General features: G+C 34.6%; 8 protein-coding genes and 1 non-coding gene across 18 annotated transcripts in view; 5 read left to right on the top strand and 4 right to left on the bottom strand.

The window, feature by feature from the left end:
* Nucleotides 1-1804, top strand: part of LOC18097133 (probable receptor-like protein kinase At1g80640) — a 4300-nt gene extending 2496 nt beyond the window's left edge. For 3 of the 7 annotated variants that reach the window (XM_052451737.1, XM_052451732.1, XM_024596701.2), the window contains 3 exons: nt 553-671; nt 749-838; nt 933-1804. In XM_052451737.1, the coding sequence (XP_052307697.1) occupies nt 553-671; nt 749-838; nt 933-1088 (365 nt within the window). In that variant the 3' untranslated portion in view covers nt 1089-1804. The remainder of the gene's footprint in view (nt 1-552; nt 672-748; nt 839-932) is intronic. The other 4 variants (XM_052451733.1, XM_052451736.1, XM_052451735.1 and 1 more) reach the window with 3 other exon arrangements.
* A 3538-nt stretch (nt 1805-5342) lies between these two features.
* On the top strand, nt 5343-6601 carry LOC18097134 (ribonuclease 3-like protein 1). Of its 2 annotated transcripts, none has more exons than XM_024596703.2 (4): nt 5343-5499; nt 5647-5884; nt 6031-6142; nt 6269-6601. In XM_024596703.2, the coding sequence occupies exons 2-4, from the start codon at nt 5671-5673 to the stop codon at nt 6405-6407; spliced, it is 465 nt and encodes a 154-aa protein (XP_024452471.1). In that variant the 5' UTR covers nt 5343-5499; nt 5647-5670; the 3' UTR covers nt 6408-6601. The 2 variants fall into 2 exon arrangements, with proteins under 2 accessions (XP_024452471.1, XP_024452470.2); XM_024596702.2 differs by having other exon boundaries at nt 6280-6601.
* Nucleotides 6602-7235: 634 nt separating this feature from the next.
* Nucleotides 7236-7307, top strand: TRNAM-CAU (transfer RNA methionine (anticodon CAU)). Its single transcript has one exon. It is a non-coding gene; the product is annotated as a tRNA-Met (tRNA).
* Nucleotides 7308-8142: 835 nt separating this feature from the next.
* On the bottom strand, nt 8143-14159 carry LOC7493214 (plasma membrane ATPase). Its single transcript, XM_024596700.2, has 15 exons — nt 13998-14159; nt 13409-13528; nt 13204-13302; nt 12985-13122; nt 12540-12854; nt 11821-12147; nt 11502-11621; nt 10893-11015; nt 10699-10803; nt 10297-10606; nt 9480-9994; nt 9141-9314; nt 8847-9029; nt 8554-8735; nt 8143-8456 (listed from the first exon to the last, which is right to left on the bottom strand). The coding sequence occupies exons 3-15, from the start codon at nt 13270-13272 to the stop codon at nt 8360-8362; spliced, it is 2658 nt and encodes an 885-aa protein (XP_024452468.2). The 5' UTR covers nt 13273-13302; nt 13409-13528; nt 13998-14159; the 3' UTR covers nt 8143-8359.
* A 7256-nt stretch (nt 14160-21415) lies between these two features.
* LOC7478292 (ethylene-responsive transcription factor ERF003) lies at nt 21416-22396 on the bottom strand. Its single transcript, XM_002304681.4, has 2 exons — nt 22205-22396; nt 21416-21978 (listed from the first exon to the last, which is right to left on the bottom strand). Exons 1-2 carry the CDS (start codon nt 22285-22287, stop codon nt 21519-21521), a joined length of 543 nt encoding a protein of 180 aa, XP_002304717.1. The 5' UTR covers nt 22288-22396; the 3' UTR covers nt 21416-21518.
* A 4554-nt stretch (nt 22397-26950) lies between these two features.
* LOC7478293 (protein RAE1) lies at nt 26951-33216 on the bottom strand. Its single transcript, XM_002304682.4, has 12 exons — nt 33057-33216; nt 32867-32929; nt 32394-32480; nt 31657-31734; nt 31355-31548; nt 30682-30823; nt 29588-29668; nt 28646-28774; nt 27790-27867; nt 27628-27699; nt 27382-27462; nt 26951-27278 (listed from the first exon to the last, which is right to left on the bottom strand). Exons 2-12 carry the CDS (start codon nt 32921-32923, stop codon nt 27228-27230), a joined length of 1050 nt encoding a protein of 349 aa, XP_002304718.1. The 5' UTR covers nt 32924-32929; nt 33057-33216; the 3' UTR covers nt 26951-27227.
* A 1623-nt stretch (nt 33217-34839) lies between these two features.
* LOC7478294 (nuclear pore complex protein NUP96) lies at nt 34840-40701 on the top strand. The gene is made up of 6 exons (XM_002303800.4): nt 34840-35102; nt 35516-38115; nt 38762-38885; nt 39090-39238; nt 39604-39701; nt 40202-40701. The coding sequence occupies exons 1-6, from the start codon at nt 35072-35074 to the stop codon at nt 40401-40403; spliced, it is 3204 nt and encodes a 1067-aa protein (XP_002303836.1). The 5' UTR covers nt 34840-35071; the 3' UTR covers nt 40404-40701.
* A 3158-nt stretch (nt 40702-43859) lies between these two features.
* LOC7478295 (uncharacterized) lies at nt 43860-49665 on the top strand. Of its 3 annotated transcripts, XR_002981059.2 has the most exons (11): nt 43860-44023; nt 44166-44253; nt 45414-45498; nt 46502-46576; nt 46663-46699; nt 47620-47703; nt 47783-47843; nt 47945-48051; nt 48568-48633; nt 48991-49148; nt 49281-49665. XR_002981059.2 is itself a non-coding variant. In XM_006385863.3 (10 exons), the coding sequence occupies exons 2-10, from the start codon at nt 44166-44168 to the stop codon at nt 49084-49086; spliced, it is 699 nt and encodes a 232-aa protein (XP_006385925.1). In that variant the 5' UTR covers nt 43860-44023; the 3' UTR covers nt 49087-49149. The 3 variants fall into 3 exon arrangements, 2 of the variants coding, with proteins under 2 accessions (XP_006385925.1, XP_024453840.1); XM_006385863.3 differs by lacking the exon at nt 49281-49665 and having other exon boundaries at nt 48991-49149; XM_024598072.2 differs by lacking the exons at nt 48991-49148; nt 49281-49665 and adding an exon at nt 48762-48969.
* A 3337-nt stretch (nt 49666-53002) lies between these two features.
* Nucleotides 53003-55281, bottom strand: LOC7493216 (deSI-like protein At4g17486). Its single transcript, XM_002304684.4, has 3 exons — nt 54873-55281; nt 54079-54366; nt 53003-53548 (listed from the first exon to the last, which is right to left on the bottom strand). The coding sequence occupies exons 1-3, from the start codon at nt 55003-55005 to the stop codon at nt 53310-53312; spliced, it is 660 nt and encodes a 219-aa protein (XP_002304720.2). The 5' UTR covers nt 55006-55281; the 3' UTR covers nt 53003-53309.
* Between the last annotated feature and the right edge of the window lie 632 nt (nt 55282-55913).

Raw genomic sequence — 55913 nt, forward strand, 5'->3', positions numbered from 1 at the left:
CTTTGATGAACTTTTCAAAGTTCTAACTTCTGTCACATGAAATGTGATGATTTTCCAGCAAGAATCACTGTTTCAGCTCTATATCAGAGAAATAGAACTAAAAATGCTTACTGTTGAGGAGAGATTCTGATAGTGGATGCTTAAACAGAATATTTTATAAAAGGTTTTGATATTTTTAAAATCATGCGGTGTCTTTTAGCGCTTCATCCCTAAGGCTTAATTTGTTAACAAAGCTGAACATATTCTGTGAGAAGAATGTCAGGTGTTGAATGAGGCGGGTTTTGCTATAGCCTCTTAATCTAATTCTGATGTGTGCTTTTTGATGATGAATTTTGGTAACAGGAGATCCAGGGAAATATTTTCTATTTCATTTTCAAGAACTATAAAATTCTACCAGAGAGTATCTTTTTCTTTCTTCTGTGCTACATAGTGAAGGTTTTTAAACAACATTTCCTGCATTTAGTCTTTCTTTGATACAGAATGAAGCCTGATTGTTTATTCAGCCAATCTCTTGGAAAGAGAAGTATGATCGCTTCCATTTTTCCTTTCCAGGCAAACTAACTGATAAAAGTGATGTCTATGCTTTTGGAGTTCTCCTTCTGGAACTCCTGATAGGAAGAAAACCAGTGGAAAAGATGTCTCCGGATCATTTTCAGTTCATAGTCTCATGGGTAATTTTCCTTCAACTTTTTTTATCTGTCATGCCTCGAGGAGTCAACTTAATTGTACCATCATTTTTTACATGTAGGCCATGCCTCGGCTCGCTGACAGATCAAAGCTTCCCAACGTTGTGGATCCTGTTATCAAAGACACTATGAATTTAAAACACTTATACCAGGTATATTGAATAAGAAACTAAATATTTGTGTGCTCGTTACTTTTTTGTTCTTGCTTTTAGCGTACAAATTTAATCACATATTACCCTTGAGTAGGTAGCTGCAGTGGCAGTACTATGCGTGCAACAAGAACCAAGTTACAGGCCATTGATAACAGATGTCCTGCACTCTCTCATCCCTCTTGTACCTCTTGAGCTTGGAGGGTCACTGAGAATTACAGGACCTGTTCCTCTTGCCCTGCCTTCTCTCTGATGATGAGTACATCTCAAACTGATCATTTCTTTTGTATATTTAGATGTATGAAAATCATTAGATTTTTTTTTTTCATTGTTACATTTGTTAATTGAATTTATTTTTAGATGATTTCCCCTTAAACTGCTTCAATATTTGGATCTTCAGCAACACAATTTTCCGAGGTTTTAGTAAGATGTCCTGATATCAGATAAAAAGGAGGGTGGTAGTTGCTGAAGGACATGAAACTAATGTAGAGGTGGCGAGATTCTATTTTTTCTCAGATGAGCTTGTTTCATCCAGTCAACTTAATCGATCACCAGATATTGTTCTATCCTTCTGTTATGCGGATATTTAACACCGTGATCATAGTTCTCCAGAGCTCAGCTGTTTGAGCAGCAATGCATTGCAAATCAGGAGATATACAAGGCTGTAGCCAAATCTGCCCTCTCTGACATTTCAAGTCATTTTCTGCAAGACATGGCCTTAACGGTGCTGTAATGTGTGAAGTTGTAGCTTTAGTTGACCATTCGTCGTGCCGAGTTTTTCTTGCAGTAACATGCAACGCTTGACTCATTTGCACATCGATGGACACTTAAGTTATTCATGGTTTCATCATTACATATAGCTATATAAGCAATTACGTTCCATTTTGACTGGTTTGAAACTTATCATTCTTATGTATAACTCAAAAACTTGCTTTTAAATATGGAAATAAAGTTGGAATAAACCAGCCAGGCTCGGGCTACCTGCTTTGCATATTTACTTCAACTAAAATTATAGGAGCTGCTGAACAAAGTTATTTCTGCTTTCTGATGAAGCAGGAGAGAGCTTAGATCGGCTATGGCAATATAAAACTCTAGTAATTTTAGAGGACTTGGATGCATCATCCGGATATGGAAATGGGATATGAAGATTTTCGTTTGGCAGATGCGGTACTGCCCCCAAAAACAAACAGCAAGCAGGATCGAAGAAAGTATAAACCAATTGAGGTAGCAAATGATACAAGATAATTGTCTCATGCAGAAGCTAGGATGGCCTAATTACCCAATAGGACAAAAGAAACGCTATTAAGCAAGGTCCGAAAACTCTTGAATTCATCTGTTGAGGATTTTGACTCAAGTCCACCCTGTCGGATACAGACACGGAAGATGGGAGAATCTATGCACAGATCCTGAAATCCTCGTCAACGCCAACTGTAAAATGCATAATCTAAGCAGATTATCAAGCATATTCTGATGGCAGCATGCATGTGTATACCTAGAAAACTAAGTGCATTCTATTTGATTATCACATGATGTAGATCATCAATGATGCAGGGTGGCGATCAATTATGAGAGACAATGTAATTCTTGTCTGTCATGCAACGACATGATTCACAGTTAGGCAACAAGCTGACGTATTCTACAGCATAATGCTTGGATTTGACATACTGGCCATGATATTATCAATGAAACAAATAAAACAAAAACCATGGAGTTGGAGATATATTCTTGAGTTCATCAACAGTTCCGTATATATCCTTTTTATTGAACATTCTAAACTCCCACGAGATGGCTACAATTGCTTAATTCCCCCCACTACTTGGCCACATTTCCTCTCCATTTATCTCTTAAATTTCGAAAGAGAAATGGTAATACCAAGCTGCATCTGCACTAATAGCACCAAGAATATGCTTGTTAAAATTGTTCATCCCGGAGGTCACGTAGAGCTCCATGATAGGCCTGTTCTTGCAGAAGAGGTCATGCTTCGGAACCCAAGATGCATAGTCGCCTATCCGCATGTGTTCCGGCAGCCTTGGGCTATTGTTGCACCAGACACCATGCTACTGCTTGGTCAGAAGTTCTATGTCGTTCCTATAAACACAATCAGAAAGCTTCAGCGTAGGTCCATCACAAGATCTCAATCTCCAATCAATGATGTCCGAGCCAGCAAGACCCCTAACAACGATGAAAGGGGCAGTGATATCTCATCCAGTTGCTGGTATTTTATCAACAAGAACATGAAGTCACCGTGTCCTTGCTTACACAGAGACGACGATGAGAGAGCAAACACCACTGGAACAAACATCGATAGTAAAGCCAACACTCTTGATACAAGTGAGGAAACAAAATCATCAAGCAGCATTGGGTGTTCTGAGACCAAGGATTGTGCCAGGAAGAGAAGAAAGGAGATGACAACAGGATCACCCAACAGATTTACATCTCTTGATCAGTGGCAACCAAATCTAGACAGCATTGTCGAAGAACATCAAAACAAATAGCCATATCACAATTTCTTTCTAATACTGCTTCATATAGATGTCCAATGATTTGTATATGAATATATGTGGACAATATGAAAGGTTACATTCAAGATTTGTCAAGATGAGAAAAATATGTCAAGTGCCTGTAATCATGGTTGTAAATCTCCATTGGTGAGCTAATGACGCGTTGTATGATAAAAAGGAAGAGACTATGGTTTCACAAATACTAAATTTACAGCTAAATTGTAAAGACAATTCTATTTAATACTTTGAATTTTAATAATTGAATGTAATAAATTACAAAATTGTTTTTAAATAGTAAATTAAACCGAAATAATTAATAAAACTTAAATTAAATAAATATTCAATAATTAAAAAAGAAACTCAAAAATTAAAAAACTCTGAAACAGTAACCTCTTAATCTAGTTTAGACATGAAAACTACTTTAATGATGTTTGGGAATGTGATAAAAGTTATTTTTTTTTTTTGTAAATGTTTCAAAATAATTTTTTTTATTTTTTAAAATTTATTTTTAACATCAGCACATCAAAACGATCCAAAAATACTAAAAAAAATAATTTGATGCAAAAAAATTCTAAATTTTAAATAAAAACAGGCCGACCTCAATTTCAAACAGGATGACAATGAGCTAACTTTTTATAAGATCAAGCTTGTAGAAGAGCTCATAAAATTTTAGAAACATGCAATGATCATTAAAATTTATATCCTTTTTATTAAAAAAAAAACCTTGTTTAACCTGTCCGGATTTGATCCAAACCAATAGAAAATGGAAAACACCTTTCCTTTTGTTTTAACTTTCCCTAAAATTCGAACCTAAAATTAAAAAGGAAAAATTACCTAGATTATTCTATAGTTAAGTTAATTTTATATTTACCCTTCATGTTTTAAAAATTACAATTTACATCTTAAATCATTCTATAATTTAGTATATTTTACATTGATAATATAAACTGTAATATTAAAAAACACTGAGGGTAAATGTAAAAAAAACTAAACTATAGAATAATCAACATAATTTTTCAATTAAAGTCTACCAAATTGAGTTGGTTAATTTTGAATATTAATATTAACCTTGGTTTTAAAACCTTGTTTAATTTAATAGGTTAAATTGATGATTCAAAGCCTAATTTGGGTCAAATCATTGGAAAAAAAATTCAATATCATTATTTTAGATTTTTTTAAAATATAAATTGCTTTATCAACTCACTTTTGTTATCAAAGCCTTGGAACGTGTGATACTAAATAATCATTTAATTTGTTTGTTTTTGTGTTTCAACTATATTTCTAAAAAAATTAGTAATATTTAGATATTTTAAAAATAAAAAAATATTTTTTTAATATATTTTAAAAAATACTCTTTACTACAATATCAAACCTAACTTCCCGTAAACCAAGGTCAAATATTAAGAGCCAACGCCGCAAGAAAAATAACACTGGTTAATATTTTACTTGCCATCTGGTCTCCTCTCCCACGGCACCTAACTTCTTAAAGTCAAATTAATGGTGAATTTGGTAGCCATATTCTCAATTTTCTCTTATTTTGATCATTTTATTCTTTTTTATTCTAATATCATCCTTAATCTTCTTATTTTTGTAATATTTTCCCCTTTCATCAACCATGGTTAGAAACCATCACTGCCTTCAATAACCGATTATTATATAAATACATAATAAAAATTAAGAGATGACACAAGTATATATGTTTTAATTAAAAATATATCAAATAATATTTTTATATATTTTTTATTTTTAACAAAAACACTTAAAAATTATCAATTTAATATCTTTTTCAAACAAAAAAAATAACTTAAAGAAACTTTTTGTGACCTTAAAGTAGAGAAAGGGCAGATAGATAATTTAACATCATTACTAATTAATAATTATGGTTTAATCATGAATACTTCAAAAAAAAAAAAAAAGGTTTAATGGATGATAATCAGAACAAAAACATATATGGACCATACTAAAACAAATTAAGAGTAGAGTGAGCAAATACACCAATAATCCCACAAAACTGTATCCTTGCAGGGAAAATGAACTTATCTAGTTTTACCCCTGCCATGGAAATGAAAAGGAATAAATGCACGCAACCAAAACAGCTCCACATCAATCTCAAACGCCTTCCTCCTGTAGATCCAGCCCCCGCCACCACCAACCCCTTCCCAGGTATAAACAACCAAAAACTTCCCTCGATTCTTCCTTCTATGAGCAATATCTTTGTTTTATGGAATCTTTATTTATCTACCTGGTTAAATGTAACTCCATACTTGAATCTTTTTCTTTATTTTTTCTGCCTGTCATGTTGTTTTCTAGATTATTAAGAAAGACAAGCCAACTATGAAGTATGTTGTAGAAGGTGCTAGGGCAGGACCCAAAGAGGGGCTGAAGCCGGCAAAACAATTTGATGATGAAGCAAACACAACAGCAGATTTATTGGCAGATATTAACCCATCACAAATCATCAAGACTGGAGATGACTCCAGCACCATAAAGAACACAACCAAGGTGGGTGAAATTAGCAAGGATGATAAAAACTCTCATAACGACTCAGGTAATTTCATTGATTAGTGACTGGTAGTGAGTTCACCAGAAGTGTCTTGAATTCTTTGATAAAGTTTGCTTTAAAGCACAAATTTGGGATTTTCAGGATTGAAATTTGCCACCAAAATGTTACTAGCTAACATCTTGTTCTTTTAGGTGGGCCAAAGATATCTGCCAAATCACAATTGCTGGAGACTTTAGCTGCAAACAAGTGGAAACCCCCTTTATTTGAATGCTTCAAGGAAGAAGGACCTTGCCACAAGAAATTGTAAGAACAAAATATGGAGTAAACAATCTTGGTTAAACCAAGTCATTTTTTTCTTTTTTTTCCCTTTGGGTACATTTCTTTCTCATTCTCTACTTTTCAAAGCTTTTAAGTTATGAGTATTTCAAGATTCATTGCAGGTTTACCTACAAGGTTGCAATTCGGATTGAAGGAGAAGCATCGACTGTACTGGAGTGTTTTGGTTATCCTAAACCAACAAAGAAAGCAGCAGCTGAACATGCAGCTGAAGGGGCATTGTGGTACTTGAAGCATTTGGGTTATTTTCCAATCAAGAAGGTTAAGAGGAAAAAATAATTATTTATAGTTAGAAATTATTTACATTTAGACTAACTAGGTCACATTCTGTGTATTCTAACATGTAGTAGTAGTAGTAGTAAAATTAAGGTATACCATGTGTACTCATGTATTTAGAAATCGTACATTTTTCTCGGTTGTTGTGTAGAGAGACTAGAACTAGATCCTTGAATTGAATAAGCTTTTCTTGATTTAAAAAATATATAAAGACGTTAGAATTGGATGAAATATTTTTACAAAAAAAATATTGAGATGAAAAACCAATCTTCCCTGGATTACCTTGCGAACTGCCGGCAACATCCATTTTCACGAATCCCACCTGGGTCTGCACCATGAAAAAGACCCAAGTTCTGAAAATAATCATAAATTCATAGATAAAATCTAAATATTAATGTAGAAATCACGGTTCATGGTTATGCGATCCAATGGCCTGCTTTCAGCCTGCCTGGTTTACCAAACAATCCAAACTCTAGTCCCTTTCGACCCCATTGCAGTTTCTCTAATGAATGGTGTATTTCTATATCATAAGCAACATTTTGTAAAAGAATTGCTGGATTGAGATAACTATCGTAAGTTTATACCTTATCTGATAAGCCTAATCATGATAATACTATTGATCCGCACACTAATCCGCTCAAATTGGAAAAGATTAATCGATTGAAACCATTCCCATTTCATGGTTAGTTGTTCTGTCTGATTCATCCACTCTAAGGTCAGCAGTATGAAGGAATTGTTCGGAAAATATATCTTAAATAATATTAACTTGGAAACTAAATCAACCATCAGAGTGGCGCAGCGGAAGCGTGGTGGGCCCATAACCCACAGGTCCCTGGATCGAAACCAGGCTCTGATAGCCAGAGTGGCTTCCCTCTGTTCCCTTTTTGCCCTTGATCTTCTAAAGCTTCTCTGCTTTTGGAATTTTATGTCACTCTTTGTTTTTGCAACGTGTTTTAATATTTTTTTAAAAAATTAAATTTATTTTATTTATTTTATTTTAAATTAATATATCTTTTGGTATTTTTAAAAAATAATTTAAAAATATTAAAAATAATTTTTTAAAAAATTAAATTTATTTTATTTATTTTATTTTAAATTAATATATCTTTTGGTATTTTTAAAAATAATTTAAAATATTAAAATAATTTTTTAAAAATAAAAAAATATATTATTTTAATATATTTTTAAATAAAAATATTTTAAAAAATAATCACAATTATTTTAAAAAATAATCACAATTTCACTCCAAATCACGCATTTAATCATAGATGAAGCTGCCCCTGCTCCTTCGATCTCTACTAGAATTCTATTATCTCATGTCCTTTCACTCCAAATTTAAGCAACTCTATGGATAATTCGATTTCCACACGCTTTTCCCACAACTTAGCTATTAAGATATTATCAGCTCGTAAAATCAAATTCCTTTAGCTGTTAACACTGCTGCTACCATTGCTTCGAGTATACCAAAATCACTGTAATATTTAGAGTGTGTTTGATGCATGAAGTGTTTTTTAATTAAAAATATATTTAAATAATAATTTTGTAGTGCTTTTTGTTTCATTAAATGGCGAACGCACATAGAACCTGTTTTTTTTTTTTTTTACAAGCTATAATTTTCTTCATAAAAGCAAGAAGAGGAGCCCATATGATTGGATCAAAACTATGAAGTTAAGTTACTCGAGAAGCAGAAATGAAAGCTGACATGCAAGAGGCGAAAATGTATGTGATAGTGAAATTCAATGTTGGGTTGATTATTCCCAAATCTTGCATATCTTACAAACTAATAATCAAGATTGTCAGAAGAACAATGAAATAGATTAATACCCTAATCCCTCTAACCTAGGACTCTCTCCCCTCTCCAGAGAGAGAGAGAGAGAGAAAAAACACTATAAACTCTTTGTTTCTCATTCAAACAGTGTAGTGTTGTTGAATGGTCTCAATGTCAAGTCCCTTGAGTTTCACCACTGACTCCACATGACCCTTGAGCGTGTGAAGCTCCCTCAGCCTGGAACAAAGGAGACCATGAGTGGAATTAAGATATGTAGGCATAGATAGGGAAGAAATTGCTAATAGTGAAAATCAAAGGCTTCGGAGATCATTACCGAGCGACCTCAGCGCGCCTCTTGGCATGTTCAGCGATATCATGTAACTCTCTGTAGTTGCTCTTATCATTGAAAAGTTCTGAGCCTTCGGGAGGATGCAGTCCACGAATGGTAAGATGATCAGCAGCCCATGGCGCCATCCTCTCTCGTTTTCCGTACTCCTCCTTTGAGGTGAAAGCTGTCTGCATAATCAAGTGTAACATCGGTAAATATTAAACATAGGGGAGAAGGTTTCAAGATGAAACTTGACATATCAAAAGATTCATTAGTAAAAAACAAATGATCACACTGACCTTATTTTGGAGGAGATTATCCCAGGATTTGCTACTTAGAGCATAGCGGATTATGAATTTGAGGAAATCAAGAGGGATGTAGAAGATGATGCTGTAAAGCCAGATAACACCTGCCCATCCCCATCCAATTCCATGGATTCTCGCAAATCCCCAATTGGCATACACAGCGATGATTGTCGCAATCTTAATGGTAAACCAGAAACATTGATCATTAGGTTGTACTTCTATAATATGCACACACACACACACACAAAAAAAAAAAAAACCTGGAACGAAAAGTTCTAAACAACTCACCAGTTGTGCCAGGACAAAGGCAATCAAAAGGTAAATTCCAGGGCGTTCGACATAAGACCAGCTTCGGGACCTAGTAACGAAAATGAGTGCCTGGCTAACAATACTCACTTGAAGGTATACAGCTGATGTTAGCTCGTAATGGTTGTTCCGGATGGACCTAACACCAAATTTATCCTGCGAATATTGTCAGTGTGCTATCATTATTAGTACTACAGAAGAATATATAGCAGTGACAAACTGGCAGAAGGAACAAACATTACAAGTTGTTATATGCTTTACAGAAATATAAACAGCATGATAAAACCATGTGCTAGTTGTAAGGTTTGTAGTAATTCTTACAGAGAAGAAGTCAGAACTGTGTACAATCCAGAAGAATACAACGGTCATTAAAGCTAAGTAGGTGCCTAGAATGACACCAGTAGCAAAGATCTCCTTAAGCTTCCAGGAATCAGGAAGTGGAGATGGTTTCACTCTGTCTTTGGAAATAGTCATGATTGTCCCATCATTAAGTATGGCAATTATCAGAACCATGAAAGGAGAAAAATCAAATTTCCAAATTAGAGCGAGGAGCAGAAAACCCAGCACAATACGGATGGTTATAGTCACTGCATAGATGGTGTAATTCTTCATTCTCTGGAAAATGGCTCTGCTTGTTAACACAGCACTCACTATGACACTCAATCCTGGCTCTGTCAGGACAATGTCAGATGCACCACGTGCTGCATCAGTTGCATCGGCCACTGCAATTCCGATGTCTGCCTTCTTCAGAGCAGGCGCGTCATTTACACCATCTCCAGTCATCCCGCAAACATGCTTCCTAGCTTGCAGCCTCTTCACAATCTCATACTTGTGCTCTGAATATTTGATCATTAATTAAATTCATCGATATGTTTTTTATGCATAAAATGAAAAAACTAATATTATTTACTTCTTCATGCAGAAAAGGCAAGATGAAAAACTCCAAAATGTTGAATAAATCCATGTAGTGGATGCTGATAAAGGATTTAATTTCTAAGAGGATCTAGTTTTTTGTTTATTAAAAGAAAATAAACTTAGATGCTGCGATAACGAGGGAAGCATCGAACAACGTGGGAAGCATCAAGATCCATGTAAACAACATTAATCATATTGAAACAGTAGAATTTAGTCCAATTACCAGGGAAGACACCAGCAAAGCCATCAGCCTTTTCAATGAGCTCGTCAACAGGAAGGGCTGCAGTTGACTCATCCGGGTGCTGCCCAAGGAGGGCAGAAGAGGGATACATGTTGGTTCCCATTCCAAGCCTCCGACCAGTCTCCTTGCCAATTGCCAGCTGATCACCAGTGATCATCTTAACATTGACACCTAGGTTGAGGGCACGAGTAATGGTCTCTGCACTGTCATGCCTAGGAGGATCAAAGAGAGGCAACAGGCCCACAAATTCCCATGGTCCTCCAGGGCTTTCCTTGGTTTTTTCTGGGACAATCTGCAAAGACAAGATGTCTAAATCAGATAGAGTTCCATGTATCAGTAATTACTTCAACACACAATTCTGAGGAAACGAGAACATGAGCTCACTTGTCTACAAACAGCCAGGGAGCGGAGGCCTCGTTCGGCATACTTATCAATGATGGCATGAGCTTTTCTTGCTACATCTTCCCGGAGGTTGCACAGTGCAATGATCTGTTAGGAGATTTTAAATGCATTTGACGATATAGAGTAGTAAAAGGGTGGGAAGAAGAAGGAATACGAGGCAATAGATGATCTATAACCTGCTCGGGGGCGCCTTTGCTAACTCGGTGCCAATTGCCATCAGGGTCGATATATGTTATAGCTGTACGCTTTTCCACTGGATTAAATGGCAAGAAATGAACCTCAGTGATGCTTGCTCTGGCCTGCAGAGTGAAATAAATTCATAGTCAGGCATTCAGTTATATTCAAAGGTCATAATAACCCAACACTTGACATTGTCGGTGAAGTAAACAATCGGTCGGAGAGTAATGCTTTCTTGACAAGTTACAAGCTAGGGAAAATAAGCTTAATTGCCAATAAAGTAAGATGAAAGTGCAGCAAGTTAGCTCCAGTTAAATAAAAAATACATACCGAGGATCAAAATGTGATTTAAAAAGTCTGATCCTACTTCTCTCTTATCTACTAAGATGCTGCTAGTCATCACCTCATCCATTTTTCTCTATTCAGCGAGATTATTTAGAAGATTGTGTTGCTAATACTGTGCAGCACCTTAATAAAGTGTTCACAATACTAATCCTTTTCTTTTTTATCGGCCCAGTTTTTTAAGAAATTTAAAGTTAGGAAGCACAGCATATTAGTGCCCTCAGAAGGCTTGTCAAAGTATTTGCATGTCTCAACTGTAACATTACCTCCTTGGGATCCGCCAACATCCCAACAATACAAGCATCGATAGCATCCTGATTCTCGATCCTGGAGGCCCTAGCGCCCAGTAAAATCACATTGTCTTGGTCAACATCGTTAGCAAATACCTGAAAAATAAACAAAAACATCAATAATCAGTGAGCCCAAAAGAACAAAATATTGGGAGGGATGACGCCCAAGAAAAAGATAATCACATGATATACACTTAATGGCTGTCTTCCATCCTAAAACTGATGAATTCCGCATCACTTTAATAATAAATGGTGATGTCCTGGACTTTCACTTATAAATTTTTTGTGTACTAACCTCGACCAAGCTCTTGTCTACTGTAAGTTTGTTAAGAGTGAGGGTGCCGGTCTTGTCACTGCATAATACATCCATTCCAGCCATTTCTTCAATAGCTGTCATCCTCTTTGTGATAGCACCTTGCTGTGAAAGCCGGTGGGATCCAATGGCCATTGTCACTGACAACACGGTTGGCATGGCTATAGGGATTCCTCCAATAAGAAGCACCAAAATATTGTCAATACCATCCCGGTACTTGCGGCTCTGAATTGGCCACATTACGATTGCCTCTATGATTATTCCCACTACAATGGAGACTATGCAGAAGTTTCCAATGGATGTCAACACCTGATCAAACCATATCACCATCAAGCATCCATTAGAAAGAAAAGATGAAAGTTAGAAGATACTTGAAAGTGCACAAATGGAACTTTAGAACCTGCAATGGTGATGTTTGTGATTTGCTACTAGAAATTCTAATAATTCGAATTTTGTTCCTTCAAAAAACAAAACATCTGCTAACACCTTAGAATAATACATAATCTATAATAGTTAATGATTTAACACTTAGTAGATTAATTGATAATTTCTGGAGCTGATTTCAAATTATGGAACAGTTTTGACAATATTTGCATGCTCTTTCTCATCTTTCTTTATCAAGTACTAACTTCCTTCTGTTGTTTCTTTATCCCCAGAGTCTACTACAAAAAATTTCCCAGTTAGCCCTCCAGACTCAGTACCTTTTGGAAATGCCCCACTTGATTGGTGCTGTCTACGAGATGAGCAGCTTTACCAAAAAAGGTGTGCACCCCAGTGGCAATCACAACAGCTTCAATCTCACCATGCTTGCAAGTAGACCCAGAGAAGATTTCATCACCTGGTTTCTTTGTAACTGGCAAAGACTCACCAGTGAGAGCAGACTGATCAATTTTAAGCGGGTCACCCTCCAGCAGACGAGCATCTGCTGGTATAATGTCCCCCAGCTTTATGCTGATTACATCTCCCGGAACCAAGACAGCAGCCTCATGCTCGATCCACCTCCCATCTCTCAAAACCTGTAAACAAAATTATTAACATTATTAAAAAAAATTTGTAAAGAATAAATGTCATTAGTTTTTGTACTTGGGTACCTACAGACTTCCGAATTAAGCGAGAGAGTGAGATGTTGGTATGCAAATATTATACCTTGGTTTTCAGGGCGAGACCTGCCATAAGAGCTGCTGCAGCGTTGCCTGCACTATTTTCTTCTACGAAACTTATAGTTGAGTTGATAAGAAGCAATACCACAATACCCACAAAGTCTTGCCAGTCTGGTGGCTTGCCCTGCATTTATATTAATTCACACAGACAAATAAAAATTAAACATTCATGAACAAATACAGAGACATAGAAATGCAAATTAACCTGTCCGTTTGCAAGAACAATGGCCACGACAGCAGCACCCTCCATGACCCATGAGAGTGGGTTCCACATAAAACCCAAGAATTTCAAAATCTTGCTCTCCTGTTCCAAACAATCCAGCTTATCAGTTCCGTCTTACAGCTTCAATATTAACAGCAAAATAAATAAATAAATAAAAGATTAAATTATCGTTTTTTTTTTTTTTTGCCTTTCTCTCTTCTAGCTTGTTTGGACCAAAAATTTCAAGCCTCTTCTGGCCTTCCTCTGTAGACAAACCGTCTTTCGTGCATTGCAATCGTTGAAATACTTCCTCAACTGGAATACGCTCCTGTAGTTAAATTCCAAAACCAATAAGCAACCACCGTTAATAAATAAATAAATAAATAAAAATCTACTAAAACCTCAAAACAAAAGCACAAAATTTCAAACGAAGTTTATTAACGCATAAGCAGAACTCTGATGTCTTGGAAACCAAACAACAAAACACCCCAAGTCATTAATAGCAATAAAGCGAAGTTTATCAGTATCTGTGTGTGTGTGTGTGTGTGTGTCGTAAACATATCTTGAAAGCAGAGGCAGTAAGCTTACGTACGTAACAAACATAAACAACAACAACAATATAAAGCTTCGAAAAAATGGCGTAGCCAAAACCAAACAAGACGATTTATATCATGAAAGCAGAGACTCGTAATCAACACGTTATCTGCTACGATCTAGAAGTAATATATATGGTATCATCATCAACTATACGTACATAAAAAAATAGAATAAAAGAAAAATAGGAGGAGGAGTCTCACTAGGTCGACGTTCTCGTTTATGATTTCCTGCAAGCTGAGGCCATTGCCATTGGCGGTTGTGGCTGTGGCCGTCGGCAGACATATCTTCGATCGCCAACCTCGCAATCCTTCAGCAAAACCTAGCGCTACAGCACATTGCACGCACAGAAAAGATTTAAGATTAAGAGAAAAGAAAAGGAGAAAGTCTCTGCGTCACTCTTTGTGATTTATAAGCAGAGTTGAAAATCAGTTTAAGTTTTTGAGGAGTCTATTTGGTGACGTTTTAGAAAAGCACACTCTCACCAGTATTAGGACTTCTCTTACGTACTCTTTCTTCTTTTTGAATCCATCCCAAATTCGAAGCGAGCTACCTGGACTCTTGTGGGTCCCCTTTATTCTCGGTCTTTTATTTATTTCTTAAATATTATTTTCCTTTTCTATTCTCACATCTTCTTGCTAGTTAATTTCCTGATTTTATAACCCGGCCCGGTTGACCGATGAATCCAGTGATATGCCAACTCAAAGCTTGGTGTGGACTTGATTTTATTTTTAATTAGCTTTCTTTATTAAAATATATTATTTTATGATTTTTTAAATAACAATTTATTTTTTAAAATAATAATTTACGAGTCAACTGGTATAATTCACAAACTAAGCCTTGACTCAAGCTAATTTTGAGTTATATTATGATTGTGTACTGATATCAAGATTTTTGGTCGCTTACGTGGAGAAATATTTCACATCTGTGATAAAAGTGTAAACAGTTTGCTCATGTGGCATTGAGTGATTGGGTGGTGTTCCGAGGTTTCACTAAGGGGGTGTGACTCTGTGCGGCAAGATACTAACAACGTAATTCTTCTCACGAGAAACGTGTGTGCATGCAAGGGTCTCGGGAAGGTTTTTTTTTTTCCTTGGAAGGAAATTGTGAAGATATCAGTGGATTGAAATTGAAGTTGAAATTAAAAAATAAGGATAAAACTAGAATTAGATGAACAATTGAACTGAATATTACCAAGTTAAACTAGTTTTTTTTTTTTTTCTTGAAATTATAGAGTAATTGATTTCATTTTTTAAAACAATTAATCTCGTTAAAAAATAAAATAATAACGATGTTGCTACAGGTCAGGTCATGAAACGTAATAGTTTTTTGGATGTTTGAGAATATAGTACCAGTTGCTTTTCAAAGTGTTTTTAACTCGAAAATATATCAAAATAATATTTTTTATTTTATAAAAATTATTTGACATCAGCACATCAAAATAATATAAAAACACTAAAAAATATTAATTTAATATTAAAAATATATTTTTAAAACATAAAAACAAACAAAATTATAATTATAAATCAAAATATGATGTTTGTATTTAGTGATTATATATTCTCAGCAATAAATAGTTTTCAGCAAGATAGTTCGGAATCACAACGCTGAACCATGAGGCCCATCAAGAGGCACTGGCCCTTTCCTTGATGACACAGAGAGATGTTGGTCTTCCAACCACTTTGCCCTTGCTCTTACAGGCCCAAAGAATGCACACATTGAAATGGGCCTGAGGTACAGGCTTATCCTTTTTTTTCTTTTCTTTTTAAGGGTTCCAGATTCTTGTTAGATGTTAGGGATTACATCGATTTCTCAGAATAATATGCTCATTTAACATACACAGGAGAAAAATAAAAAGGAGTTTTATAGTGAAATTTAAATTTTATATAGTGCATGTGTGCTAATTTTCTTTTTTTCTTGAATTTTCATCTTTGTGGAGAGATGACGTGAGTGTGGATCAGGGAATCAAATATAAAATGTTAATAAACTTATGAATTAAAAATCCAGTAATGATAATCATCTAGTAGAGCCCAGTGATAAGAGTTTAGGATTAAAAGGTTTGTTTCATCTTTGGTTTTATGTTCGAGCCTTGTGGTTGTTAATATGATGGTCACTGGAGGTTTACATGATCGTTAACTTCATGGCATGTGGGATTAGTCGAAATGTACACAAGTTGGCCCGGACATCCACGTTAATAAAAAAAAAATTCAAGTAAGGAAGAATCAATCTTCCTATCTCTATCAAGGATTCTAAATAACTTTAAACTTGCATTGATAAGAAAATTGTTTCTCAGAAGCTGATGCTTTGCCCATTCTCAACATAAATATATAATCTAAAAATCCACTACAAATATTACATGCAAAGTTATTAAACACTATTTGGCCATAACATGGAAATGAATTGAGTGCATTACTTCATATTGATCCGGTCTATTAAAACAACATAATTTTAATAAAAAAATTTTAAAAAGTTTTGATCGGATTGACCAATCAGGTCAATCAAGTTGAATTAGATTGATTTTAAAAAAAAAAAAAAAAACTAGTTATAACACCGATTCAGGTTTTTTTTGTTTAGAATCCATTTCTGCTATGCTCGTTCCATTCTACTACCAGTTGCTTTTTGATTCATCAAGTGCTATTTTGAATTAGAAAATGGGGATATGGAGAGTGCTTCGGCTTTTCTAGGAGTGCTTGGCCACCAACCTTGAGAAAATAGCTGGCGGATCCATGTATTGCCCACTCAATTCCAAGTATCTAATTCCAATGATAAAAAAAGATTGAAAGTTCAGCATGGGATTGAAATGGTTCACTGGGCTAAAGTCCCACATGATTAATTGTCTCCCCCATGATTTGGACATGCGATTCCATGCACTATGATCCTTGTCCTTGACAGGCAGCTTCTTCTTTCTAGCATTTTTAAGTAAAAAAAAAGACCACCTTTGTATTGTATGTACGTAGTTATTTTGGCATAAACTCTATCAGAGGCATGAAGGAAAGATGAACAGGTTAAGGTTTCGTTCGTAGGTGTAAAGACAGGTGATGTATATTGTTTGATAGGGGAAAATGGATCAAATACAGGTCGTACGTAAAATTCGAGGGGAAAATGGATCAAATACAGGTCGTACGTAAAATTCGAGGGGAATTTGCATTATTAAACATCATGGGGAATTAGGAATGCATAATCATGCTCGGAACCTTAGTTGTGAATGTTTGTGGGGGACAAAATCAATTCCCAGATAGATGATGATTAATCATGAAGCATGAGGTTTGATTAGAGGAAATGGATCCCACCATTATTAATTTCGAGGATTAAGATGGAAAAAACTTGGTATTCCTTCACCTATGGTACGTTCTTTCCTGTTTCTAATCAATTACAATTTACAAAGAAAAATAAATAAATAAAAAAGCTCAACTTTTTTTATTATGTATACATTCACATTTTACTTTGACTTCGTACAGTAAAATTATTATTTAACTCTTTCTAATAAAAACATTATAATTTGATGTGAAGGTAAAACAATTTTTTACAAAATTAAATTGTCATTACAAATACCACAAGGACATCTAAGTCTTTTTACTTTTAAGATGCACACTAGAATTACTAGCATGCCCTTAAAAGCTAAGTTAATTGAACTCAAAGATGAGGGGCTTTTCAGACATTTCAATTTTTTGCACGGTAAAATCTTCAAATCACCCTTAAACTTAATTTTTCTTAATGTCAGTATCAAGGGTGTTTTTGTAATTTTATATACTTTTTTTTTGTAATTGACAAGTTGTTTTAGGGGCATCTAGGTCTTTTAATAAACTAAAATATTATTTAAAATAAAACGTTGTTGATGCGTCAGCGTGTAAGAGACGTCTATGCTCTTTGAGCAACATGTGAGGCACCTTATGGTGGGCAAGCACCGCATTCAAGGGTAGAGTTCAATGCATCTCGCCACCCCCTTTATGGTGGAGCTCCGACTATGTCTTTTCTTCTCCCCGTCTTTCTCTCTCCTCAATATTGAAAAACATGCTAGCCTTAAAAAATTCAAAAACAGGTGGTCATTTATTGATTGTATCATATTTAATCCTTTGTATTAAATTTGATTTTTTTTTCAACTTCACCCCTTAGCATTTGATTTTTAAATCAAATTCAGTATTTATTCTTTTGATTGTTATTTGTTTTTTCCTTATATTTTTCTTGATTGAAATTGTTTTTTTTATCTCTCAACATTTGATTTTATTTTCTTTTTATATCAATTTTGGTATTCATTCTTTTTAATTCTTTTTTATCCTTTTTTTTGTCAAATTTACCTTTCATTATTTGTTTTCTCCTCTTTCATCTTTTCTCTCTCCTCGATCTCGAAAAATATGTTGGCTTTGTAAAAAATAAGAAAAAGGTGGTTATTTGTTGATTTTACATTATTTGATCCTCAGTGGTTTAATTGTATCAAATTTGATTTATTTATTTTTAATTTTATTTATTGATATTTGATTTTTATATCAAATTTCATACATGTTCTTTTAAATGTTATTTGTTTTTTCCTTACACTTTTCTTAATTGAATTTTTTTTTCAATTTCATTCTTCAAAATTTTATTTTATTTATTTTATCAATTTTAGTCTTCATTCATTTCAATTCTCTTTTCTATCCTTTTTTGTGGATCTTTTATTGGTCAATTTTACCCTTCATTATCTGGTTGGTTGATAGTTTGGCTTCGTGATTTTTTCAAATTTGCCTTTTATGGTTCAATCCGACTTTATAACCTGTGTCACGGGTTTAAGAGATTATACCGGGTTTGATTCGGTCTTTTTTAAGTTATTTTTTAAAATTGATTTTTTTTCAACATTGTGTTTGTTGGGATTTATATTCATTATTTTTATCACTTTTCTTTCTATGGATTTATCTCAATCTCATGTCCGGGTCCTGGGTTCGACGGGTTTACCAGGAATGACTCGGACCTTTTTTTGGCATTGCTTTTTTTAGAAGTTTTATTTTTTTACAAGTTCTCCCCTTCAACACTTTGTTCGTTTTAGAATTAAGTTTTGTGATTTTATTCAATCTACTCCCCCTTTTTCTTTTGCATTAAATCATATTCAATTTTTTTCTGTTTTATTTGTTGTTAATGTCTTTTTTATAATTATATTATTAAATTAATCAAACTAATCAAATCCAGTCAAATTAATTACCCGAATCTTATATTTTCTTGTTTTGTTAAAGGCAAGCGTTACCTTAATATCTTTTTTTATATTAGAGAAAAATTAACTCGGTCTGCAACGTAGAGCAAGCCACCTATTTATCTAGTAAGTACCGAGTTATATTTAATGTACAATATACACAGCGACAAGAAACTATTATAAATAACTTGTGCTAATCTTGATTTTCCAATATGCTAATTCGAACCAATGATTCATGAAAAAGTCATAAATAAGCTAAAAATACCTTCACACGGAAGTCATGTATTAATTATTGTATTGTGTATTGACAAGTCTATGTGTGGACCAATGGCACATATTAGCTTTTGTGCACAAAAATTCAAGGCCATTGGAGGGACTACGTTTTTTTTTTTTGTTTTTTTAGTTTAACGTAGGTGTTCGGACCAGCTTGCGCGCATCTCGACTAATCCCACGGGTCCTGAAGTTAACGACCATATAAATCTCTAGTGGTTATTATATAAGCAATCACAGGGTTCGAACCTGAGATCACAGAAGAAACAAACCTCTTGATCTCAAGTTTTTATTGTAGGATAACCACCTAAATGGAGCTACTAAAATTGATCTATGTGCACTTGAGGGTCTAGTTGCTGTGGTCAATCGTGTGACTTGTTCCGCCCCCGTCCCGGGTTCGACCCTCTATGTGCACGCCTGTCACCCCCGCGGTGCCTTACCTGCTCCTGGGCTTGCAGGATGTCCAGTGGGCCGTGGGGAATAGTCGTGGTGCGCGTAAGCTGGCCCGGACACCCCACGTAAATCAAAAAAAAAAAAATCTATGTGAATGTGTGATTTTCACCGCAAAAGTACGATGGCTCAGTGAAGTGACATGCAAGACCGTGACTAAAAGCATGAATTGATAGATTCCAATTGCTGCAGTATAAGTTTCGTGAATTTACACAAAGTTATTAAATTATATTTAGTTTAGATTTAAAATAATATCATTTTAAAAATTAAAAATAAATATTATTTAAAAATATATAAAATCAAAATGAATTTTGATCGAGTTGCTTGAGTTTAATAAAATTATTTTTCACCTAGTTTTTTAAAAATTCAAACCGGATCAAGTTCTGAAATGTCTATATCCTAGGCTAATTCTAGCCGATCGATCATATTTAATAATATTACTTTATGAGCAGTCACAAATTACGGACACAGTGTATTCCCTGTATATACATATAAAAATAATATAAAAATTTAAAATGTTTTCCAGGAGCTCGGCCCTGGTTCCGCCCCTGCATGTAAAGACTTTCAAAATCAGGCTCTTTCATACCATGTTAAAATATTCAACACAAAAAAATGCAATTAATTTCACTAGGTAAAAATTAATTTTAGAATTTTTAATTGTTAATCCATTAACTTTTGCGTTATTCGGAATGAGGCCTAAACAAACAAGTTTTTTCATTTAAAATTATAATTTTATATATTTAAAAAAAATTATATATTTTTTATTGAAAAATATTTTAAAAAACAATCATTACTATCCACATACGTGTTTAGATTAGATTAGACGAGGAGGGGTCTAAAGATCTCTAATTAATATTTAATAAAACAAGATGTTGATCGTCAGACAAAAGCATGTTCTTTAAGAAAAATAGTGAGCAAGTGAGAATGCTTGAATGGGTCAAAAAGTGATGCTTTAGCAGAAATCAAAGGATCTAAGCTAGAAGGATGGCAAATTAAAGCAGTCAGGTCTCTTATCATCTTACAAAAAGCAAGAAAAAATAGGAATTTGTTTGTTACATATGCACTTGTCTGATTGGGCTCCGAGTCTTTTTCCAGCATATGTTCACACATTAATTCCTTGGACAAACAATTCAATACCATCGAAAGTACAAGAAAATGGCGTCTGAAAGGATCCTTGATTAATTTGAAATTTGTTTGTTTCTGAAAGCATCCTTCACACATTAGTCACCGTTAGTTAATTAGTTCGGAAAAAAATTTTGAATTATTTTGATTTGTTGATTTTAAAAAATATTAATTTAATTTATTTTTAAATAAAAAAACAATTTAAAAAACAACGTAATAATTTACGGGTTAGATTGTATCAAAACTTAATCCCTTCATTTTTTCTGCACATGGGGTCTTGCATGAAAGCAAAATGCACTTCCAGATCCCAAGGTTTCAAAAAACAACGATAATGGAGTGATAATAAAGTGAAAGTGTTTCGAAACTTCTAATCTCTCGCTTTTGGAACCTTTGAGATTTGGATTCTTTACCTGATCAGACGAAACTCATAAAAGGGAAAGAGAGAAGGAATCGATTCTTTCATATGATGCCAAATATTCATGTCATGATATGTGCAAAATCTTTCTTTCCTCTTTTGCTGTGCTGTGCACATATGGCATAATTGGCTTATGCCTTGGATCATAGACAACGTGGATGGATGGTATTCATCTCCACTCACACTACTTTAGATTATGTATATGATTAGATTGGGAAAAATAATCAAGAAGGTGATTAATTAAGTAGAATTAGCAAATAGAAACTGCTGCTGCTGCATTTTGATGTTTCTTTAATTTCAGCAGAACTCTCATGTTGAATCTACATAACAGAACTCCATGGATCCTCTATCTAGCAACTCCTCTATCATTTGCTCTATATGGTGATCTTCAAGTGACTTAAAATGTTCTTGATGGTCATCGTTCCCCGCTTGACTCCCCCCCCCAACCCAATTCCCCTCCTGCCATTTCGAGCCGTTTTCGACAGTTTTTCCGGCAATGCCATGGCTAGTGCCAAAACTGGTGCATTGTGCATCATGTGACTGTTTTGTTACATTTTTCTTGGTTGCTTGTAGAGAAGTCATGTGACATTTATGTAGCTTGGCTGCCAAGGTAGCTGAGAGAAGCTTTGACGATGATGATTGGGGTTCGTTGGGGTTGTGAGGGAAATTTGTACGTGCTTTTGGCCCGCACATTAGCCTTGCCGCCTCGTCGTATGCCCGTGCCGCGTCCTCGGCCGTTTCGAATGTGCCTAACCATATTCTAGTCTTCCTGCAGCCCAAAATAAACACGAAACGTTTCATCTTAGTACAAGAATTAAAACAGTTCGAAACTCGCTCAAGACTCTCATTAGTGCAGAAAAACAACATAAAAGATCTGGGATTCGTGTGTGTTCCTGTAAAAAAAAACGTTTCTTAAAGTTTTCTTTTGGACATGTAAAGAAACCTTTCTTTTGATGAAAGAAAGAGCTAGAAACGTCTCAAGAAAGTGGAATTACAGGAGAGGATGGCGAATTTCTGAAACCCAAGAACCCCAGTGCCTTTGACGGACGCCACGATATCGCTGTTGTGGTCTAGTCATGGTGCTTGAGATAAGAAACGTTCAAATGATTTAGAAGTCTGATGAGTGTGAAATGTTCTAAAAGAAGCTTGTAAGAGCGTATGAGGAGAGGGATTGAGATTGAGAGTGGCAGAGCCATGGAGGTTTATATAAGGGCCCTTTGCGGCCATAAATTAGCTGGTGGGCCCATGAGGGTCACTGCCACCCTTTCGGTCTTTCCTTCTCTTCTGGTTAAAATCAGGTTCCATAACATTTTCACACCTGAATCATTGAGGTTGTGGTGAGATAAGACTTCACTTACTAATTTGGTCTATTTTGTCCTCATATTATCATCTATTAAGTAAATTAAGGACTGTTATTTTACAGATAAAAATATAGAAAAAAAAAACATTTAATGATGCATCATATTAGAGTGGGCACTACTGGATAAATAATTGTTTTGTCCTGTGTGTTTTGGATTGGACTGGATTGGACTGAATAATTTATTTTATTTAGTATTTGCTAGACATTAGACGAGACTCGGCTGATCCAATGTCTAGATCATTCCGAGTTTAAAAAAATAAAAGAAGGATTGATCTGACCTGACCCGATCAAAGACTCGAGTCAACCTGCAACCTGGTCGTCCCAGGATAAACCACGGATAAAAAATTCATTGAATCTTTTTTATGTTTCCTGGTCAAAATAAGGTTGTTTTAATTTTTTTTTAATTTGGGTCAACTTAGGTTGGCCCTTCCAAGCCGGGACTCGAGCTTTACCCTAAGTCGACTCCCGGGTAAGATTTTAAAACTATGATAATAACCATTTTTATCTTTATATTGATTCTGTTTAATGGTCAACTCAACCTATAACCCGAGTCTGGTCCCGAGTACACCCCTAAATCAAGTTTTAAAACTATGTTAACAACTATTTTTATCCTTACGTTGACTCAGGTTAATGGTCATCCTGACCCATGACCCAATCCTAGCTCCGGGTTAACCCCAAGTCGAGTTTTAAAATTATGACAATAACCAATTTTATCCTTACGTTGACCTATGTCAATGATCAACCCGATCCAATAATTATTGTTATCCTTATATTGACTTAGATCAATGGTCAACCCGACCCGTGACTCGCGCTTGACCCCAATTTAACCAATGAGTCAGGTTCTAAAACTATGATAATAACTTTTCTTATCCTTATGTTGACCCTGGTCAATGGTCAACCTAGCTCGTGACTCGAGTCTAGCTCCGGGTTAGCTCCTAGTCGAGTTTTAAAATTATAATAACAACTATTTTTATTATTGTGTTGACCTGGGTCAACTAGATTAACCCTTACGCAGAGAATTAGACAAGCTTCTCTTACCTTTTTTAGCGGTTATTCAGCAAACCAAACACTACTTTAATATTGTTTAGAAAGACAACATTGATTTAAAAATTTTATGTTATATCAGTTTGAGTTGTTAAAACAACAACATCGAATGATGTGTCATCTATTTTTTTAATTATTTTTTATTTATATCACAATTAATTTTTTTCCTGCGTTAAATTCAAGAATATACTATGAGTGACACAACAAATAAGTGTTCGAGGATACAATACACAAAATTGATAGTGCATGTCTTATTCTTTCACAGTCTCAATAATTTAGGTGTCAAATAAATGTAATTAAACCCTTAAAAAATCATCATCCCATGGGTAAAAAGAGTTTTTGCCAGCCCTTTTTGGTAGCTTTCCAGGCGAATTTCAGAACCCACAAAATCATACAGCAAACAGAAGCCCATAATTAGCACGAGCCTGGAATTATGTTATTCTATCGTGCACATTGCTAGAACCTGTATGAATATGTGCTTTCAATGACAGATTAATTATGTGGGCACGGACCTTCACATTGAACAATAATAACAATACGGCTTGTTTTTTTTAGCTTAGTAAATTAATAGCATCTATTTTGATACTTCTAGACCTCCCAAGGCATAAATTTCCCGAGCACAATTCAGGTGACTGTATCTTCCATTAAAGAGGTCAGTGGAGCAACAGTATACGTGCCTGCCTTTCTTTACTCCCAGGTCTCTTCACAATCAGCATATTTCACCTCAAAATCTACACCACCCAGATGTCTGTTTTTAATGGGGTAGTTTGAGGGACGGTATTTTTTAAAAATTTAATTTTTTTAATTTAAAATTATATTTTTATATTTTTCAAATAGTTTTAATGTGCTATATTAAAAAATAATTTTTTAAAATAAAATATATATTATTTTAATATATTTTTAAATAAAATACACTTACCACGATGACTATAACTCACAACCACCCAAGATCTGCCATACATTAGTTAGGTGAAGACAGAAACCATGTCTGATGTATTGTTCAAGCCCATGCCCTGTCTCTCTCTCAGGCTTGTAGGCTAGCAGCTGCTATTTTTGACCGTAATGATTTTGCTGCATTAGGCAATCCAAGTGATGCGAAACATATAAGATCGATTTAGACGTCAATCGTCTGCCCATCTGCATGCTTCACTCACGATGTGTTGTTAGGTCACACCCACATGCAGATGCTATTTTTGTTGTGCAACTACCACTTAGATTGCCCAAAGGAAAAGGAGCTCCTGCGTTGGAGATCAAATATGGAGCTGAGATGATACCTTACATCATATTTCTTGGAACTTTTCACAAGATGATGGACGATTTTGCATAGATTCGGGGGAAATGATTTGCTACTACGTGCGTAATGTCTATCAATCGATTCATATACTTTGAATTTATTTATTATGTATTGAATCGGAAAGGCCAAAAGTGGATTCCGTAAGCCAATAATTAATTCCCACATAAATGCAATATAGAAGGGCGTACTGTACGCTTGGTTCAAGAAGTCCCTGTGATTTTGATTTATGATCTTAGAAAATGTAATTGCATCCTTGATTTTTCAATTCAAGATTAATCCAATCCCTCTCTCTACCCATTATTGAAGTTTTTGTTTGTTAAAGAATTAATTGAATTCAAAAGCTTAAGTTATTAAGCGATCAGTCTCAAGATATGATTCATATTATTCTTTAACACATCCTTCTCAAGTAAAAGTCTTATGAGTCTGAAACTTGCATAGACTCATATTTGTTTGTGTTTAATTTTTATCAAATAAATAGGAATGATAAGATTCAAACTTGTAACTGTTTGGTGATACATATCAGAGAACCAATTCAACTCTAAAAATTAAATTATTAGGTAACGTCCAAGATATTTGAAGACAACTTTCTGATCATAATAGTATACGCATTGATTGGTTGAGAAGTTTGATCATTGAGCATTATCTGGGACACAAGTCATGAATCATGGATGCTAGCTAGCAAGGTGTGATAGTCAAATATCCATATATACATACAAGGCCTGGTGTGTAAAGTATTATAAACTAAAAACCGCGTGGCTTCATTGAAGATGTTGAAGAGAAGCCCTTACTGGACACAATATATATAGAGGGTTCTCACAAAGCATAATAGAAAACGATAGCTAGGCCTCCAGATCTTCATGATCTGGAGTGTCTCTGTCTGTATGCGAGCTGGTAAAGCATATATAGAAATCAACAACAATGGAGAAATCCCATGAAGAAAATTGTTTCCAACCACTCTCTGAAGGGCGATTGGCGTAGGTGATCAAGGTGATCTCTTTTTGTTGCAAGCTTTTGGAACAAGAATTAAACATTCCAACATGCAAATCTACAAAAGAAAGAGACGGAACAAGTATGGTAAAAATTTCAACATCTATAGCAGAACATGTCCACCTAAAGACTTGGGATTTTACAAGGCAACAAGCTTGGAAAGGAGCCCCGTTCGCGACTTGGAGAAAAAGTAAAGATAACGCGTGCTGTGATAATCATACACAAGTCCAAAAAACAGGAGGGAACAAAAAAATAAAGGTGATATTTTCTATGTAGGGAACAGCTCTGTCTTTTGTATACATGGCATTATAATTTATATGTTCCTTTCTTGACATTTACTCAAGCAATGAACAAGACTGCTGTCATGCACTTGAATTGTAATCTTGCATGCAATTCCAAGCCTTCACAGAAAGCTTGATGGAGGATCAGTGGGCCCATCCCCACTGCAATATTACACTCCAACATTGAGCTTGTTTTGCCCACTCATGACATTGTTTTTGTTGTTATTAACTCTTCTTTAGTGTCAAAACTTTCACAAATTCAAATCTCACTCATGACATTGTTTTTGTTCTTCAACAACAATTGTTTTTTTTTTTTTTTTGTTTTTTTTTTTAATATTTAAGCAATCATCTTTATATTTAATCAGCCATTTGATACGCATGGAGGTTAGAATCCACCGCTTATCGCTTGTCATGACTGCTTGCATGAAATCTTATCATAATAATTTATTTGCATGCGTATCAATTTGCATTATCCCTGATGTTCATATCAATTTGTCCCATTCCCATGAAATTAATTGTTGTATTTAATGTAAAAAGAAATCCAAGCTTCGATATAGAAACAAAATTAGCAACGCTCCTCATCTTCAAAAATCTCATTCCAGAATCGCTGTCGGGATCCAGAGATCTTTGTAGCCTGCAATTCAGCACTTCAAATTTGACCATCGTGAAGCTCTCCAGTCATACAAGACTTTACTACATTTCTGTGTACTGTTTAACAGGACAGATCACGAAAGATTTGCTGTTGATTTTCTCCCCATGAGGAAATGTAAGAAGATTTCCATCATAAACCTTCTGTCAATGACTATAAAGATTTATCTAATTTGGTTAAATACCAAAACAAAACTACGTACCCACCAAAAAAAAAAAAAATGTCAACAAACATGGCATGCACTACTATATAACAGGACCGCTATATGGGACCTAAAGCTAGGAAAATCATTCATCTACATGAACTCTTGTCACTAATCCAAACTCTATTGACAACTCGTGTCTCGGTTAATAATAAAAAAAAAAAGGGCCATTTTTTCTCTGCCCGGCCTTTCTGAGACACTTCACCTTCTAGTCGTCCCTCCAGCCCTTGGCTTTCCTTTGACTTCAGATTCCTGTAGTTTAAAAAACACCATTGCATTGCATGATGCCCGTTTACTATGGGAATGCTCAAGTAAAAGTAATACAAGACTCGAACTCAAATTAATTCACTTGTACCTGTGGTAAATGCAGATAGATGTAGGTCTTAGCTGTCGCTGGGTTGTGATTTTCAGCACCCTTGCTCCAATCATAACACACCTACAGAAAGTTGAATGAAGAATCGGTGTTATTATGCGTAATGCTTAGAGAATCTATTCAATGCAGTTAATAAGACCTCTAGTAATTATTGTCCCTCTTCAAAGAGACAGTGATCATTGGAAGGAATATAATCACAGGTTATAGAAACCAGAAAACGGTGCATACCGAGTATGCAAAAATCGAGCCGTCGTTATTGAATGCACTGCAGGGTATTGGTAGAGGGCATCTTAACATGGCCTGAAATTCAGATAAAAATGTTATAAAACTAGTCTAAAAAAAAAAAAAAACAACAAGAAAAATAGTTGAAATGAAAGATCTGGAGATAACCTTGAGTCTCTGCTTGCTATCTTTGTCCCAAAAATTAAAAGAACCATCAGATCCAGCAGTTGCAAAAGTATGATGCACCTAAAAAAAGCAAGATGTATACATGTTATGAAGTAGGCATGACCTAAAATGCACATATTTTAAGGGTCAATAAACCAGTTTAAAAATAATGGGTATGCAAGAAAGAGATTATATGTTCAATAGTAATACATGCACTGATCAGAGAAATCTCCTAACACTGATCATCTCTACCACAGTTCTCTTGCTACTGATGTCACCAAGGAAACCCGTTATTTCTAAAAAGATTCTACAGTACACACGCACAAAAAAAACAGAGTATATAGAAAGCAGGAGCAAATATATGCCACGAGACTTGATGGTGCAAGGTAGAAAATGAGGCCTGCAATAATATAGTATCGCTATGGAGCTACCATCCAGCTCAAGTCAATGTATGGTATCTTTGCTGACACCAATAGAATAACTCAGTCCTCCAGAATAGAAATCCATGTGCACACGAAAAAAGTGAAGTGCTTGAGATATGGAATACAGATGCAACAAGAAGTATAATTTTTCTACATATGGTTTCTTTATATCCCCAACTAGTTTGAGATTGAGGCTTGGTTGCTGTTGCTGCATGGTTTCTTTATATGCCATAACAAGTTCCATATTCCAAGCAATTGGATGAGTATTGCTTTAGTTCAAATGACAACTTTTCTGGTTAAAGATTTTCTCTGACAATAAAACTATAGTTCTATAAAACTAATGCTGCTGATATCAAGATTTTCTCTAAAAATAACATGCTACCACATACATCCAGTGACAGCAAAGTGATATTAAGAATAGTAATAGTAAAACTTACTGGGTGAAAGTTCAAGGAGTTGACTGAGTATATCTCATTGTTATCTCTGTGGCATTTGAAGGTGAAGTTTTTGCTTTGTTGAGCTTCATCCAGATGATGTACACCAACCCTTCCCTCAATTGAACCGACCTATACATAACACAGAACACAATCCGGATAACTAACTACTATCATCAAAGAAATAATATTTTCAATATGAAACAAGAAACAAACCAGTTCCTGCCAAGAAGTATTAAGAGTCCGTAGATGACTAAGGATTGTTAGAACAGGATAACATATTTGAAGAGGAAAATAAGATGAGAAGGAAATACTAATTCTAACCCTACATACCGATAGCATGGAATACCACTCAAAATGCTCTTAAAAGGTACCACAAGTCCAACAAGGAAAACCAAATTTCAAACTACAAATTGAACTTGGAAACTAAGAGAACTATAAGCACAAAGAACAAAAGAAAAATGACAAGAATTCTAAGTCTGAAGCAGCTCCATTTAACAGTTCACAAAATAAACACGTGGTCTACTATTTTTGTTTATCCTTGCTGCAATTTATTATTTCACTGATCACTTGAGTCGTGAGAGTTGAAGAAAGTTTTAGACTTGAACAGCCAAGAATTTATTTATTTGTGCACATATGCTAGTGCCCTTGTGTGTAAATCGCAGAAACTTGGTTGCCTTGGGGGGAATACAAAAGCCAATATAAGTGAGCACATGCCAAGAAGCCTATGTCTACTATTTCTCTATCCTTGCAGAAATTTATTATTCTCCCGATCACATGATTCATGATAAATAGCAAAAGTTGGGACTTAAAACAACAAAAGAACAGATTGAGGATTTTCAGTTTCCGCAAATATGAGTGTGCTCTTGTGTGTGCATTGCACAACGATTAATTCTAGTCACTTGAAACAGGAGGATAAAAAAGTCATTATAAGTGAGCACGTACCAAGAAGCCTTGTTGATCAGGAAAGGCTGCAACACATCTTGTCTGATATTTCAAGGGTGAAGCGATTTTCTTGAACTCAGTCTGTCAGCATTTAAACATTTATCAGAACAGAACTTTCTCTCAAAAAATAAAAAAGCGATTGCTGTAGAACAATAAAAAGCAGAGGATTAGAACCTGAACCAGCAATTACTAAAACTAAAAAATTGTTCCTTGTAATGATTTTCTCCAACTTTTCTGGATAGGATATACAATAATATGGGAAACATCATCTCATCCTAAATGGGTGGAGAACCCAAACATCCTTGAACTCTTTAATCCCCAAAAGTCTAATTTCTGTTGTGCCAGTAAAATGTAAAAAAAGAGAAGTTATAGATAAGACAGGAATTTGAAAATAAAAAACAAAACAAAAAAACAAACCCAAATCCCAGCCTAAAAGGCATCAGGTGTCAGACATAATTTATCAAGTTTTTCTGCATGATCTCATCTCAACCAAAAAGGGAAATGACAAGTAAAAGGACACTTTCAAATACAATTATAGAAACAGGACACAGCCTCACATTAAAAAATGATACTCACACAAACAAACAGTTCACTTGGAAAATAATAGAAATGAAAAATGAAGAACGACAAATAATCTGATTTTTTGAAATGCATCTCAGCGCCACCATGGTATTTGATACCAAGGTCAGTGTGGTAACATAATTTCTTCATCATGGAACAAACAGAAATTAATAAATTTGTTGAACACACTGTTCTACTCCACTTTATGCGCTGTTATATAAAACCAACTTTGTACTCAGGTGTCTACTACTCTGGAGCTATTCTAAAGCAGCACCATCTTAGATCTAAGGCATTTTGAGAAAGAACTGGAAAATACCTCGACAAGCATCTGATAAGTTCAAGCTCACATGCTAAATCATGTCATTTCAATGCTTGTAACTTAATCTACTGTTGTTACAATCACTATTCTAAAATGCTAATGTTGAACATAATTTTTTTTTGGCAGAAAATTAAAAGCAATATAAAATTATGGGGCGGTGAAACAGCACTTCAGTAAAACCAATTAGAAACTCAGGACCATGAGAAACCATTACCTGAGGACTTTGCAGGTTATAAACTATCATGTTTCTGTCTGCGGTGCCAACAACCATCAAAGGATACCGCACCGTCATTGCATAACAGCGCTCACCAAGTTGCTGAGTGTGCACTGGATTTGCCTGCCTTAAATCCCAGTACCTAAACTCAGCCAAAAAAATATGAAAAAGTAGCCAGTGTAATTTTGTTTCAAGTGGTGCATGTAAAAGATAAAGAGCACAAGCTGAACTGAATATAGCAGCATAAATATTACAAGAAACTCCAAAATGTTGGATCATCTCCTAAACCAGTCCTCAAACCCTATGGCCAGTCATGATCACACATGCAATTAGGAACACCTTCAAACTAAACAAACAAATAATATGAACCCAATGAGAAAAGAAGAGATCATTAAATATTGCATTTTATGGTTATTTTTGCTTTTTGCCATGAAGTAACATAACTAACAAAATACTTGGATGCATAATAATGGATTTTCAAAAAACAGAGTATGAAAAAAATGCTAATTTTGAATTCGGCTAATCTAAAAGCCAAAAAAAAAGGAGCCAAACAATTGCTAAGAGAGCAGAATTAGCAGTTTACCGCTGGTCAGAACACCTACTGAGGTATTTAGCTATCATGCAGAGAAACTGTTAAATTAAATGAGCAGTGACATGAAGGAAGGAATCTTACTTCAAGGTTTTGTCCCAACTTCCTGTGGCTAAGCAGTTCATCTCTGGAATCCATGCAATCTCTTTGATAGGGGCGTCATGCATCGCAACAGTTACTGGTTGACCACCAGAGAGCAAAGGCCACATCTTAACTTGCTTGTCACACCCTCCAGAAAAGACGGTCGTTCCATCATCCTTCCAAGTTGAGCACAACACCTTCAATATCAATATAAAAAAGGTATAAACAGAGTTAGAATCACAGGGATTTAAGAATATCAGTATCAATAAATGACATTGTAAACAAAAAAAAAACTTGATAATTACTGGTTGGTCATGGGATATCGAAGCCTTGGCAACACTGCCTACATTGGTCCCATTCCTTGTAATTTCCCAACATCGTACCTACAAAATTTTTCAAACAGCTCATGTATGAATTCTAAACTTTGAGAACAATTGAAATAAATAGCAAACAAACTAACAGAAGGAAAGTAACGAAATTTTGGAAAAGAAGGGTTGTGTTTACTTGTTTTCAGTTTTCCAAAAAAAATGTTTGCTAACTGAATATGAAAATTGTTTTTTGTTTAGAAAACACATGTTTTCTAATTCTCCACTTTTATAGAAAATCAGAAAACACCAAAATAATTGTTTTCCATATTCTCCACTATAAAAATAAGAACTTTGTTTGGTTCATTTAATGTTTTAGGTCATTCCATGAATAATTTTTCATTTAAGCCAATCAAGTCTCTTGTTTTTTTCATTTTCAAAAATTTGTATTTAAAACATTTTTCCTAAGCTTTCCATGAAAATATCTTTTTAGAATGAACAAGAAAAAAACAACAAAACTAGAGATGGAAATAAAAAAAATAATAAAACTATTTTCTATAAATAAAAACAACCAGATGTCTACGAAAACTAAAATTAACATCAAAAATTAAAATATCAAAATAATTATGTTAACTGAATCGCTCGCTTTTAACAAACATCAATTCATCAATCAACTCTCTTAGCAAATTTTAAAGAACATAAAAACGAGATAGTGAAACCTAACACATTATACAAACCTGATTGTCCCAAGAAGTCGCAACTAAAAAATTGGCTTTGGGACTGAAAGAGAGACTCGAAACTGAGTCACTGGGAGGATGCGAAACCTGTACTCAAATTAGGCATAAGAAAGAGAGAGAGAGAAAGAAAATAGTTGCTAAATTCCAAAACCAATTACACATAAGATACCAACATTTCAATGAAATAGTACTTGGACTTGATCACTACGCATAAATAAATAAGACTGAATAAAAAATAAATCAAAGTGTCAAAACAGCTAAATTATGTGTGAAATCTAATTTTTGCTACTATATTTACATTATTAGCACAGATCTTCGATTGAACTAAATACATAATCAAGCTAGAAGAAAAAAGAAAAAACGCGTAAAAATTCATCCTAAACAAATCATTATAAGCAAGCAAAATACACAGATGAGGACGTGAATTAAGTACTAAAAACAATAATAGAAAACATTTGGTGAAAAGGAATTACCTCGATGGATTTATTAGGGTTTGTATTAGCAGTCGCGGCAGCACCAAAAGCAGACATTCCTACCTGCAATAAATAAATGAATAAATATAAAAAAGAATTCTATCAGAAGCTGAAAGAAAAGGTGAAAAGTAAAGATTCAAAAAATCTGTAATGAGCAGGGGAGGAGGAGATGCAGGGAGTGTAGAATTACAAGAGAGTGTGGAATGTAGGAGGAGATGCAGGCAGGAGGGGGTTTAAAAGTAGAGGGGGAAAGAAAGGTGATGCAATTGTAGGGTGACTTGTCGCTCTGTGTGACTGCTAATATATGAGCTTGAAAGGGAGAAGGACGAGCTGCGTTGTACGGACTCTGGGTGGTGACCGAGCCAGTTGCGTCGGAGGGGCCCTGGACGGTTAGTCCACCGTTTGGGCTGGGTCTATCGGGCCTTGTTTTAAGCCTTATGGAAGTGATAGAGAAGGCTTACAATTGGGGTGTGTTGTGCTTTGAATTCCGTGGGTCCTTTATTAGTTTTAGAATCAAACACTTTGATCCCATCCAGATGAGTATCAATAATATGTCCTCCTTTTTTTCTTTTAGGGGCGAAATTGATATTGTATACAAAGTTTAAGGACCTCGAATTGAATTTATCTGGCATTTTTATATGGAAAAACTACTTTGAGAAGACAAACTCGTTAACACAGAGATTCATTGAATTTCTTAGTGGCTGAAATGCGGCCACTCGAGGATTTTTCCTTTCTTTAAACATGAAAAAAATAAAATTTTATTCCAAAACACATGAGTTATTAAAATAATAAAAACCAAATTATAGAATGTTACCAAAATTTTGAATATGTACCCGTAATGGAGCGTGGGCAATGAAACAAATATATATTATAAATAAGTAATGTATTTTTAGTACAATGCAAAATTTACCCATTTGAATTTTGAAAGAATAAAACAATTTGTTTTTCAAATTTACCCCAAATCTTCATGCATGTCCTGATCGGATCCCTCCATTTATCAATTGTCCTGATTAAATCTCTCGCTTATTCAGATCATTATCAATCAACCCCTGTCATGATGTTAGATTAATAAGGTCATTCTTTCAATCAAATTTTGACTCGAAAATTGGGCTTGCAATTTCTTTTTTTTTTCTTGCAAGATTTCGATTTCATTTGGGGTTTACAAAATACTCTCATAGTTTCTTTGATGAGTTCTCAATGGGAGAAAAAAATACAAATTCAAATTTTATATATAAATTTAATTAGAAAAGTGATAGCCCTCAAGAAAAAAATTATGATATACAGAGAGTAATAGTGACATATATTTATTTATTTTCTAGATCTATTTTTTTAAAAAATATATAACTATAAAAAAATTTAGATGAAGATATTCTTATTATTTTTAGAAATTATAAGTTTCATCTTTTTTTTTGTCTGTTTTTTAAATAAATATAAAAAATAATTAATTACTTACTGAAGATCATAAAATTTCCTGCCTCCTCGGAGTCCATTTATGAATATAAAACACAATAATCTAATTATTTGTAAATAGTTTCATAAAAGAATTCTTTGTACATGGTGTTCAAATAAGATAAATGACTACTTTATTATTTAATTTAACGTGAAGTAACATATGAAAATATTTTTTTCTTAAAAATTAATTATTTTATACTATACTGTTTAGTTTTTATTTGTTTCATAAATAAAATTATTCTTTTTTATTAAAATATTTGTTTTATTTAATTGAGCATAATACGCAACTCTTTTTTTTTGTGTGTGGTTAACTTGTTTATGGGACAAATGCATTCCAAGCGGTGTTTAACTATTTTTATTTTTTATTTTAAATTAATATTTTTCAGTGTTATAATATTATTTTTATATTCTATATTAAAAATAAATTTTAAAAAATAAAAAAATTATTTTAATATATTTTTAAATAAAAAATATTTTAAAAACAACTCATTCCGCAATCTCAAGTATACGAAGAAGGAAAACACATGAATAGACGAAAACAGTGTCGTTTCTTTTGGCTACCTCTCTAGTTCCTCGCAGTTTCTTTTCCCTCCCTTTGTTTCCCTTTACTCTGCATCCACAGTGCAGCTTCCATTAGCCCGAGTAGATCCCTTCTTTTAAGCCACCCTAGACCGGAACTTCCGGTTAACCTCCGCTCCCATACCAAAAAACCGAAAGCCTTTACTCTGCTAATTTACTCTCTCTGCTCCTGTCATGGCGTCTCCTTCTCTCCTCCCGGTTGCCGGTAACTCTCTAATCCCTCATGAAAATCTCTCTTGCTTTGAATCTATCGCTCTCAGTATCCGGTACTCTGTTTTGATCATCTGTGCTGCTCTTTGAGAGTAACGAAGTAGCTAAATATTGGGAAAAGATGAACTCGTTTTGCTTGTTTAAGGTGTTAATTGGTGTTTTGCGGGTGATAAAAGTGAAAAGTAGAGTATTGGGTTTCATTTTATCCATTTTATTTCAATTTGAATCTACTGGGATTTGTTTGACATTGCATATAACCTGTTCGATCATATGCCTCCATGGGTTTTGTACTTTTTTCTTTTTAATCTAAGAACGTGTTTTATTATTTAGCTTCCCTATTTTGTGGAAATTGACTAATATCTGGCACCTTCTTCAATAATGAAAATGTGTTTTGTATTATTTTATCAGGGAGTTCAAATGAGATTCCAAGTATAAGAAGCAATCTTTCTTTTGGCACTTCATGTGAACTTGATTTTGAAGTAGAAACTTTAAATTCAGAGGGTCAATACAAGAAAAGAAGAACGTCTCTAAAAAGTGAGCCACGGTGCGAGGATTTCAGAATGGTCGAAGCTTTGTTGCCCACATTGCGTTCAGTAGATTATTATATGGAACCTTGTTTGATGGACCTGGCTGCTGGGGAAGTTGTGGATCCTGGATATTGCAGTCGGGTCCTGGATTTCACTGTTGGAAGGTTTGGTTATGGACGTGTTAAGTTTCTCGGGAAGACTGATGTTAGGAGGTTAAATTTAGATCAGATTGTGAAGTTTAATAGGCATGAAGTAATTGTATATGAAGATGAAAATGCTAAGCCTATGGTTGGTCAGGGCCTTAATAAGCCCGCTGAAGTTTCTTTGACTTTAAAACTAAAATTGTTGGATTTTAACAAGGGACGAATCAATGACGTGGTAGAGAAATTGAGGGAGAGTATGGAGAGACAGGGAGCTGAATTTATTTCATTTGATCCTGTAATTGGAGAATGGAAGTTCTTGGTTTGCCATTTTAGCAGATTTGGATTGAGTGGCGATGATGAAGAAGATATCACAATGGATGATGCGGCAGAAGTTCAAGATCCTGCTGAGATGAAAGGTGGTGAGATTGTTGATATGGATGAAGAAACCCCAGAAGAAGTAGAAGCTAATGAACCAGTTCTTTATCATTCTCTTCCTGCACATCTTGGTCTTGACCCAGTAAGAATGAATGAAATGAGGACATGGATGTTTCCTGATGATGAAGAAGAAGTTGTTGAGGATTTGATTGGTCTACGTCAGAAATTTCCTTACAATAAAGAAAGCATTGGGTCTCCTCTACAGAATTCCACTCAGAGGATGAGCCATAGAGCTAGTTCGCCTGTCATGAGGAAAACACCTTTAGCACTGCTTGAGTACAAACCTGGCAGTTTCGATTCCAGCTCCCCCGGAACCATTCTGTTGGCCCAACAACATAAGGGCCTGACTTCAAAGATGATGAAGGGAGTAGGCTTTACGCTGAACCTGGAGCATGAAACACCAATAAGTGGAAGCCATTCTTGCAACGTTGTTGATGCAGGTTTATTCATGGGCCGTTCCTTTCGTGTTGGTTGGGGCCCAAATGGAGTCCTTGTTCATTCTGGTGCTCCAGTTGGAGGTAATAATTCTCAGAGGTTTCTATCTTCTATTATCCATGTAGAGAAGGTCGCGCTTGACAAAGTGGTCAGAGATGAAAATAATAAATCCAGAAAGGAACTAGTTGACTTTTCTTTTGACTCACCTTTGAATCTCCACAAGGCAATAAACCGGGAAACAAAAGAAGTTGAGATAGGTTCATTTAAACTGAAGCTTCAAAAAGTTGTTTCTAATCGCTTAATGCTTTCAGAAATTTGTCGGAGTTATATAGACATTGTTGAGAGGCAGCTGGAGGTTCCATGGCTTTCATCCTCTGCGCGATTGGTTTTGATGCACCAAGTAATGATCTGGGAGTTGATAAAAGTACTTTTTTCTGAAAGGGAAAATAGTGGACAGTCAAAATCTGTGGGTGCTGACAATGAGGAAGATATGATGCAGGATTTGAAAGAAAGTTCTTTGGAAGTTGACCAAGAAGCACTTCCTCTTATACGGAGAGCAGAGTTCAGTTGTTGGCTGCAAGAAAGTGTTTGCCATCGTGTCCAAGATGAAGTGAGCTCCTTGAATGAATCCAGTTATCTAGAACACATTTTCTTACTTCTGACCGGAAGACAACTGGATGCAGCTGTGGAAATGGCTGCTTCTAGAGGGGATGTAAGACTGGCATGTTTGTTGAGTCAGGCTGGTGGATTGAATCATGCTGACATTGCACGGCAGCTTGATCTTTGGAGGTCAAATGGCCTGGACTTCAATTTCATTGAGAAGGAGAGAGTAAGACTTTATGAGTTGCTTTCTGGCAATATTCATGGTGCTTTGCATGATTTAAAAATTGATTGGAAGAGGTTCTTAGGGTTACTGATGTGGTATCAAATGCCACCTCACACGCCATTGCCCATCATTTTTCAAACCTATCAGCTCCTTTTTGTCAATGGTAAGGCCCCATATCCTCTCCCAATTTATATTGATGAAGGGCCAGTAGATGCAGATGTGCATTTTTCAGAGAAACACTTTGATCTCTCATACTATCTCATGCTTCTTCATGCTAATGGCGAGGGTGAATTTAGCGCTTTGAAGACCATGCTTAGTGCCTTCTCATCAACACATGATCCACTTGATTATCATATGATCTGGCATCAGCGAGCGGTGTTAGAAGCAGTTGGCATTTTCACTTCTAAGGATCTACAAGTTCTAGACATGGGACTTGTTTCTCAGCTCCTGTGTATTGGGCAGTGCCATTGGGCCATATATGTGGTCCTTCACATGCCTCAGTGTGATGATTATCCATATCTCCATGCTACTGTTATCCGAGAAATTTTGTTTCAATACTGTGAAACATGGTGTTCTGATGAATCACAACAACGATTTATTGAGAACCTTGACATTCCATTATCATGGTTGCACGAAGCTATGGTATGCTTTTGATTCTTTCACAGTTCTATTACTGTTTTCATTGCATATCTCAAACCTTTCAGTTTGCTCTTTATATTGCACTCTTGAGTTACTGCATTTGATGTTACAACTGGTTTCATATATGGACACACTTACTGCACCGGTAACAATTCATTAAAAACCTCACAAGGAGGTTGCCCTTTATGAAGTCTCTGATTTCCATATTTCATTCCCACAAAAGTACTTGTATTTCTCTCTCTGTCTCTTTCCACACACCATGTCAAACATCAACCAGTATCTTTTATAGCAGCAAAATTTGTCCTCTAGGGCTCCACCCACTGACTTAATAAGCATCAAAATTCATATGGGTTCAGCTGAATTAAATTTTTTGTTATGTGGCGATATGATACAAATTTTCTGCTGTTTTTCTGTTTTAGCATGTATGACATTGATGGATATAAACTTTCTGCATTACCCGTGCTGAGGATTAGTATTGGTTGACTAATTTTCAACTTGAATTTTTTTTTTTGGAACTATTAGCAAATTTAATATCTGCCAACTGATTTTCTGATTCCATTTTGGTGAGGAATAGCAAAGTGAATTTCTTATCCCTTATAAAACTTCTCTTTATTGTCCTGGTTGACACATTACATCACATGCAATGCAGGCGGTTTATTTCAGTTACCACGGGGATCTCTCAAAGGCCCTTGAGCACTATCTTGAATGTGCAAATTGGCAAAAGGCTCATTCTATTTTTGTAACTTCAGTTGCTCATAAATTATTTTTGTCAGGTATAAGCTTTTCTTTATAATACTAATTAGCACATGCTGTATTTATCAATCATTTGGAAGCCCCTTGTAGAAGGGAAAAAAAACTTCCGTTTTTTTTGGGCTATATGTAATATGTTCATGATTCAGATTTCTATGGTCTACAACAAAGAAATTACATAATTTTTGGGCTACATGTAATTTCTTTTCACATTCAATTTGATGCAGCTGACCACTCAGAGATTTGGAGGCTTGCAATTGCAATGGAGGATCATAAATCTGAAATTGCAAATTGGGACCTGGGAGCTGGAATTTACATATCATTCTATTCGATAAAAAATTCATTTCAGGATGACACCAGTACCATGAGTGAACTGGTAAGGAAACTTGGCTCATATATTAATTCCGTGGATCTTAGCACGCATTTTGTACATCATTATCAGCATGCAAAGTGGTCATTGCTTAATGAATTGTACTCACGACAACAGTTTATTCCTTAAGCTGTGCTGATGCTATCAGTTGTAAATGAGAACTGCCTTTATTGTTGTGTCAAAGCAAACCCTCCCCCACCCATCCACCCAACAAAACTGGTGTTGATCTGAGTTTTTTGGTTAATGGAAACTAATGGCTTGTTCACTTTGAGTTGGTATTCTATTGCCCTTTTTTGGCTTGCTGTCCCAAATCAAGACGCCTTGTTTTCCTCTATAATTGAGCACTATTGAACGCTTGCTATCTTTCGCAGGATTCTATCGAGAGCAAAAATTCTGCCTGCAGAGACTTCCTTGATCATCTTAAGGACTCTTTAGATGTTTTGCGGGACCAATTACCAATGGATGCAAGGTATCTTTTTTTTTAGTTTAATTTCTTGGAAACAAATGTGTTTTGACTAATAATTGTCAGCCTCATTTTAGTCATCTTTCACATCTTGAGATCATCCATGTGACCTTGTAGAAAACAAATTATCTTTACTGTTGTTTATGGTAAAAAGCGTCTTTACCCTTTGATATTTTGGTAGCATGTGTTTTATTGAGATTTTTTTGAATCGTTTCAATCAGCACCTGTTTCATCTAGATTTTTGCGTGTACTTCAAAAATTCCTTCTCCCTTAAAAAATGTCTTGTTGATATATGTAAGCTATGATGTTTTGAAATGCAGTCTCCTTGGGAATCTCGTAGTTCTAGAAGCATTATGCATTATTTGTATGCAACAGTTGGGATTATCTTTTGCTTGGCCTATAGTGGGGAGGGTCAGAAAGACCATAAATTTGGGGACGATAGGTTCCAAGTGTTCTTGTCTCTCTCCTATTTTCCCTACCAACATGGCTTAATGTTTTTTGTGCAGGGTAGCGTATTCAAAGATGGCAGAGGAGATCTCAGAATTGCTTCTATCTGATCCTGATATAAGAGAGGGGTCAACACGAGATGCTCAGTTAAGCTGCTTTGACACTGTTTTGAGAGCTCCAATTCCTGAAGACCTCCGCTCAAATCATTTGCAGGATGCCGTCTCTCTCTTTACATGTTATCTTTCAGAGATGGCTGCCTAGTCTTGATGCTTCTTTGTTCAGATTGCTAGTTTACGATTCGAGCATGTAGAAGTAGTGTTTCACTGTAAGCTTGTACTTGCACTCCCTTCCAGTCTCTCATAATTATAATAGACACACATCAAGTTGCACATGAAGTTCCATGCAAGATATTCTTTCCACCAGCGCTTCCTCGTTGGATGTAAGCTACAACGGCAGCAATGTGAGACACAGGTCAGTGGTCTATGGAAGGTTTTATATGGAGTTTACTTATATGGTTTTAACCAAATTGTTTGGCCGCAAATGTTGCAGTTTGAGATAATCCTCCGTTTTTCTTGGTCCGTCCAAGGCACTTGGAGCTTGTGTAAATTTTTTTTTAAAAATAATCTTCAGTTTGAGATGATTTTTTTGAAACACAAATGAAGAACAAAAGAAAAATGGATCTGATTAAAAACCTTAAATAAAAACACAACTGAGGGATCGTTGATTTTGTGGTTGATTTGTGGGTTATAAGCGTTTCTTCGAATGCCAGGTGGAATTAGACTATATTTTAGTCAGCCACTCCAGTTCACGTACTTCTGGTTTTTTTTAACAGTTTTAATTTCTTTTTTCTTTTGTTACCCTGTGTAAAAATCTTTTGTTAATTATTATACATTATATCATACAGTAGACCTGAAAGGAAGAAAACTGTTTTTTTTTCCTGCGCTTTGCCTCTGTGGATCTATTCAGGTAACTCAACTTTGTTTTGTTTTAATTTTATCATTCTATGTAATGTTTGTGATATTTTATTTTTTGATATTTTATTCTGATCTTGAAAATTTAAAGTTTTTATAAAATTTTATAACTTAATTAAAGTTCACTTTGATTAAATAAGATTTAAATTTGTACTATTAAAAATAATTAAAAGAAGAATGATTGAAATAAAAATGAAAAAAATAATAGAGCTTTGTTTTATTTTCATGCTAAAAGCATAATTTTCATTCTAAAAGTCTTAATTAATGTATCTTTGGTTCTTTATTTTTACATTTTAGTTCTTAAGCTTTAAAAGGAGAGAAAATCATAGAAAAATGAGGGGAAAAAGAAAAAAAACTAATTAACTACATTCTGGCAATAAAAAAAAATCAATCTTAATGAATATTGTTTTATATATATATATATAAATGAGTTCTATTGAAGTGTTTTTGATTTTTTATATCATTAGAAAAAGGCTTAAAAATTTTATTTTATTTGAATTAATTTTGGATTCTCTAACAGATTTAAGAGTTTTTTTAAGGTAGGAAATGAATATATTAAGGAGTTTAGGGTGTTTCTATGGGTTTTTTAAATGAAAAAAAAAAAATATTAGGAAAATGACTTTTTAAGTTTGAAAACTTAAACCCTGATTTTGCGTGACCGGTTACCAATAGATGCAAGGTTTTTTGTTATTTAATTTCTTTGAAAAATGTGTTTTTTTTCCCTTAATATCAACGAGAGGGAAGCACCTTAGAAATTACATACGAATAAACCGAGAAGTTGTCACCCACAAGTGTCAGATAATAAGAAAGAGCCTCTGGAAAATTATGAACACCCAGCTCAAGAGGATGTGCAATTGTGCAGAATTAGCTAACCAATCCGCACATCTGAGAAAACGAACCCGCCAAGGCCATTGCAAGAGAAAGATAATGGAATGAATTAATTGAGAGTTAGGACTCGTTGGCTCATTGTCGGCATTGATCATGTCCACTGCAATCTTAGAGTCCACTTCCAGCTCAACGTTTTGAAACCAGTCATCCCATGCTAAAATCAAGCCTGTGTAAATACCTCAGAGTTCCGCCATTACGACTGAACGGCAGCGAATATTAAATGCAAAACCACCAACCCTCACACCAGCATCATCTCGGATAAGCTCACCAACCGCAGCCAAATCAGTAGCATAAATTAAAGACCCATCCATGTTAACCTTAATAACACCTCTAGCAGGAAAACTCCACGATATCAACAGCTCCTGTTTCTTGGGCAACTGGAGCTAGCTCCAAGTTAATCAAAGAAGACGTGCACCTCATAATATTAGCAGCCATATATAGACTTGAAAACCACCAAAGGATTAGATGGAGGCGAAAAGGAGGGATCAAAGACAGCTGCATTTCGCCAATTCCAGAGTTGCCAGCATGTGCTAACAATTCAAATATCCCAAGAAGCTTCCCCAGAGATCACTGCCCGGGGCAACAGGTTGTAGACAATATTCCGGCCTGTAAACCGAGAGACAGGAAAAGCTGGTAAAACATGAAGAGGTTGACAGCTACTCCAAACCTGCTGAGCGAGAAAAATCATCACGCAAAACATGAAGGATGGATTCACACTCCCCTCTCCTGACGTTCAACAAAAAGTAGGGTCTCACAAGAGAAGTGGGAAAGATCTTTTCTTCTTCTTCTTTTGAGCATGAAACAGTTCTCTAATGAAGGGAAAGGTTTTGATTAATTTACATGCACACAGCAACAGCCCTCCGAGGAAGATACTTATTAACTCAATCTGCCTCGGCGACAATAAGTAGAATTTCGACAGCAGAATCGGTCTCGCTTCTCCCATTCCGTCGACAGCCAAATGGATGGGACTTGGGATTCAAATAAAGCCAAGCATTATACTTTTCTAAACAATTGATGTTTTTATTTACAATTTTTGTTATTGATATTTACTCCCGAGGGATATTTTTGTTCTTTTTATATATAATTTTATGAATAATTGAATTACTTTATTATTCTTGTCATTCAATTTTTTTCTAGCTTTGGCTTTAAGTATTTGGTTGTAATTTCATAAGAGATTTTTTGTTATTGTTGCTTAGTTATAGGGTTATTTTTCGGTTTTGTGCATATAAAAAAAAATTATTGACAAGTGCTCGACACACATGCGGCTAACAATAATAGTTGAAATCAAGCTTTCAACTTTGTAATTTTTTAAATACATCAAAAATTAACTTGAGATCTTATATATTTTTTTAATGCATTTAATATTTTATTATATATAAGCGTTGACTTTGTAATTCATGATTATATTTTTTATTTAATATAAAAAAATATGTTAATAACATCTACACATTAATTGTGTTGAAAAAAACAATTACTCAACCTGCAGCTAAATAAGTTAAATAAATATATTAACACTTTATTTTTAGTATTTATTGACACAAATAGTTATTATAAATTTTTTGATTTATAATTAAATTTATTTTAAAAAATAAATTTAAAAAAGTTACAACTTTATTTTTTATTTTTTTGCTAAAAAGTTTTATTGAAACCATGGTGACGTGCGGGTGACATGACTAGTATTATTCTTACAAATGTAAGAAAGTAATTAACTTAAATGTCACACGTGAAAAACATCCATTCATCGATTCAGTCAGGTGGGGTAAGTAAAGCAGAGCACTCACTGTCTGTCCTACTCGTGCTGTCATCCTGTGATACCTTAAAACACCAAAACTGAAATAACCAATCAAATTTAATTAACCTTAAAAAAACATTTTCTATATATAATTACATATAATTAATTCTCCCTCTCTCTCTCTCTCTCATTGTAAACTCTCTTCCTGTGTCTGGAAAGTGGAGCTTGGCATCAGCAGCTTTTAGAGAGAAAAAGCCACTGAAGAAGCTTCCTTTCACTGCCTCCCTCAGGTTTCTCCCTCTCCTATTTATTGTTCTTATTCTTGTAGGAGAGAAGAGTAGATCTTTCTACCTCTCTCTCTCTCTCTCTAGAATTGTCCTTTTCTCTCTCTAAAAAATAAAATTTAATATTTTTGGTTTAAATTAATTGAAGATGCGTCGGTCTGCATCGAAGAAGACGGGTCAATCCAATTCTACCACTGCTTCAATTACTTCATCGGCTACGGATCTTTTTCGCTCCTGTATCTCCTCTCTGTTTTTCTTTTAATTTTCATTTTTTACTCAGTTTTGATTTCTTATTTATTTTTCTAATATTTTTCAATTGATTTTTTATGTGTTGAATTGGTTTAATTCTGATTTTTTTGGTGCGGAAGTAAACTCTTTTTTTGGAAAATTTATTGGCTTTTTTTGAATGGGTTTTGTTTGGATTAGATTGGAAAAAAGAAAAATGGAGAACTTATTAGTGTGTGCAGTTAATTAATTAATTATGATTTTATTGTTGCAATTAAGTAAATAAAGTTGATCAAGAGGTGAAATTTAAATAAATAATTGAATAAATAAGTAAGACATATTGGTTGGTTAGCCCAAAGAATAGCTGTAATGGATTGGTGTTTGTATGAAGTAAAAACCTTTAATCGTAAGACTTAACTTCTACTACACGATCAAGTTAATTATTGCTTCCTTCGTAGGGAAAGATATATTGGATTGGATGCTTGTCAATCAATGTTCAGACCGTAAATGTTTGGTTATTGCAAGAAACTGAATTCTGTTTGTTCTTGTTTGGTTTTGCCATTCTCAATGGGAAAAATAGTTGCCGTCTCTAGTTCACACATTCATAGTAAATTGTCTGAAATCAAGTGTCTTAGTGGCTTCTTCTGATCATGGATTCATTATAAATAAATAAGGGAACTGTTGGAAAGGTGAGAGATGTTATACGTTGAAGAAAGTTCGTAAACAAAAATTTGGGACATCCTAAAATGAAAGGAGGGTAAAAGTTTTGAGACAACAAGGGCAATATTATGCTGAAGGTTCAAAATCTTCGGCTTCTACATGAAGAAAATCTCAATATTGTTCTGCTTATTTATATTACAACTTTTTAAAAAGGTTTTACTACTGAGATTATTTTGAAATTCTGTGTACATTAAAGACCATATGAATAGCAATTAAATGTGAACAGGAACGAGGAACAACTATTTGTAAGAGTATGACACTGAAAAGAAGTTGTGCACTTTTTAGCTATGGAATTCTTGGACTAAATGAAAACTAGGAATACAATGTAATAACATGTTTGAGGTTGCTTTTACGGAATGTTAGCATTATTCTTTTTCTGAGTTTATCTCAGTGCTATTTTAGGGTTAACATTTCATTAAGGTTGTAACTGGATAAACTTTTGTCCTTTTAGCCTCAAGTAAAGCATCTTCAAAAGAAATGGAGCGAATCGATAACCTATTTTACTCATATGCAAACAGGTCTTCTGGTATGATTGAGTAAGTTTTCTCCTTTGGAATACGGCATTCGATTGTTGAAGTGTTTATTAGCTTTTCATCATTGAAATAATTGAAAATGTCAGTTGTGTTAATTTAAATTGCTACTGACTGGTGATTTTCAAGTTAAGGAGATGATATGTTTGTAAGTTACTTAATTACATATGAATGAACTTCCTGTGATGATGATATTTGCATGCAACACTTCGCCTTCATATTTCAAACTTCAACTTTCTGTGTCTCTGAGCTTCAATGTCAATTGGTAGGAAAAATTCCAGATTTCTTAGAAATCTTTTTTAAAAAATTCTTAGGGAATGTTTTTTGATTAGGTAATGCATTGTTGATATTGGAAATGTAGTCAACATGTCTTTCCCGAAAACTTAGCTCCTTCCTGACAGGGGTTTGGTGAACCTTGATTCAACATTAAAAGTGAGAATCCAATGAGAAAATGGTAAAGCGTGGAAAAAATCTGTTAAAAAATATTGCAGGCATAAATCAGAATCAAACTCAAGATATGGAAGGAAGTCCTGCGTGGAACTTCTGCAGAATGAATGGAAAGCCAACGGAAACTAAATGTAGACGATCCATATGTATTCAAAGTAGTCTTGATGAACTCTTGTAGTTTTGTTATCCTACAGGAGGCTAGATTTTTAGTTAATACCTTCTCGCGATGGTAGGTTAAAAAGTACTAGGGGTAGATTCTGTCCACTAGTGAATTCAAGTGATAAATGATAATAAGTTGGACTGCCATCACAACAGTGAGGGAAGCTTCTTTCCTTAGCAAGAACATGAGGGTTTACCAATAATTGGAAGTTTATAAGAACTTGCATGCAAAAGATGAATTGTAACAGGAATGCTAAATTATGATAATTCAGTGTGTATTCTTGCTTTCATAAAGTAGAGTACATGTTTCTGCTTAAGTTGCTATATCAAAGAATGATTTAAGGTGTATCATTTTAAGATTTGTCACTGCATTTCTAATGTTAAAAATATGTCATTTGAACAGCCCAGAAGGAATTGAAACTCTATGTTCAGATATGGAGGTGGATCATACTGATGTTAGAATCTTGATGCTAGCTTGGTAAGTTAGACTGGAAGGTATTAGAGACCGTGCTTAACTTTTGACCTTAAGATTATGTGTTGAAACTGATGGACTATACATACCAGGAAAATGAGAGCTGAAAAACAGGGATACTTTACCCTGGTAAGGAACATCTGTCTTCTATACCCATCAATTTCAACTAAATCAGTCACTTTTATTCTTGTTTCAATTTTGATGTTATTGGATGAATATGTTATCTACTTTTTATCTTTGATTTTCAATTTTGACTTGCCATTTTTTTCCACCATCCAATAATAAAATGTATTAGTTGTTATTAGCAGCCTTTTAATTGATTTTAGGTTTCAAGGAGATGCTTGGATAGTTTTCTGACTTGTTATTCTATGAAGCGAGAGTTTCTTCAGAATTTGATTTTGTTTGCAACAGTGTTTACTCAAAACATATAAAGATTGCATGGTGCTAATATTCAATACTTACTATATATGCTTTTATACACGCACAGACATAAGTAGATACCAACGCTGTTCACTCATTAAAATTACCTTGTCCTGATGTATTCTCTATCTCCGTGGATGCTTATCTGTGCTTTGTGGCTTGTCGTTTTCCATTTGTGCATGCATGATTTGTTGTACGATCTAGAAGTTATACATACAAATATGCGTTGGGATATATCTTAAGCTCTTAAGTATTTGTTTTCGTCTCGTTGTTCCTTCTTCATGTTGATCACCATATACCCAAAACTGTCATCACTCTCTTATACATACAAATACGTGCTGGGATATATCTTATGCTCTTGAGTATTTGTTTCCATCTCCTCGTTCCTCTTCATGTTGATCACCATATACCCAAAACTGTCATCACTCTCTTATACATACAAATACGTGCTGGGATATATCTTAAGCTCTTGAGTATTTGTTTCCATCTCCTTGTTCCTTCTTCATGTTGATCACCGTATACCCAAAACAGTCATCACTCTCTCTCTCTCTCTTAATATTACATAATTAGTAATATCACTCGCTTTTCTCATTCTTCTCTCTCTCACTAGAATGTCTTGTTATTCATAGGAGGAGTGGCGACAGGGCCTCAAATCACTGAGGGCTGATACTCTAAATAAATTAAAAAAGGCGCTCCCGGATCTAGAGAAAGAGGTATGACCTTTACTTGATGAAAGGAACTGATCTAAAGAAGGTTGAGAATCTACTGATCTTTTATTCTCATATCTAAAAGGTTAAGAGGCCATCAAACTTTGTGGATTTCTATAACTATGCATTCCGGTATTGCCTAACAGGTATTATGAGTTCACAGTGGAGTGTTCTCACATGCGGAAACATTATCTTTCTCAGTTTCTCTCCTTATTTATGCTGCTCTCACCCTTTTTTTCCGGTTCAGAGGAGAAACAAAAGAGTATAGACATAGAGAGCATCTGCCAATTGTTGGATCTTGTTTTAGGATCCCATTTCCAAGCCCAGGTTGATTACTTCATTGAGTATCTAAAGGTCAGTTGGCCACATTTTTCATTTGTGTTTTCTGAAATTTGCTAATGTTTGTATTCTAGTTCTTGATAGACAATGTCAAGGGTCATTTTTTATTTTGGTGCTGCTAGATTCACTAACAATTTTGTTATTCCCGCTAATTGATTTTCAAAATAACTAAAGTACCCTCCTCTTTAATTTTATCATGTTCCAACTTACCTTCACTAATGTTGATATGAAGAGGTTACAACGGTCATTTTAAAAAGTAAATATTGGGAATAACAAATTTTGTAGTGAATTTGGCAGCACCCTTTTTTTTTATGTTTTTTTGCGTTTGATCGACAAATTTATGCTTCTTCTCTCTGGTCTATTAGCTTCCTTTTTTTTTCTTTTTTTTTTGAAGTTTGATGTGCTAGGGGATCCAGGCAACTTTATTAGCTGAATTTGAGAGGAAATGCCCCATTGTTTTATGTTCATGTATTTTTATTCTTTGGTAGTTGTTGCTGCCCCTGATGAACTGTGCTTTCACTGTGAGTGCAGATTCAGAGTGATTATAAGGTCATAAACATGGATCAGTGGATGGGATTTTACCGTTTTTGCAACGAGGTACTTCCTATTCTTCACCAGATAACTCGAAATCTCTTGATTTCCTTACATTTATTTGACTAGTTATAGACCTAGTGGTGTGCTCCATGCACCTTCCATCCTTTTCATGGTATTTTGTATTTTTGTAGTGCGTATCCATACATGTTTAGGCACCTTAACAGTGCAGTTCCCTTCACAAGGTAAAGCAGAAGAAAAACTGGAGAGAATAAATTTATTTCGGCATTGGCTTAAATTCTCTGTTGATCCTTCATTATACGATACCGATGTCTCTGCGCTTGCTTAGTTGCCACTGTCCTGTAGATGTTTCGGCTTGTTATCATGTTCCCACTCCATTGACAGTTTCAAATCTTTTAACAGATAAGTTTTCCAGACTTCAGTAATTATGATCCGGAGCTTGCATGGCCCCTGATCCTGGACAATTTTGTAGAATGGATGCGAGCCAAAAGGACCTAAAACCCAATGCTTTTGGTTACTTGGTTCTCAGCTGTAAACCATTGTTGTTGTTATTTGAGCAGGTAGCGGTGAAATCCATTTTCTTTTCCCCGCCATTTGGGAAATGTATTATTTTTGATCCCATGCCTGTTCTCTATTTTCTCCCTCTCTTTCTCTTTGCTGTTTAATAAGATGTGTGATTGATTTGTTTGCAGGATTATTGAAACTACACCAATTGAACTCCCCTGTATTTGTAACTTCCCTTGTTACTTGGTTTATTTTAATCCTGTTCTCCACCAAACCAAACGTGTATTTTACGCTCAAATTTCTCAGGGTGTGTTTGGAATAGAGGTATGATTGGGTTTTTTATGGAGGGATCCATAAAAAAGCAATAAAAAGCATGTGTTTTTTGCTTTTAGTGAGGTGTGTTTTGTGCTTTAAGAAGGTTGTACCTCCAAAAAAAAACCTGATTATATTTTACCACATCTCTATCCCAAACACACACTTAGAAAGTGTTGTTTACTTTATCGTTGTCCATGCAAGTTCTGCTTGTCACTAGGATAGATACTATTCAAGAAAATTCTCCATTGAGTTTGAGTAGATTTTCCGTGGTTGGGTTGACTAGGTGTGTGTTTAGTACTGTGATGTATAATATTTTTTTAAAGTATTTTTTATTTGAAAATATATTAAAATAATTTCATTTAGATTTTTTTTTATTTTTTATATTAGTACATTAAAATTATTAAAAAACATTAAAAATATATTAATTTAATATTTTTTCATGATAAATATATTTTTAAAATATATTCAAATTAAATAAAAATGTAATCTCATTCAGGCATTACATGTGATGTTGAATAGCATCCAAAGTCGGCTGCTTTCTTAATTTTTTTTTTTTGATTTACGTGGGGTGTCCGGGCCAGCTTACGCGCACCACGACTATTCCCAACGGCCCACTGGACATCCTGCAAGCCCAGGAGCAGGTAAGGCACCGCGGGGGTGACAGGCGTGCACATAGAGGGTCGAACCCGGGACGGGGGCGGAACAAGTCACACGATTGACCACAACAACTAGACCCTGAAGTGCTTAATTTTATTATGTTGATTCCTTGCAATAGCTCAGCACATGAATCAATTATGAGTGCCATCAGCCAGGTAACCATCCCAATGTATAGCTTGTAAATGGTTTTTTTAAAATAAAAAAAAATTCATAGTAATTAAAGAATTTTGGTAGAATAACAAATTTGAAAAAAACATTAGTAAAATAGTTTATTTCTAGGAAAGCATAGCTTTTATTAAATATTATTATTTTTAAATGCAACAAAGTAATTATCATGTTTATAAATTGTGATATGTAGTTTTGTTTGCTGGAAAGTAGTTTTTTTTTGGAAAGTGAATTTCGGGAAAGTGAATTATTTTCTGATGTTTGGTAGTGTAATGAAAAATAAGTTGGAAAATATTTTTCAGTATTTGGTTATGTCATGGAAAATGAGTTGAAAAAAAACTTATTAATTTTTTTTATTTTTCTCAAGTTTATTAAAATAATAAGGAACAAATCTTACAAATTAAAAAGTTGAATGAGAATGAAATTGAAAAAAAATATAATTTCATAAATTATCTCAAATAAAATAAATAATAATCAAATTAATAGAGATCAAATCTTAAAAATAAAAAAAATAAAAGATGAAGAAATTAAAATAATAATAATTAACATTTTATAAATTATTTCAAATAAAATAAATAACAATCAAAAGAATGAGGATCAAATTTGATAGATAAAAAATTTCAATAAAAAAATGATAAGGAAAAAACAAATAACAATTATAAAAATGAGGACCAAAGTTAATATAAAAATTAAATTTTAAGAAATGAAATTGAAAAATAAATATTCAAAACAAAATATATATAGCAATTAAAAGTTTGAGGACCAAATTTGATATAATCAATAAATAATATGACATTTCTAAATTTTTCACAACTTCCAAAAAGTATTTTCCGTCTAAATTTTTCAGGAAAACACTTTTCTGGAAACCAAATCAAATTTTTCTTTGTTTAGAAAGTATTTTTCGTTGATCAACTTTTTTAATAGTAAATAAATATAAAAAAATTTAAAAATTTATTTCTCAAAAATTATTTTTCGAGAAATAAATATACACTAAGTAAATGTGGCTTTTCCGAGTCAAGACAACTTCACATATAGTTTTATCTGCACTTTCTTCCGCCGTGGCTCCCATCCTACAGCTAGCCAAATGATGCGCAAAAAATAATATGGTTCGATTCTCTTCCCTTGACCTCAGCCCTCTAGGTATTGTGATTGTGTCCAAGAACTCTTTCAAATCCTTCTCGCTAATATTCTACGGCCATCACTGCGGTAGGTGCCCACTTTCACAGCTCCGGCTGCAATGAAAATTCGCAAAGCCTTCCTCAAGCCCATTTTAAGATTTTCCTTGTCTATCTCGTCTAGATGATGCCTGGACTGAACCTCCCCCTTCACTTATCCTGAACCTCGATCTCTGACCATTGCAAAGATGTGGGCAATTCTTGAATACCTTACCATCCTCCTTCGTATACTTTCCTTTTCAGACAAGATATATCCTCTGGAAAGTATCCCCAGACCATTAAGTCTGGGTGGAGATTTCTATGAAGGGACATGGAAGAAGAATTTTCAAGACGGGCGAGGGAGGTATGTGTGGAAAAATAGGAATGAGTATGTTGGTGAGTGGAAACTGGAATAATAATAATACCAAGGATAAAAAGGGATAACAATTACAGTTTAATTGATATTGTCTTCCTAACCATGATATCAATAATTAATTATCATGTTTTAGAAGTATAATATTTAATAAATATCGTGTTTCTGAAAAAAGTTCTGAAAAAAGGTGCTGTTTTGCTAAATGTGAAGGTTAACAGTGTTGTATTCTTCAACACGATTGAATACAGTGCTCAAGGAAACAGGCCGGTGCTTTTATCTTCCTCCTTTTCTTTCCCCCTTTTCTTTCGGAAAACTGGAACCCTGCCATGAACTTTCAAGTTAGTACGAAACTACAGTTTGGTCATTCAAGTTGTGGTTGATGCAAGAGTTGGATATATTTGTCATTCCATCAGTCAGATTGAAGAAGACTACTAAGTTGATCTAACACCTTCGTGTTGTTTAAAAAAATGAAAAATTGGAGATGACTGTTAAGACCTTGCCACCCCGCAGAAGTGTGGAGTTTGAGATGAAGTATTTAGATGGGAAGCTGACCAAGCAATTTCCTCAAGTTCGTCTGTGATAAAGAAATCTGCAGTCCTGGCTCTTGAGTTTCCATATGAATGGACACAAGCAAATATGTTTAGACACACAGATTTTTTCATGCTGCGAAAAAGGATTGAACAGCCTTTGCAGGAAGAAGGAACATTTTGAGCTACACAATTGATAGCCATAGCCCTCGATTGGAAAACGACATGGGATACCCTTCTTTATGTCATGGAATCAGAAGAGGTTTCACCAAACTGAATAGTGCAGGATGGCACCCCGCATTGTATTCCATGGGAGCAAGAGCAAGGAATAAAGCAAATGTACGCTGCATTCAACTTTTCTTAATTTTCAAGGCTTGAAAGTCCAAGATTCACTGTCTTGCATGTTGAATTTCACTTTGACAAAGCAAGTATTTGTGCCTCTCATTTCAAGGCCCTTTACCAATCAAGAACTGCAAAATTTCACGAGATGCTTTAACATTAGCACAAGATATGACTTTTGCTTTCTCACTCTAGACATCCTTTTAGTCTTTTCACCGAATGGAATCATATCTTTGTCCACATGCTTTCCAAAGATGACCACTTGCTCAGTTATGTTTTCAGCTAAAAGAAGCCCTAGCCACAGTATTTTCTCAGAAACTTGCATGTTCAATATAGTTCACTAGTTATATGAAAAAATGAGTCCAGGTGAAACACAAGAATTACCAACGTGAAAATGTGCACCAAGCAAAACCTCTTGATTCATTTCATATCTCAGGCGATACTACAGGTTGATTTGGGCAATAGTGCAGAGACATAACATCACTTGCCAAAAAAGTTGAAAGCATACACATTTACATTTATGCGCTGCATGCCTGCATAATCCCTTCAACAATATGTTAGCACCACAAAAAAACCAAGAAAAGAATGATGAAAAAGAAAAAAATAAAACTATAATTTAAGGATTTTGCTTCCCCTCGTTTTCTTTGAACAATTTCAAGAAATAAAAAATTCAGTTCTTTAAGATCATCAAGGAGATGAAGAACGGAGAATCAAGGGTGAAGATGGTGGAAGAGCACGCCTGCTTCTACTTCTACCGCGAACTACAGGTGATGATGACGAAGATGATGAAGAATTAGAAGGTGTGAATCTGTTGGACTCACTTGTCAATTTTTTCTTCTCTCCTTCACAAGCCTTATCTTCAATTTTATGATGCTGAACTCTAGTTGAATTTAGATTTGCAGGAAGAACACAATTGCATAGAAAGCCTGCAAAAGATCAGGAATAAGAACCATCGCAAGTTAGATACTAGACAACAGCACTAGCCAAGCATAGCACGACTTGACAAATATCTAATGCTTTATTACTACAACAAATGCAGAATTTCACTCCACATAGAGAACTGCTTAAAAACTGACTGCTTTTTTCATCCTGGATTGGATTTTGACTAGTTTTTACCCGTGTACAATTCAATAGGGTTTGAATTAGAGGAGATTATCGGATTTGTTATGAAAAAGGAACCAAATATTATGACGAACTTTAATGCATTTTTGAGAATTCATTCACAATTCTTCATTATTTTGAAGAAACTGAGTTTTGTGGTGGACTCACATTTATCTACTTTTCACCTACTAAAATGGCCATTATAGTCTCGTATCAACATAATCACTTCATCTGTTCATTCAAGAACCAAATCATCCATGTAAATTGTTGAAAGTTAGCACTCTACTTCACAATTTATAACTGTAATACTCAATTGAACAACTCATAAACAGAATTGATGAGGTTTAATTCTTACCAATTCGAGCAAGCCGATTAACCCAGCTTGGGATGGGATTGCCAGTAAGTCTAAGACAAGCATCGTTGCAGAAATGGTTGCAGTTCTTGGTTATCAAATTATAAGCATTCCCTCCATATACCTCTGCTAGCTCCTCCATCATTGCTCTCACTTCTTCAGGACCCAAATCTGTTTTTCCAATCAAAATTGTCTTTCTAAACGTAAACCCATCACACTGTTTTGGTTCTGCTTCAAAAATTCCAGTTGTTGGATACTCATGAGCCCCAAAAGCATACTCAATACCATGAACTGCAGCATAATATGTTCCCCGTTTTAATCTCACTAATATTGTACTTTTCATATAAACAGATTGAAAACATTAAAGGGAAAAAAATTAAGAACAATGAAAAAAGTATTCAGCCTTTGATAAGAGCCGTGGAGATGAAAGAAGGAATCTTTAAACATTTCCTAAAGAAAAGAACCTCACTGTGCCTAAACTTTACCAAGTGTCTTGTTTCCATGGATCTCAGAAAAGAAAACCCAAATTTCTAAATTCAAAAATTCTTGCAGATTCTCATTAACCAAGCAACCTGTTCTAAAGCTACAAATTAACACTCAAAGGTTGAACTTCAAAGAACACCGCTTTTCCTTGAAGATTCAATGCACCAACACTGTAAACGATCTAAATTAAAACATAACAACAGATCCAACTAGCAATGTATCATATTCAATAATAGAAAAGCTTGAAAGGTATGCAACTTGACAAAGATTCAAAAGAAGATGCCAACACTAGTACTCTTCCATGTAGCACTAACCTTGAACCCCAGAATGATAAACTCCGAGTCCAAGCCAATAAGCATATCCATTAATTGGTGTCAGATCATAAACATTAAGGTACACAGGCACAGATCCTGTATCCTTACAACTCAAATTTTTTCTACACAACATTTTCTCGTTCCTTTCCCTCTCTTCTCATTAGCCACTACTCTTATCACCAAATGAACCCATGACAACATTAAATGGGTGGGACGTGATATATAGTCATGTCTTTTTCAACAACTACTATCTGTTTCAATATAATTGAACTCACTCACTCACTCACTATCCAACAAAATCTTAAGAGAGATTGGTGGGAGTTTAAAAATATGTTAATTTTTTTTCCTTTTTGTGTTTTGAAAGCTGGTAAAGAGAAGAATGAGAATCTTCTATTTTATGGCCACCTACAGTGCGGCACTAATGTAGTGCCGCACTGTGTGTTCTATTTAATTTTTTTTTTTCTTTTTGTTTACATAAGAATTTTTATGTGCAGATGATTAGGCTTGCTTTGTGTTTTAAATACGCACAAACTGTTTCTTGCTGTCATGAAATATAAAGAACGAGAATAATGAATAAAGGACATGCCTTTTTATATATTATTTTTTAAAAAATAAAAAATAATTTCAATACTGTTTTTTAACCCAATTTATATTTTCATCTTTTTAATCAAAAACATTTTTATCAATACAAATTCAATTTTAATGTCTGCGGAGGGGCATGAGTGGTTATAGTTTTATATATGAATGTATAGATTCAAAAATAAATGATTTATTTGAAATTTGAAGATGGATTCAGAAAAACCTCGACTTTAATACATAAAAATTGATATAAAAAACCAATAAATGTGAAGGAAATAAATAAAAAAAGAAATGCGTCTCGGTGGTTGCCAAATTGTGAGCTGTGTTTAGGGATTTGAGATTGTTTTGGGAGAAAGTAACGTTTGCTCATTATGGTACTTAGTGGGGGGGATCATATTATATTATATTATGATATGGGAATAGTATAGTCATGATTAATGACTAGATGACCGCATGGATATA

Source organism: Populus trichocarpa, chromosome 3, assembly GCF_000002775.5.
Source record: "Populus trichocarpa isolate Nisqually-1 chromosome 3, P.trichocarpa_v4.1, whole genome shotgun sequence".
Classification (NCBI taxonomy): Eukaryota; Viridiplantae; Streptophyta; class Magnoliopsida; order Malpighiales; family Salicaceae; genus Populus; species Populus trichocarpa.

Excerpts from the sequence above, each read along its gene's own strand:
- LOC18097134 (XM_024596702.2), top strand. The coding sequence starts at position 5,671 with ATGAAGTATGTTGTAGAAGGTGCTAGGGCAGGACCCAAAGAGGGGCTG. Across the intron at positions 5,885-6,030 it reads AAACTCTCATAACGACTCAG|GTGGGCCAAAGATATCTGCC; the intron begins GTAATTTCATTG and ends TTGTTCTTTTAG. Across the intron at positions 6,143-6,279 it reads GGACCTTGCCACAAGAAATT|GTTTACCTACAAGGTTGCAA; the intron begins GTAAGAACAAAA and ends GATTCATTGCAG.
- LOC7493214 (XM_024596700.2), bottom strand. The coding sequence starts at position 13,272 with ATGTGGAACCCACTCTCATGGGTCATGGAGGGTGCTGCTGTCGTGGCC. Across the intron at positions 9,315-9,479 it reads ACAGTTCTGACTTCTTCTCT|GATAAATTTGGTGTTAGGTC; the intron begins GTAAGAATTACT and ends CAATATTCGCAG. Across the intron at positions 8,457-8,553 it reads AGGCGCGCTGAGGTCGCTCG|GCTGAGGGAGCTTCACACGC; the intron begins GTAATGATCTCC and ends CCTTTGTTCCAG.
- LOC7478292 (XM_002304681.4), bottom strand. The coding sequence starts at position 22,287 with ATGACTAGACCACAACAGCGATATCGTGGCGTCCGTCAAAGGCACTGG. Across the intron at positions 21,979-22,204 it reads GAAATTCGCCATCCTCTCCT|GAAGACTAGAATATGGTTAG; the intron begins GTAATTCCACTT and ends TTTGGGCTGCAG.
- LOC7478293 (XM_002304682.4), bottom strand. The coding sequence starts at position 32,923 with ATGTCTGCTTTTGGTGCTGCCGCGACTGCTAATACAAACCCTAATAAA. Across the intron at positions 30,824-31,354 it reads AGTTGGGACAAAACCTTGAA|GTACTGGGATTTAAGGCAGG; the intron begins GTAAGATTCCTT and ends GGCTGAGTTTAG. Across the intron at positions 27,868-28,645 it reads ACTCCTTGAACTTTCACCCA|GTGCATCATACTTTTGCAAC; the intron begins GTAAGTTTTACT and ends TGCTTTTTTTAG.
- LOC7478294 (XM_002303800.4), top strand. The coding sequence starts at position 35,072 with ATGGCGTCTCCTTCTCTCCTCCCGGTTGCCG. Across the intron at positions 38,116-38,761 it reads CATGGTTGCACGAAGCTATG|GCGGTTTATTTCAGTTACCA; the intron begins GTATGCTTTTGA and ends CATGCAATGCAG. Across the intron at positions 39,702-40,201 it reads CAATTACCAATGGATGCAAG|GGTAGCGTATTCAAAGATGG; the intron begins GTATCTTTTTTT and ends TTTTTTGTGCAG.
- LOC7478295 (XM_006385863.3), top strand. The coding sequence starts at position 44,166 with ATGCGTCGGTCTGCATCGAAGAAGACGGGTCAATCCAATTCTACCACT. Across the intron at positions 45,499-46,501 it reads AGGTCTTCTGGTATGATTGA|CCCAGAAGGAATTGAAACTC; the intron begins GTAAGTTTTCTC and ends TCATTTGAACAG. Across the intron at positions 48,634-48,990 it reads TTTACCGTTTTTGCAACGAG|ATAAGTTTTCCAGACTTCAG; the intron begins GTACTTCCTATT and ends ATCTTTTAACAG.
- LOC7493216 (XM_002304684.4), bottom strand. The coding sequence starts at position 55,005 with ATGTTGTGTAGAAAAAATTTGAGTTGTAAGGATACAGGATCTGTGCCT. Across the intron at positions 54,367-54,872 it reads TTATCATTCTGGGGTTCAAG|TTCATGGTATTGAGTATGCT; the intron begins GTTAGTGCTACA and ends ATTATGCTGCAG. Across the intron at positions 53,549-54,078 it reads TAATCGGCTTGCTCGAATTG|GCTTTCTATGCAATTGTGTT; the intron begins GTAAGAATTAAA and ends GATCTTTTGCAG.